The 70,128-nt window shown below is 49.4% G+C and overlaps 7 protein-coding genes across 7 annotated transcripts; 3 read left to right on the forward strand and 4 right to left on the reverse strand.

The window, feature by feature from the left end:
* Nucleotides 1-1,778: 1,778 nt before the first annotated feature.
* LOC120395294 (olfactory receptor 51G2-like) lies at nucleotides 1,779-2,714 on the reverse strand. The gene has a single exon (XM_039519569.1). It carries the CDS (start codon nucleotides 2,712-2,714, stop codon nucleotides 1,779-1,781), a length of 936 nt encoding a protein of 311 aa, XP_039375503.1.
* Nucleotides 2,715-7,870: 5,156 nt separating this feature from the next.
* Nucleotides 7,871-8,806, reverse strand: LOC120395726 (olfactory receptor 51G2-like). The gene has a single exon (XM_039520394.1). It carries the CDS (start codon nucleotides 8,804-8,806, stop codon nucleotides 7,871-7,873), a length of 936 nt encoding a protein of 311 aa, XP_039376328.1.
* A 9,963-nt stretch (nucleotides 8,807-18,769) lies between these two features.
* Nucleotides 18,770-19,705, forward strand: LOC120395986 (olfactory receptor 51A4-like). Its single transcript, XM_039520840.1, has one exon. It carries the CDS (start codon nucleotides 18,770-18,772, stop codon nucleotides 19,703-19,705), a length of 936 nt encoding a protein of 311 aa, XP_039376774.1.
* Nucleotides 19,706-29,449: 9,744 nt separating this feature from the next.
* Nucleotides 29,450-30,385, reverse strand: LOC120386623 (olfactory receptor 51G2-like). Its single transcript, XM_039506086.1, has one exon. It carries the CDS (start codon nucleotides 30,383-30,385, stop codon nucleotides 29,450-29,452), a length of 936 nt encoding a protein of 311 aa, XP_039362020.1.
* A 9,110-nt stretch (nucleotides 30,386-39,495) lies between these two features.
* On the forward strand, nucleotides 39,496-40,431 carry LOC120381265 (olfactory receptor 51G2-like). Its single transcript, XM_039499734.1, has one exon. The coding sequence runs from the start codon at nucleotides 39,496-39,498 to the stop codon at nucleotides 40,429-40,431; it is 936 nt and encodes a 311-aa protein (XP_039355668.1).
* Nucleotides 40,432-48,676: 8,245 nt separating this feature from the next.
* On the forward strand, nucleotides 48,677-49,612 carry LOC120395234 (olfactory receptor 51G2-like). The gene has a single exon (XM_039519433.1). The coding sequence runs from the start codon at nucleotides 48,677-48,679 to the stop codon at nucleotides 49,610-49,612; it is 936 nt and encodes a 311-aa protein (XP_039375367.1).
* Nucleotides 49,613-61,140: 11,528 nt separating this feature from the next.
* On the reverse strand, nucleotides 61,141-63,942 carry LOC120388427 (olfactory receptor 51G2-like). The gene is made up of 2 exons (XM_039510252.1): nucleotides 63,845-63,942; nucleotides 61,141-62,116 (listed from the first exon to the last, which is right to left on the reverse strand). Exon 2 carries the CDS (start codon nucleotides 62,074-62,076, stop codon nucleotides 61,141-61,143), a length of 936 nt encoding a protein of 311 aa, XP_039366186.1. The 5' UTR covers nucleotides 62,077-62,116; nucleotides 63,845-63,942.
* Nucleotides 63,943-70,128: the final 6,186 nt, after the last annotated feature.

A 70,128-nucleotide genomic window follows, 5' to 3' on the forward strand; every position in this document is an offset into this window, starting at 1 on the left:
GGAGCAGGATGGCGCTTAACCTGTTCCAAATGAGGGGGCACCCTCAGCTGAAAGTCCCTGATTAAGCCTGGGGCTTGAATGCTAGAGCCCTTTGAAAGGAAGAGGGGTGGGGACAGGTGTCCCAGCAAGGAGGTGTGGACTCTCCTTAAGGGTCCCCAGTCTGGTTTATCTAGCTCCTCCCCCCTGTTCAAAGGTAGAGCAAAATAGGGTCCATTAGGAGCCCTTGTAATTTTAAGTGCTCAAATGAGAGCTGAAATGACTTGTAGTGGGACAGTGTTTCTGCCCAGCCTGCTACAAGCTGAAAATATCTAAGAGCCAACAATCACTAAGGGCTTGTCTACACTAGCAAGTTACTGTGCTTCTCGTTAGCCACTGTGGTGAAACAGAAGTTTACGTTTTGTTGCTGCTTTGGTATATCTCATTAGAGAATAACCGCTAGTCTTGGGGTCTGTCTGCCCTATTTCTCAGAAGCAAAGAATCCTGTGGCACCTTACAGACTAACAGACGTTTTGGAGCATGAGCTTTCGTGGGTGAATACCCACTTCTCTTGCATCCGACGAAGTGGATATTCACCCACGAAAGCTCATGCTCCAAAACGTCTCAGTCTATAAGGTGCCACAGGATTCTTTGCCGCTTTTACAGATCCAGACTAACACGACTACCCCTCTGATACTATTTCTCAGCAGCTTGTCCTGAATTTGGTATTGGCAGTTGTGATCCACCAAAGCACGGTTACATCTACCCCGAGAGCCCAGGCTGCTGTGGGGATTCCCAGACTCTCGAGCTTCTCTGGGGATGATTTCTGAGGGGCAGGGACATAGGTTGGGGCTTTCTCTTGTCCCCCAAGTCCCCTGCCAAGGGCAGCTGGAGGATCTGGGGCTCCTCACAGAGGCTCTGGCTCCCTGACCAGCTCTTCCAATGGGCCAGCTCTGCCTTCTGGCCTGGACTGGGGGTGGAGCCTCAGTGGAAGAGGAGGAGCCTCCAAGTGGAAGAAGGGGGGCAGGAGGTGGGGTCACTGAAGGAACAGGGCTCCCAGTCTGTGTCCCGCTTTTGCCTGTTGAAAAGGTGCTCACCCTACACTGAATGTGCTGGGCTGGGATAGGAGCTCGCTGGGCCTCAGCTGAGGCCAGTTTCCACAGTTTTGCATTGCTGGGGCAGCACAAATGGAGTGGAAGGGGAGGGAACCTTGGCCTGAGTCTCTTACCAGGACTCCTGTGTGTCAGACTGTTCCTCACACATGCAGTTCTGCCCTGCCTCAGGGGTGTGTGGACTGAGCATGTGTGCTGTGTGCAAAGCCATTAACTGAGGGATTGCCTGAATAATTTCTCCTGGTACTCCTGCGTTAATCATGTTTCTGACACCACTCAGTCACAAGCACCTGGCTGAGGGCGTAGGGGAAGGGTGGGTGTCTGTGCCCCTTGAATAGCCCCTGTCCCCAGCTGGTGTAATGGGAAACAGCATCCACATCCCTTCTCTTTATTGATTATTGACAGGAATTGTGAGGTCAGAGAGGCTACTAATACCGCTCTTTATGAGCCAACATCCTACCAATTGCCCAGCTCTCCACAAACACAGTCATTTTGTAAATGCTGCTGCCTGCCTTGGTCTCCATCCCCCAGTGCCCTGTCCTCCCTCACCAGCCTTAGACCCCATCTGAACCTCTCTGCAGAGTGAATATTGGTAACTCATGTCATCTCAGATGTAACGGTCCAGTATGGAAGAGGTGGCCCATGTTTTTCATCTCCCATGTCACTGGAGCCAGGTGGTGAACTGACCCTTCACTTGATGAACACCCTGATTATCCTCGCACGAAGGTGTTTGCTTTTCACACTGTACACAATTGGATTCATCAGCGGGGGGAGAAGCAGGGACATGTAGCCCAGGAGAATCTGAAGTAAGGGATAAGAGCCCTTCCCAAATCTGTGTATCACAGACAAACTGATCTCCGGTGTGTAGAAGAGCAGGAGGGCGCAGAGGTGGGAGACGCAGGTGTTCAGGGCCCTCAGGCACTCCTTGTAGGATGCGATGCTCAGCACTGTTTTGAGGATCATCACATAAGAGAGCAAGATGAGCAGCGAGTCCAACCCCATCTGGAATAGTTTAGTAAACAATCCATAGATGCTGTTGACTGTGATATCAGAACAAGCCATCTTCATGACCTCCTGGAACAGGCAATAGGAATGGGAGAGGACATTGGCATGACAGTATCTGAACCGTTTCAGGAGAAAGGGAAGTGGAAGTATTAAGACCATCGCTCTTAGCACAGCCACCAGTCCCATCTTGGCTATTCTTGGCAGGGTTAAGATGGCAGCATATCTCAGAGGGTTATGGATCGCAATGAAGCGGTCAAAGGCCATCAACAAGAGCACAGAGGATTCAATGTATTGAAGCAAGTGGATGAAGAACAGCTGGGCTAAACAGGCGTCGAGGCTGATCTCCCTAGAGTTAAACACGTATATGCCCAATATTGTTGGTATGGTGGTTATCGATATGCCAAGGTCTGTGATGGCCAACATGGAAAGGAAAATGTACATGGGCTCATGGAGGCTTGGATCTGTTTTTACAATGAACAGAATGAGTGAATTTCCTATTGTTGAAATAACATACATGAAGCAGAAGGGGATAGAAATCCAGAGATGTGCGTCTCCATGACTCGGTAGCCCAGTGAGAAGGAATATTACAGATTTTAATTTGGTGTCATTGACAGCTGACATAATGTAATGCAGAGGGCCAAGAAGTTCTGAAATGTCCTTACTAAAAAAAAAGAGAGATTAGATGATATTTAGCAAGAAATCATTCTGCTTTCAGTGCAGGTCTACAGACTCCCAGAGCTCAAGCTAGATAAGCAAAAACATACTGTTGGATTTACATGGTCCTGATTAGTCAAACTTGATCAGACTTGCACTCCAACTACCCCAGTAACCAGTGGCCATTTCCAGATACTTCAGAGGAAGGTGGAAGAAGCCTTGAAATAGGCAACTATGAAATAAACTGCTCCAGGGAAAGTTTCCCCCTGACACCCACTAGTTAGACATATTTTGTGGTGTAAATAAGGAAGGTTTAGACCCTCTCCAACCAAGGTCCTGTAGTGGCACCAAATCTTAGGTAAAGGGGGTCATATAAGGTGTCTAAGATCAGGTTATGGGTTGCTGGTTATGATTATGGTGTCTGTATGTATGTATCATTTTGTAGTTGAAGTTATAAGTATTGGCTCTATACTGTCTATATTTTGTATTTGTGCTCTGCTTCTGGGTGACATCCCAGACAAGTTGGTGTTAGCTCTGCCTAGCCTGCTTGATGGCCCATTAAGGACCATCAGCTACACAATTGACCCACAGAGAGAAGGCAGACATGCCTTGTGACTCAGCAAAGTATGCAGGGACTGGCCCATGTGATTCCAGACTCCATTTTGCTGTAATTTTCCACAGTAAGGACAAAGAGGTTCTTACACCTGGAAAAGCCTATATAAGGCTGATGCCTCATCTCCATCTTGTCTTCAGTCCTGCTTCTTACCTATGGAGGGACTTTGCTACAAGCTGAAGCTCTACACAAGGGACTGATGACCCATCCCAGCGGGGGATGTACTCCAGAGACTTGATTTGAACCTGCAGTTTACTCCACCACTGCTACAAGCCTGAACTAAGAACTTTGCCATTACTGTATGTAATTGATTCCATTTAACCAATTCTACCTCTCATTTCTACCTTTTTTCCCTTTGTAAATAAACCTTTAGATTTTAGATTCTAAAGGATTGGCAACAGCGTGATTTGTGGGTAAGATCTGATGTGTATATTGACCTGGGTCTGGGGCTTGATTCTTTGGGATCGAGAGAACCTTTTTCTTTTACTGCGCTGTTGGGTTTTATAACCATTCATCCCCAGGACGAGTGGAACTGGTGGTGATAATGGGAGACTGGAGTGTCTAAGGAAATTGCTTGTGTGACTTGTGGTTAGCCAGTGGAGTGAAACCGAAGTCCTTTATGTCTGGCTGGTTTGGTTTGTACTGGAGGTGGAAAAACCCCAGCCTAGGGCTGTGACTGCCCTGTTTGAGCAATTGCTCCTGAACTGGCACTCTCAGTTGGGTCCCGCCAGAACCACATCATCACACCTTAGAACATTCAAACATAAGAGTGGCCATACTGAGTGAGACGAAAGGTCCATCTAGCCTAGTATCCTGTCTTTGACAGTGGCTTCTGCCAGGTGCCCCACAGGGAACGAACAGAACAGGTCATCATCAAGTGATCCATCGCCCATGTATTTATGCAGTTCTCTTTTCACCCCTGCTACACCCTTCACACAGACACCCTTTCTGGCCCTGCACTTCGGAGTGTGGACTCTTGTATCATGACATGTGTGTAAATATATGGCAAGTTTATGGTGAAAATGGTCATTGTATTCATGTGTCCTGCACTGAAGCTATTTTTAAATGTCTTTTATAGCTTCATTATACGAACAGTTTTTTTCTACGCTCCTGACAATCCAGGTTATTCAGCTGCCTCTTTCCAGCATATGGGATACATTTCTAGGGTGAGGTTTTTAATTCAATAAGGGTGATATCAACAGCCACCCGCCAGACTTTCATGTGTTCTGTTTGCAATATTTGTATTACAATGAATAGTTTTGGCAGAACATTTACACATCTGTACCTTAGTACACACATCTCAGCCACAGGTGCTGAACCCACTCGGATCTGGTCGGGAAGCACAGCTGACCCACAGTGTGCAGTAGCCCAGAGCCCAGTCTGAGGGTGGGAGAATGGAGGGATTCCACCCCATGAGCGGGAAGGCTACAAGGCCTGACATTTGGCACTCAGAGTCCAGAGAGGGGGAAGAGATGCCAGTAGCCCACTAACTGTAGAAACTATAGAGCAAAAATATTCCCTCTTGGACCTGTTACCACAAAGCAAGGCAGCTCTGAATTCCTGCCTTCACAATCAAGCCAGAGAATAAAAGCTTTGAAAATGCATTTGCTGATTAAATTTCCAGGAGCAAATAAACCCGAATAGATTTGGGAACTAGTCACTGAAATTCTTTGGGGTCTCCTGCCACTCAGTCCCTGGCAGGATCAGGCCCAGAGCACACGGCACCTGTAGATTTGGGAGCCCTTGAGAAATCCTGACTTGGGGCATCAGGGTGGTAACACTCCAAGCTCCGGTTTCTGTGTAACTTGAATAACCCACTGAAAACCTTGGGCGCATGAAGTGGAGGGGTTCCCAATCTACCTAGTGCTGCCTGTCCTCCTGCCCCTGTTACAGAGTCACTCTGACAGCCCAGCCGAGTTTGCTGTGGTGGCACAGAACATCTTCAAATTTAAACAGCTTGCAGCCTTTACCCTTCACTTCACATTGTAAAGAGAGTGAAAACTGCCAACATACCCAATTCCTGCTGGAAGGGGATCAGATAACACCAGAGGTTTTCACCCATCAGAGAGGTTGCCCGGGCAGCAGGCAGCATCTGTTCAGATAGGGAGGCAACTGTCTTTATGAAGCATGTTTGCACATTTCCTTGGAGGCCACTTACCCTCAGGGAATCTCAGCTGCTTGGCTGCCTGTGCACCAGCTTTAACACCCGTCACGTCCAATGGCAAACTGCAGGAGGCCAAATCACAGGGGACATGGGGTGATGCTACCTAATTGGACTGCAGCACCCGCCCTGCTGCAGGCTCTATTCCTAGAATCCGGGGCTTGTCATCACTGTTCAAATGGTTCTGATTAGTCACATGGCTACTTCGAGGGCACCTGAGTGGTAATGATGATGCCATCACCGCTGTGATCTTGCTGAAATAAAATAAAATAGAGTAATAATATGGGGCCTGATTACTTCCTGGCAGCCCCCTTTCCTGCATTACAAACCCAGGGTGCAGGGTTGCCTCAGATGGGAGTGTGCCTCGTGTGGGTGGGTTTGGCCCAGTAGTCCTTGGCCAATGGTGTCACCCTGCTCGGTTCCACGAACCTGCCACTCCTGCGGTGAAGCAAGGCCCAGGTGGGGGCGTTTACCGCTCTCTCCCCACCCAGTAGCTGGAGAACGGGCCGGGGCACTGGAATAGCACTGAGTGTAGAATAGCAGTGGGGTAAGCCCAGCATCTCAGAATCGCTGGGTGGCGAAGCAGAATAAGCCCCCACCCTCTGACCGCGTGCCCTGACCCCACTCCCCGGCAGGAGAGACGGGTGCAAACCCCTTCGCCCTTGACCCCATTTCCCCAGCAGGAGGCAGGCTCTAGAAGTGGTGGAGACGGAACCTCAGTTTCCCTGGCTGAGCCAAGGCCACACAACGCTCTAATTTGCCTCAGGAAATGGGGCTTCAGAAAGCTGTTCCTCTATCTCCAGAGCAAAGCCTGTCTAACTTAGCTCGTAGTGATATGTGAGCAGGGCCAGATTAACTCTTCTGGGGGCCCAGGGCTATTAGAATTTGTGGGGCCTCCTAGGCTCCAGGGTGGGGACAAAGATGAGGAGTTCACAGTTCAGGGTGCTGCGGGAGAGGCAGGAGGGTGGGTGCAGGAGAGGGTGACAGCTTCTCTACACTGGCAAGTTACTGTGCTTCTTGTTAGCCACTGTGGTGAAACAGAAGTTTCCGTTTTGTTGCTGCTTTGGTATATCTCATTAGAGAATAACCTCTAGTCTTGGGATTTGTCTGCCCTATTTCTCAGCCGTTTGTCCTGAATTTGGTATTGGCAGTTGTGATCCACCAAAGCACGGTTACATCTACCCCGAGAGCCCAGGCTGCTGTGGGGATTCCCAGACTCTCGAGCTTCTCTGCGGATGATTTCTGAGGGGCAGAGACATAGGCTGGGGCTTTCTCTTGCCCCCCCAAGTACCCTGCCAAGGGCAGCTGGACGATCTGGGGCTCCTCACAGAGGCTCTGACTCCCTGATCAGCTCTTTCCATGGGCCAGCTCTGCCTTCTGGCCTGGACTGGGGGTGGAGCCTCAGTGGAAGAGGAGGAGCCTCCAAGTGGAAGAAGGGGGGCAGGAGGTGGGGTCACTGAGGGAACAGGGCTCCCGGTCTGTGTCCCGCTTTTGCCTTTTGAAAAAGTGCTCACCCTACACTGAATGGGCTGGGCTGGGATAGGAGCTCTCTAGGCCTGAGCTGAGGCCAGTTTCCACAGTTTTGCAGTGCTGGGGCAGCACAAATGGAGTGGAAGGGGAGAGAACCTTGGCCTGAGTCTCTTACCAGGACTCCTGTGTGTCAGACCATTCCTCACACATGCAGTTCTGCCCTGCCTCAGTGGGGTGTGGACTGAGCAGGTGTGTTGTGTGCAAAGCCATTAACTGAGGGATTGCCTGAATAATTTCTCCTGGTATTCCTGCGTTAATCATGTTTCTGACACCACTCGGTCACAAGCACCTGGCTGAGGGCATAGGGGAAGGGTGGGTGTCTGTGGCCCTTGAATAGCCCCTGTCCCCAGCTGGTGTAGCACCCATGGGTCATGCTGAACCCAGAGCACTCAGGAGGGGCCAGAACTGTGACAGCAGAACAGCTCTGCAGCTGTTTTCATGGCCCTTGGATGTTTAGCCAAAGATGGGACAGTGACAGATCAGGTGTAATGGGAAACACCATCCACATCCCTTCTCTTTATTGATTATTGACAGGAATTGTGAGGTCGGAGAGGCTACTAATACCGCTCTTTATGAGCCAACATCCTACCAATTGCCCGGCTCTCCGCAAACACAGTCACTTTGTAAATGCTGCTGCCTGCCTTGGTCTCCATCCCCCAGTGCCCTGTCCTCCCTCACCAGCCTTGGACCTCGTCTGAACCTCTCTGCAGAGTGAATATTGGTAACTCATGTCATCTCAGATGTAACGGTCCAGTATGGAAGAGGTGGCCCATGTTTTTCATCTCCCATGTCACTGGAACCAGGTGGTAAACTGACCCTTCACTTGATGAGCACCCTGATTATCCTCACACGAAGGTGTTTGCTTTTCACGCTGTACACAATTGGGTTCATCAGCGGGGGGAGAAGCAGAGACATGTAGCCCAGGAGAATCTGAAGTAAGGGATAAGAGCCCTTCCCAAATCTGTGTATCAGAGACAAACTGATCTCTGGTGTGTAGAAGAGCAGGAGGGCGCAGAGGTGGGAGACGCAGGTGTTCAGGGCCCTCAGGCACTCCTTGTAGGATGCGATGCTCAGCACTGTTTTGAGGATCATCACATAAGAGAGCAAGATGAGCAGCGAGTCCAACCCCATCTGGAATAGTTTAGTAAACAATCCATAGATGCTGTTGACTGTGATATCAGAACAAGCCATGTTCATGACCTCCTGGAACAGGCAATAGGAATGGGAGAGGACATTGGCATGACAGTATCTTAACCGTTTCAGGAGAAAGGGAAGTGGAAGTATTAAGACCATCGCTCTTAGCACAGCCACCAGTCCCATCTTGGCTATTCTCGGCAGGGTTAAGATGGCAGCATATCTCAGCGGGTTATGGATTGCAATGAAGCGGTCAAAGGCCATCAGCAAGAGCACAGAGGATTTAATGTATTGAAGCAAGTGGATGAAGAACAGCTGGGCTAAACAGGCGTCGAGGCTGATCTCCCTAGAGTTAAACAAGTATATGCCCAATATTGTTGGTATGGTGGTTATCGATATGCCAAGGTCTGTGATGGCCAACATGGAAAGGAAAATGTACATGGGCTCATGGAGGCTTGGATCTGTTTTTACAATGAACAGAATGAGTGAATTTCCTATTATTGAAATAACATACATGAAGCAGAAGGGGATAGAAATCCAGAGATGTGCGTCTCCATGACTCGGTAGCCTAGTAAGAAGGAATATTACAGATTTTAATTTGGTGTCATTGACAGCTGACATAATGTACTGCAGAGGTCCAAGAAGTTCTGAAATGTCCTTACTAAAAAAAAAGAGAGTAGATGATATTTAGCAAGAAATCATTCTGCTTTCAGTGCAGGTCTACAGACTCCCAGAGCTCAAGGTAGATAAGCAAAAACATACTGTTGGATTTACATGGTCCTGATTAGTCAAACTGGATCAGACTTGCACTCCAACTACCCCAGTAACCAGTGGCCATTTCCAGATATTTCAGAGGAAGGTGGAAGAAGCCTTGAAATAGGCAACTATGAAATAAACTGCTCCAGGGAAAGTTTCCCCCTGACACCCACTAGTTAGACATATTTTGTGGTGAAAATCAGGAAGGTTTAGACCCTCTCCAAATTTTTTTTAAAACAATTCTCTCTACTATAATAGGATTTTTCTGGTTATTCAGTCCTTCTTTGAATCCTGCTAAGCTCTTGTCCCCATTGATATCTTGTGGCTGTGATATCCACAGCCTGCTTGAGCACTGTATGATTTTACCATTGTGACCTTATGTGACGTTATTGATATAAACTGGGATCATATAGAACATGGTTTGCAACCAAGGTCCTGTAGTGGCACCAAATCTTAGGTAAAGGGGGTCATATAAGGTGTCTAAGACCAGGTTATGGGTTGCTGGTTATGATTATGGTGTCTGTATGTATGTATCATTTTGTAGTTGAAGTTATAAGTATTGGCTCTATACTGTCTATATTTTGTATTTGTGCTCTGCTTCTGGGTGACATCCCAGACAAGTTGGTGTTAGCTCTGCCTAGCCTGCTTGATGGCCCATTAAGGACCATCAACTACAAAATTGACCCACGGAGAGAAGGCAGACACGCCTTGTGACTCAGCAAAGTATGCAGGGACTGGCCCATGTGACTCCAGACTCCATTTTGCTGTAATTTTCCACAGTAAGGACAAAGAGGTTCTTACACCTGGAAAAGCCTATATAAGGCTGATGCCTCATCTCCATCTTGTCTTCAGTCCTGCTTCTTACCTCTGGAGGGACTTTGCTACAAGCTGAAGCTCTACACAAGGGACTAATGACCCATCCCTGTGGGGGATATACTCCAGAGACTTGATTTAAACTTGCAGTTTCCTTCATCACTGCTACAAGCCTGAACTAAGAACTTTGCCATTACTGTATGTAATTGATTCCATTTAACCAATTCTAGCTCTCATCTCTACCTTTTTCCCTTTATGAATAAACCTTTAGATTTTAGATTCTAAAGGATTGGCAACAGCGTGATTTGTGGGTAAAATCTGATGTGTATATTGACCTGGGTCTGGGGCTTGATTCTTTGGGATCGAGAGAACCTTTTTCTTTTATTGGGGTGTTGGGTTTTATAACCATTTATCCCCAGGACGGGTGGCACTGGTGGTGATACTGGAAGACTGGAGTGTCTAAGGAAATTGCTTGTGTGACTTGTGGTTAGCCAGTGGAGTGAAACCAAAGTCCTTTTTGTCTGGCTGGTTTGGTTTGCCCTGGAGGTGGAAAAACCCCAGCCTAGGGCTGTGACTGCCCTGTTTGAGCAATTGGTCCTGAATTGGCACTCTCAGTTGGGTCCCGCCAGAACCGCATCGTCACACCTTCGAACATGTAAACATAATAGGGGCCATACTGAGTGAGACGAAAGGTCCATCTAGCCCAGTATCCTGTCTTTGACAGTGGCTTAGGCAAGGTGCCCCACAGGGAACGAACAGAACAGGTCATCATCAAGTGATCCATCACCCATGCATTTATGCAGTTCTCTTTTCAACCCTGCTACACCCTTCACACAGACACCCTTTCTGGCCCTGCACTTCGGAGTGTGGACTCTTGTATCATGACATGTGTGTAAATATATGGCAAGTTTATGGTGAAAATGGTCATTGTATTCATGTGTCCTGCACTGAAGCTATTTTTAAATGTCTTTTATAGCTTCATTATATGAACAGTTTTTTTCTGCACTCCTGACAGTCCAGGTTATGCAGTTGCCTCTTTCCAGCGTATGGGATACATTTCTAGGGTGAGGATTTTAATTCAATAAGGGTGATATCAACAGCCACTCGCCAGACTTTCATGTGTTCTGTTTGCAATATTTGTATTACATTGAATAGTTTTGGCAGAACATTTACACATCTGTACCTTAGTACACACATCTCAGCCACAGGTGCTGAACCCACTTGGATCTGGTCGGCAAGCACAGTTGACCCACAGTGTGCAGTAGCCCAGAGGCCAGTCTGAGGGTGGGATAATGGAGGGATTCCACCCCATGAGCGGGAAGGCTACAAGGCCTGACATTTGGCACTCAGAGACCAGAGAGGGGGAAGAGATACCAGTAGCCCACTAACTGTAGTAACTATAGAGAAAAAATATTCCCTCTCGGACCTGTTACCACAAAGTGAGGCAGCTCTGAATTCCTGCCTTCACAATCAAGCCAGAGAATAAAATCCTTGAAAATACATTTGCTGATTAAATTTCCGGGAGCAAATAAATTCGAATAGATTTGGGAACTGATCACTGAAATTCTTTGGGGTCTCCTGTCACTCAGCCCCTGGCAGGATCGGGCCCAGAGCACACAGCACCTGTAGATTTGGGAGCCCTTGAGAAATCCTGACTTGGGGCATCAGGGTGGTAACACTCCAAGCTCTGGTTTCTGTGTGACTTCAATAACCCCCTGAGCACCTTGGGCGCATGCAGGGGAGGGGTTCCCAATCTACCTAGTGCTGCCTGTCCACCTGCCCGTTACTCAGTCACTCTGAAAGCCCAGCCGAGTTCACTGCGGTGGCACAGAACATCTTCAAATTTAAACAGCTCGCAGCCTTTACCCTTCACTTCACATTGTAAAGAGAGTGAAACCTGCCAACATACCCAATTTCTGCTTGAAGGGGAGCCGATGACACCAGTGGTTTTCCCCCGTCAGAGAGGTTGCACAGGCAGCAGGCAGTATCTGTTCAGACAGGGAGGTGACTGTCTTTATGAAGCATGTCTGCACATTTCCTTGGAGGCCACTTGCCCTCAGGGAATCTCAGCTGCTTGGCTGCCTGTGCACCAGCTTTAACACCCGTCACGGCCAATGGCAAACTGCAGGAGGCCAAATCACAGGGGACATGGGGTGATGCTACCTAATTGGACTGCAGCACCAGCCCTGCTGCAGGCTCTATTCCTAGAATCCGGGCTTGTCATCCCTGTTCAAATGGTTCTGATTAGTCACATGGCTACTTCGAGGGCATCTGAGTGGTAATGATGATGCCATCACCGCTGTGATCTTGCTGAAAGAAAATAAAATAGAGTAATAATATGGGGCATGATTACTTCCTGGCAGCCCCCTTTCCTGCATTACAAACCCAGGGTGCAGGGTTGCCTCAGATGGGAGAGTGCCTCGTGTGGGTGGGTTTGGGCCAGTAGTCCTTGGCCAATGGTGTCACCCTGCTCAGTTCCACGAACCTGCTGCTCCTGCGGTGAAGCAAGGTCCAGGTGTGGGGGTTTACCGCTCTCTCCCCACCCAGTAGCCGGAGAACGGGCCGGGACACTGGAATAGTACTGAGTGTAGAATAGGAGTGGGGTAAGCCCAGCATCTCAGAATCGCTGGGTGGCGAAGTAGAATAAGCCCCCACCCCCTGACCGCGTGCCCTGACCCCACTCCCCAGCAGGAGAGACGGGTGCAAACCCCTTCGCCCTTGACCCCATTTCCCCAGCAGGAGGAGGGCTCTAGAAGTGGTGGAGACAGAACCTCATTTTCCCTGGCTGAGCCAAGGCCACACAACACTCTAATCTGCCTCAGGAAATGGGGCTTCTGAAAGCTGTTCCTCTATCTCCAGAGGAAAGCCTGTCTAACTTAGCTCGTAGTGATATGTGAGCAGGTCCAGATTAACTCTTCTGGGGGCCCAGGGCTATTAGAATTTGTGGGGCCTCCTAGGCTCCAGGGTGGGGACAAAGATGAGGAGTTCACAGTGTGGGAGGGGGCTGTGGGAGAGGCAGGAGGGTGGGTGCAGGAGAGTGTGGGCTCTAGGGTGGGTCTGAGGATGAGTTGTCTGGAGTGCAGGAGAGGGCTCAGAGTAGGGGGTTGGTCTGGGGGTCTCAGAGGGAGTTCAGGTTCAGGAGCAGGCTGGGGATTGGGATGTGGGGCCTGGGCAGGGGACTTCAGGTTGGGGTAGGGGGCTGGGGTGTGGGGCGCTGACCTGGGGCAGGTCCCGTTTGGTGGGGGGTGCAGGCGGCTTTGCGCCCTGCGCTTGCTTGCAGGTAAAACCCCCTGCAGCTTCAGAAGGAGCTTGCTGTTGTTTGCAGTGATACGTCTCTAGTTGGGAGGCAGGGGACAGCAGCTTCCTGTTGCTAATTCCCAGCTTCTGGGAAACAGAGGCTAGCGACACAACACCTTCTCATCGTGGCTAATAGCCATTAATGGATCTATCCTCCACGAATGTATGTAGGTCTTTCTTTAACCTTGTTATGTCTTGGCCTTCACAACATCCTCTGGCAAAGAGTTCCACAGGTTGACTACGCATTGTGTTAAGAAATACTTCCTTTTTTTTGTTTTAAACCTGTTGCCTATTAATTTCATTTCGAGGCCCCTAGTTTTTGTGTTATGAGAAATAGTAATCAGCACTTCCTTATCTACTTTCTCTTCACCAGACATGATTTTATAGACCTCAATCATATCTCCCCTTAGTTGTGTCTTTTTCAAGAGGAAAAGTTACATTTCCAAGTTACATATTTTTGGAAAGCCAAGGAGCTCTTGGGACCAATTCTAGTTTTCCTGTGTCTCTGAGAGCATCTTCTCATCTGTTTATCTGTTTCTTGTGCAAGGAGCCTTTGCTGAAACCTGTGTGAGCCTGGCACTGAACCATAGTTCCTCTCTGGGGCTAGTGGCAGGGGAGGGAGCAGCTGGCAGCTCAGCATGTTGAGATTACCAGGAACTCAGGGAATTAAACTCCTGTGACATCATTCAGGGGCGGCTCTAGGCACCAGCAAAACAAGCTGGTGCCTAGGGCGGCAAAATGTAGGGGGCGTCCCCTGCAGCCGGGGAGGGCGGGAGGCTGGGCCGGCGGACCTGCCGCCGTCATGGCTGCGGCAGGTCGACCGGAGCCCGGGACGAGTGGACCTGCCGCAGGCATGACTGCGGAGGGAGCGCTTGTCCCGCAGCTCGGCTGGACCTCCCGCAGGCATGACTGCGGCATGTCCACTCGTCCCGGGCTCCGGTCGACCTGCCGCAGAGGGAGCTCAACCGGAGCCGCGGGAACAGGGGACCCGCCGCAGGACCGGGGAAGGGCGGCGCAGCGCACCGCGCTGCTTGGGGCAGCGTGATTTCTAGAGCCGCCCCTGACATCATTAAACAGGAACCCAAGAACAATTCCTATGGCAGGAGACCGAGGCATATCATCCTTTTAATAAGCCTGTGTAAGCAGGGTCTGAGTGAGTTCTCCCCTGAGAGCTATCCAAGAGGGACAGAGATTTCAGGAGCAAACTTTATTTTCATAAACACACTTACTCTGACTAGGTATCCAGCAGATAGAGTGGTGATGTCAAAGTGACCAGCTTTGGTTATTGTTGGGTTACAAATCACTGTAGTACTGAATGCATTGGGGGTGAAAAGTTGTCAATGTTATTGTTTTTATTGTATGACTAAAGGGGAGCAGAAATGTGCGTAACCTGCCCCAAATGAGGGGGTCACCCTGAGCTGAAAGTATCACATCAAGCAGGGGCTCGAATGCCAGATTCCTGTGAGGGTAATAGGGGTGGGGATAGGTGTCCTAGCCAGGAAGTGTGAACTTTTCCTAAGGGTCCAAGATCTGGTTTACCATGTTCCTACCCACTGTTCAAAGATAGAACTAAATAGGGTCCATTGGGAGCCTTTTGTTATTTTCAGTGATCAAAGGAGAACTGAAATCACTTGTGGTGGAATGGCATTTCTGCCTGGCCTGTTAAAAGTTGAAAATCATTAAGACCTGACAATCACTAAGAGACTGACTTTCCAAGATGAAAACAGAGATACTGGTGGCAGCAGAAGCGGATTAACAGTCAGACAGTGGAGAGGAACTGAGTCTGGTGGGATGGCCAGCCAAAGCAAGTGCTCAGATGTCAGATCAAGCAAGGTGCCTTCTTCCCCAGGTGGGAGGTGAACTCAGACATATGCACCTCTCAGCTCTGTGTCCTCTTTGACCAAGGATGACCACAGTGAGTGGGGTTAGGAGAGGGGCACAGTAAAGTAACTTTTCATTGTAGAACTCAAACATATGAGGCAAAAAGCACTGCCCCATGCACTCAGGCTTTGCTCTGGAGATAGAGAAACAGAACTGGCCCAACTTAAATTCTCTCAGGAAGCCAAGGACCCAGCTGAGTTTCCCTGTGTCTCTGAAAGCATCTTCCCCTCTGTTTGCCCCTTTCTTGTGGTAGCAGCCTGTGCTGAAACCTGTGTGAACTGGGTTTCCTTACACAATGTACAGTCAACCCGTGGAATTCCTTGCCAGAGGATGTTGTGAAGGCCAAGACTCTAACGGGGTTAAAAAAAAGAACTAGATAAATTCATGGAGGATAGGTCCATCAATCGCTAGTAGCCAGGAAGGGCAGGGATGGTGTCCCTAGCCTCTGTTTGCCAGAAGCTGGGAATGAGCGACAGGGAGCTGCCGTCCCATACCCCGCACCTAGAGCCGCGATACTGCTAGTGTCAGGAGGATCCTTTTGTGGGGGGTGGAACATGCAGGCAAGCGCAGGGATGCACGGAGCCACCTGCACCCTTTCACCAAATGGGATTTGCCCCCAAGGAAGCGCCCCACACCCCAACCCTCTGCCCCATCCCTGAGCCCCCTTGCACACCCTTACTCCAGCCCAGGTGCCACACCCCCAACCCCCTGCCATCTCCTGAATCCTAAATTTCGCCCAGACTCCCACACCCACCCCAACCTCCTGCCCTGAGCCCCTTTCCATCCCTGCTGCAGCCCCCCTCCTGCTGAGGAAATGGGGTAAAAGGTGCAAGGGTTTGCACCCGTCTCTCCTGCCGGGGAGTGGGGTCAGGGCACGCGGTCAGAGGGTGGGGGCTTATTCCACTTCGCCACCCAGTGATTCTGTGATGCTGGGCTTACCCCACTCCTATTGTACACTCAGTGTTATTCCAGTGCCCCGGCCTGTTCTCCGGCGACTGGGTAGGGGGAGAGAGCAGTAAACCCCCACACCCGGACCTTGCTTCACCGCAGGAGTGGCAGGTGGGCTGAACGGAGCAGGGTGACACCCTTGGCCGAGGACCACTGGCTAGTCCACTATTGGCCTAAACCCGCCCCCACAAGGCACACCCCCATCTGGGGTAAGAGACCAGCGAATCAGCGCTCCGGACCGGCAGGAGAGGGATACAGCTGGGCACCAAGCTGCAGTTAGGAGTCCCAGCTGGTGGATTGGGCTTGGATGCCCCCCAGGCCTACCCATGTCTACATCCCGGCTTCGACCCAGCCTTGTGTCCCTGTGCCTCTGAGCATCTTCCCGTCCGTTTGCACCTTTCTTGTGGAAGCTGAACCCCGTGTGAGCCTAGGTCCTGTCACCATAGTGCTCTGTGCTCAGTGTGTTACACGGTCAAGGTGTGAAGCTGACCTTTGCCCTCGGACTGCTCTCTGCCAGCCAGACCATGTGAGACGAGAATCCTCTGTCTGTTCCTCCATTTTTTGCAACGGCTGCAAACGCCGGTCTGGTGACTATGCAGAAATTCCGGCATCCTTGTGACACTCCCACACTCCCCTCCAAAATCCTCCTCCTTATTCCTTGTTCCTCATGGAGAATGGAAGGGACTGGAAGGATCCAAGGGAAATTTAGGCCCTGCCAGGGAGTAATCAGGCCCCATATTATTATTCTATTTTATTTTATTTCAGCAAGATCACAGCTGTGACGGTATCATCACTACCACTCAGCCGCCCTCGAGGGAGCCATGTGACTAATCAGAACCATATGAACAATGATGACAAGCCCGGATTCTAGGACTAGAGCCTGCAGCTGGGCTGGTGCTGCAGTCCAATATAGTAGCATCACCCTGTGATTTGGCATCCTGCAGTTTCCATTGGCCATGATGGGGTTAAAGCTGGTGCACACTAAGCCAAGCAGCTGAGGTTCCCTGATGGCCAAGTGGCCCCCAAGGGAATGTGCAGACATGCTTCATAAAAACACTTGCCTCCCTATCTGAACAGATGCTGCCTGCTGCCTGTGCAACCTCTTCAGTGACTCCTTGGCCTTTAGGGTGAAAACCTCTGGTGTCAGCGGCTCCCCTTCTAGCAGGAATTAGGTACGTTGGCAGGTTTCACTCTCTTTACAATGTGAAGTGAAGGGTAAAGGCTGCGAGCTGTTTAAATCTGAAGATGTTCTGTGCCACCGCAGCAAACTCAGCTGGGCTGTCAGAATGACTCTGTAACAGGGGCAGGAGGACAGGCAGCAAAGTGCTCAGGGGGTTATTCAAGTTCCACAGAAACCTGAACTTGGAGTATGAAAAGCATGATGCCCCCAGGGGTCTCGTTTCTACAGATACTGAAGGCTCTGAGCCTGATTCTGCCAGGGGCTGAGAGAGATGAGACCCCACGGAATATCAGTGACAAGTTCTCAAATCTACTCAGGTTTATTTGCTCCTGGAAATTTAATCAGCAAATGCATTTTCAGAGCTTTTATTCTCTGGCTTGATTGTGAAGGCAGGATTTCAGAGCTGCATTACTTTGTGGTAACATGTCCAAGAGGGCATATTTTTGCTCTATAGTTACTATAGTTAAAGGGCTACTGGCATCTCTTCCCCTTCTCTGGTCTCTTGAGTGCCAAATGTCAGCCCTTGTAGCCTTCCTGCACATGGTGTGGAATCCCTCCATTCTCCCACCCTCAGACTGGACTCTGGGCTACAGCCCATTGTGGGTCAACTGTGCTGCCTAGCAGATCCGAGTGGGTTCAGCACCTGTGGTTCACATGTGTGTACTAAGGTACAGATGTGTAAATGTTCTGCCAAAACTATTCATTGTAATACAAATATTGCAAACAGAACACATGAAAGTCTGGCGGGTGGCTGTTGATATCACCCTTATTGAATTAAAAACCTCACCCTAGAAATGTATCCCATACGCTGGAAAGACGCAGCTGAATAACCTGGATTGTCAGGAGCGTAGAAAAAAACTGTCCGTATAATGAAGCTATAAAAGACATTTAAAAATAGCTTCAGTGCAGGACACATGAATACAATGACCATTTTCACCATAAACTTGCCATATATTTACACACATGTCATGATACAAGAGTCCACACTCCGAAGTGCAGGGCCAGAAAGGGTGTCTGTGTGAAGGGTGTAGCAGGGTTGAAAAGAGAACTGCATAAATATATGGGCGATGGATCACTTGACGATGTTGTGTTCGTTCCCTGTGGGGCACCTGGCAGAAGCCACTGTCAAAGACAGGATACTGGGCTAGATGGACCTTTCGTCTCACTCAGTATGGCCACTCTTATGTTTGTATGTTCTAAGGTCACAATGGTAAAATCGCACAGTGCTCAAGTAGGCTGTGGAATTCACAGCCAAAAGATATCAATGGGGCCAAGAGCTTAGCAGGATTCAAAGAGGGACTGAGTAACAAGCCCAAATACACTAGAGAGGATTGTTTTAAAAATTTTTGAAGGGGTTCTAAACTTTTCTAATTTACACCACAAAATATGTTTAACTAGTGGGTGTCAGGAGGAAACTCCCTGGGAGCAGGTTATCTCGTTGCTGCCTAATTAGGGCTTCCTCCACCTTCCTCTGAAGCATCTGGACATTAACACTGGTTACTGGGGTAGTTGGAGTGCAAGTCTGATCCAGTCTGACTAATCAGATCCATGTAAATCCTGGTGTGTGTTTTTGCTTATCTACCTTGAGCTCTGTAGTCTGTAGACTTGCACTGAGAGCAGAATGATTCCTTGCTAAATATCATATAATCTCCTCTTATTTTTCTTTTAGGAAGGATATTTCAGAACTCCTCAGACCTGCCCATTACATTATGTCAGCTATCAATGACACAAAATTAAAATCTGTAATATTCCTTCTCACCGGGCTACCAAGTGATGGAGACACACATCTCTGGATTTCTATCCCCTTCTTCTTCATGTATGTGATTTCGATAGTAGGAAATTCAGTCATTCTGTTCATTGTAAAGACAGATCCAAGCCTCCATCAGCCCATGTACATTTTCCTTTCCATGTTGGCCATCACAGACCTTGGCATATCGATATCCACCATGCCGACGATACTGGGCATATACTTGTTTAACTCTAGGGAGGTCAGCCTCAATGCCTGTTTAGCCCAGCTCTTCTTCATCCACTTGCTTCAGTGCATTGAATCCTCTGTGCTGTTGTTGATGGCCTTTGACCGCTTCATTGCGATCCATAACCCGCTGAGATATGCTGCCATCTTAACCCTGCCGAGAATAGCCAAGATGGGACTCGTGGCTGTGATAAGGGCGATGGCCATAATACTTCCACTTCCCTTTCTCCTGAAACGGTTCCAGTACTGTCAAGCCAATTTCCTCTCCCATTCCTACTGTTTGTACCGGGATGTCATGAACATGGCTTGTTCAGATATCAGAGTCAACATCATCTATGGATTGTTTACTAAACTCTTAATAATGGGATTGGATTCGCTGCTCATCTTCCTCTCTTATGTGATGATCCTCAAAACGGTGCTGAGCATCGCGTCCTACGAGGAGTGCCTGAGGGCCCTGAACACATGCGTCTCCCACCTCTTTGCCGTCCTGCTCTTCTACACACCTGATATCAGCTTGACTGTGATACACAGCTTTGAGAAGGACTCTTCTCCCTTACTTCAGATTCTCCTTGGATACATCTCCCTGCTTCTCCCCCCGCTGATGAACCCAATCGTGTACAGCGTGAAAAGCAAACACCTTTGTGTGAAGATAATCAGGGTGTTCATCAAGTGAAGGGTCAGTTCACTACCTGGCTCCAGTGATATGGAAGACAAAAAGCATGGGCCACCTCTTCCATACTGGACCGGTACATCCAAGATGACATGAGTTACTGATATTCACTATAAAGAGAGGTTCAGATGAGGTCTAAGGCTGGTGAGGGAGGACAGGGATGGTGAGAGAGGACTGGGCACTGTGGGAGGGAGACCCAGGTAGGCAGCAGCATTTACAGAGTGACTTTTTGTGGAGAACCAGGGGATAGGTTGAATGTTGGACAATAAAGAGCTGTATTGTTTGCTGCTCCGACCTCACAATTCCTGTTGATAATCAATAAAGAGAAGAGATGTGGATGCTCTTTCCCATGGCCTGTCACTGTCCCTTCTCTGGCTATACATGCAAGGGCTCTGAAGATAGCTGCAGAGCTGTTCTGCAGTAGCAGGCCTGGCCTTTTCTGAGTGCTCTGGGTGCCGCATTGCCCATGGGTTCTGCACCAGCTGGGGACAGGGGCTATTCAGGGGGTCCGGTCACTCAATCTTCCCCTGCACACTCAGTCAGGTGCTAGTGACTGACTGGTGTCAGACACATGATTAACGCAGGAGTGCCAGTAATGGTCTGACACAAGAGTCCTGGGAAGAGACTCAGGCCAACGTTCCCTCCCCTTCAGCTTCATATGTGCTGCCCCAGCACTGCAAAACCATATAAACTGGCCTCAGCTCAGGCCCAGCGAGCTCCTATCCCAGCCCAGCCCATTCAGTGTAGGGTGAGCGCCTTTTCAACAGACAAAAACGGGACACAGGACCGGAGCCCGGTCCCCTCTGTGACCCTGCCCGACCCCTCTTCTTCCCCCCGGAGGTCCCACTCCCTGCTCCTCTTCTTCCATGGAGGCTCCACTCCCTGTCCAGGCTAGAAGCCACAGCCGGGCCATGGAAAGAGCTGATCAGTGAGCCAGAGCCGCAGTGAGGAGCCCGAGATCCTCCATTTGCCCTGGGCAGGGGCTGGGGAAACAGGAGAAGTCCCTAGCCTATGTCTCTGCCCCTCAGAAATCATCCCCAGAGAAGCTCGAGAGTCTGGGAATCCCCACAGCAGCCTGGGCTCCTGGGTTAGCTGTAACCGTGCTTTTGTGGATCACAACTGAAAAATACCAAATTGAGGACAAACTTCTGAGAAAAAGGCAGACAGACCCCAAAATTGGTGGCTATTCTCCTATGACATATACCAGGGATGACGACAGTGAGTGGGGTGAGGTGAGGGAGCAGAGAGCGGCAGAGTAAAGGAACTTTTCGTTGTAGCACTCAAGCATATGAGGTAGAGACACTGCCCCACATGCACTATTCTGCTCACAATTTTATGTTTATGAATCCTGCTTGTGGAATTTTCCTTCATTAATATGCGATGACTTCCCTCCTTAAAGAAAAACTTACTTTCCTACACTCAGACTTTGTGCTTGTGAGTGGAGAAGTGTTGGCTTTCAAAGGCACCATGGGGTAGGGTGTAATTTTCCCAGTTTAGTGGATGGGGGGCTCGAGCTGCTGCTCTGTTGTGTGTTGAAAAGGAACCCTAGAGATTGAAGGTCGCTCTGGTTGCTTCTGCCTCCACCTGGAAGAAGGCTGACATCTGTCATGCTTCCTTGTAAAACCGACGGGGTTGCTTCCTCAACACTGCTCCTGTTGGGAGGCTGTTCCAGAACATCCCTCCTCCGATGGTCAGAAACCTTCTTCTCCTTTCCAGCCTCACTTTCCTCCTCGTCAGTTTGTCCCCATTTCTTCTTGTGCCAACACTGTATTTTAGCTGCAGGAGCTCATCTCCCTCTTTGGTGTTTACTCCCCTGATATATCTATAGAGCAATTGGATCCCCACTTAGCCTGCCCTGTCTTAGGCTAAACCTGCCAAGCTCCTTCAGTCTTCTCCTAAACTAGGACCTCCATTGCCCTGACCATGCTCTGCAATTCCAGCCTGAATTCTTCTTACTGGAATAGGAGTAACCAGAATTTTACACAGTTTCCTACAGGAGGTCTCACCAGTATCTTGTATAAGGATATTAATACCTCCCTTTCTCACCTGACACATTCTAGGATCTCATGTGCCTTGTTCACAGCAGCAGCACATCAATGTCTCACAGCCATCCTGGGACTAATGCACCCAGGTCTTTCCCCTCCTTTGTTTTTTCCAACTTACCTTTGGCTAAAAAAATAGGATAATAGAGAATAGAAGTAGGGAAGATTGAAAGTTGTACTGTTGGCAGTGTACAAGCTCTTTCACAGGGATGAAATACCAGCTATTAACGGGTTCTTTAATCTAGCAGGGAAAGGTATAACAAAAAACAATGGCTGGTACCTGATGCCAGAAATATTAAATTTGGAAATGAGGCACACATTCGCCATAGTAAGGGTGCTTAGCCAATGGAACAAACTCCCAAGGGAGGTGGGGGATTCTACAGCACCCCCATATCAAGACTGGATGACTTCCTGGAAGATAAATTTTAGATTAATACAAGAAATGCTTTAGTCAAACACAAGTCATTGGGCTCAATATGAAGGTAACTGGGTGAAATTATGTAGGAGGTCAGACTACATGATCTTATAATTCCATCTGTCCATAAATTCTATGAATCTATGAATCATTTCCTTGAGTGGATCGTTATCTTGGATGCAACATGAACAAGTAGCTACTCTGAATGCTGATAGGTACTCAACAAGGACATATGCTGGCCAAGAAGAATCGGGATTGTCACAATAAAACTCTGATATATGGTCTCTTTACCCTCTAAACTCGGTCCTTGCCTGTCATGACAGGTGAAGAGAAAGTAATTAGGGAAGTGTTATTTCCTCTTTCACATAACACAAGAACTAGGGGTCATGAAAAGAAATTAATAGACAGCAGGTTTAAAACAAAGTATTTCTTCACACAACACCCCGTCAAACTGAGGAACTCCTTTCCAGAGGATGTTGTGATTTCCAAGCCATAAAAATGGTTCAAAAAAGAACAAGGTAGGAAGATTCATGGAGGAAAAGTCCATCAATGGCTATTAGCCACAATGGTCAGGGATGGTGTCACTAGCCTCTGTTTGCCAGAAGCTGGGAATGGACAACAGGGGATGGATCATTTGATAATTGTCTATTTTGTCCATTCTGTTTGGGGCACCTGGCATTGGCCATTGTCAGAAGACAAGATACTTGGCTAGATGTAATATCAATCTCACTCAGTATGGCCATTCTTATGTTCTTATTTATCCCACACTTAGAGTTTGGAACAACACCCCGTCTCTGCTAAGTGCTCATCACCAAGCAGATCCAACTCAGTCTCTTCGATTTGGGTACTTGTGACCAGAGTTATATAGTCACCTACAGCCTCCTTAAAAGAAGTGGGTTTAGGAGTAAGCAGCACAAAGCATTAGAGAAATTGGTTTTAAAATAACAGACAGCTGTCACACATCTACACTCATCTATCATATCACTGAAATCTAAGTTAGACAGGCTTTGCTCAGGAGATAGAGAAAGAGAACTGGCCCAACTTAAATTCTCTCAGGAAGCCAAGGACCCAGCTTAGTTTCCCTGTGTCTCTGAGAGCATCTTCCCATCTGTTTGCCCCTTGCTTGTGGAAGCAGCCTGTGCTGAAACCTGTGTGAGCTGGGTTTCCTTACACAACACACAGTCAACCCGTGGAACTCTTTGCCAGGGGATGTTGTGAAGGCCAAGGCTATAACAGGGTTCAAAAAAATGAGCTAAATTCATGGAGGATAGGTCCATCAATGGCTATTAGCCAGGATGGGCAGGGATGGTGTCCCTAGCCTCTGTTTGCCAGAAGCTGGGAATGAGCGACAGGGAGCTGCCGTCCCATACCCAGCACCTAAAGGCACGATACTGCGAGTGTCAGGAAGCTCCTTTCATGGGGGGTGGTATATGCAGGCAGGCACAGGGCCGCGCTGAGCTACCTGCACCCCTTCAGAAAATGGGATCCACTCCAGGGAAGCGCCCCACACCGCAACCCTGTGCCCCATCTCTGAGCATCCTCGCACACCCTTACTCCAGCCGAGGCACCTCACCCCCAACCCCCAGCCATCTCCTGACTCCTAAATCTCGCTCAGACTCCGCACTACCACCCCAACCTCCTTCCCTGAGCCCCCTCCTGCACTCCAAACGCCTCATCCTCAGACACACCCCAGAGCCCACACCCACAATTGGAGCCCTCACCCTCTCCTGCACCCACCCTCCTGCCTCAACCCGCAGCCCCCTCCTGCACTCTGAACCCCTCATCTTTGTCCCCACCCTAGAGCCTAGGGGTCCCCACCAATTCTAATAGCTGTCACACATCTACACTCATCTATCATATCACTGAAATCTAAGTTAGACAGGCTTTGCTCAGGAGATAGGGAAACAGAACTGGCCCAGATTAAATTCTTTCAGGAAGCCAAGGAACTCTTGGGACCCCAGCTTAGTTTCCCCGTGTCTCTGAGAGCATCTTCCCATCTCTTTGCCCCTTGTGGAAGCAACCTGTGCTGAAACCTGTGTGAGCCTGGGCCCATCACCGTAGTGCTCTGCCGTGTCCATGTTACAGGGCCGAGGTGTGAAGCTGCCCTCTGCCCTCAGACTGCTTTAACTTGTGCTGCTTGCTCCTCAGTTAAGTCCATTCAGACTCCGTTGCTTGCAAACACCAGCCCACTGACTGTGCTGAGCCACTTGGCATCCTTGTAATGCTCCAATACTCCCCTCACTGTCAAGCCTGAGAACCCCACATTTCCCATTAAAACCAAGGGGCTGGACTTGTGGGGCATCCCAGATCCAGCTGTTACAGGAGCTGTGCTAAGGATCCTTTTGTAAAGAAATGTCAGAGGTGTTCCTCTGTGAAACCCTGACACAGCCCTGATCTTAGGGACTCAGAGTATCTGAGCACCTGGAATGTATTTATCCTCCCACCTTCTCTGTGAGACAGAGCTGGGCTGTTAACCACCTGAGCAGAGGCTTGGAGACAGCCAATGGCTCACCCATGATCACAGCCAACAAGGGAATTAAACTCACCTGTCCTGAGTCACAGAGCAGTGCCCAGACCACAGCACCAGGCTTCCAGCCAGCTGAGTGGTGACAGGCCTGGATGGAATCATAGAATCATAGAATCTCAGAGTTGGAAGGGACCTCAGGAGGTCATCTAGTCCAACCCCCTGCTCAAAGCAGGACCAAACCCAACTAAATCATCCCAGCCAGGGCTTTGTCAAGCCTGACCTTAAAAATCTCTAAGGAAGGAGATTCCACCACCTCCCTAGGTAACCCATTCCAGTTCTTCACCACCCTACTAGTGAAAAAGTTTTTCCTAATATCCAACCTAAACCTCCTCCTCTGCAACTTGAGACCATTACTCCTTGTTCTTTCATCTTCTACCACTGAGAACAGTCTAGATCCATCCTCTTTGGAACCCCCTTTCAGGTAGTTGAAAGCAGCTATCAAATCCCCCCTCATTCTTCTCTTCTGCAGGCTAAACAATCCCAGTTCCCTCAGCCTCTCCTCATAAGTCATGTGTTGCAGCCCCCTAATCATTTTTGTTGCCCTCCGCTGGACTCTCTCCAATTTATCCACATCCTTCTTGTAGTGTGGGGCCCAAAACTGGACACAGTACTCCAGATGAGACCTCACCAGTGCTGAATAGAGGGGAATGATCACTTCCCTCGATCTGCTGGAAATGCCCCTACTTATACAACCCAAAATGCTATTAGCCTTCTTGGCAACAAGGGCACACTGTTGACTCATATTCAGCTTTTCGTCCACCGTAACCCCTAGGTCCTTTTCTGCAGAACTGCTGCCCAGCCATTCGGTCCTAGTCTGTAGCAGTGCATGGGATTCTTCCGTCCTAAGTGCAGGACTCTGCACTTGTCCTTGTTGAACCTCATCATATTTATTTTGGCCCAATCCTCTAATTTGTCTAGGTCCCTCTGTATCCTATCCCTACCCTCCAGCGTATCAACCACTCCTCCCAGTTTAGTGTCATTTGCAAACTTGCTGAGGGTGCAGTCCACACCATCCTCCAGATCGTTAATGAAGATATTGAATAACACCGGCCCCAGCACCAACCCTTGGGGCACTCCACTTGATACCGGCTGCCAACTAGACATGGAACCATTGATCACTACGCGTTGAGCCCGACCATCTAGCCAGTTTTCTATCCACCTTACTGTCCATTCATCCAGCCCATACTTCTTTAACTTGCTGGCAAGAATACTGTGGGAGACTGTATCAAAAGCTTTGCTAAAGTCCAGAAATAGCACATCCACTGCTTTCCCCTCATCCACAGAGCCGGTTATCTCATCATAGAAGGCAATTAGGTTAGTCAGGCATGACTTGCCCTTGGTGAATCCATGCTGACTGTTCCTGATCACTTTCCCCTCCTTTAAGTGGTTCAGAATTGATTCCTTGAGGACCTGTTCCATGATTTTTCCAGGGACTGAGGTGAGACTGACTGGCCTGTAGTTCCCTGGATCTTCCCTCTTCCCTTTTTTAAAGATGGGCACTACATCTCTGCTGCTCCCGCAGAGCTCCCCCTCCCGGCCATGCTGCAGAGAGCAGGGATGGCAAAGAGCCAGTTAGGGAGGTTTGATTCTCTGGCCTGTTCTCCCCTTGCCACAGTGGAGTTTAGAGCAGCCTGGGCACTTGGCTAACCTCTGCCTGACTTTAACAGCTTCCCATTGCACAGCACACTCTGGCCATGTCCGTGCGGATCAGGGCAACCGCAGAGTTTCCCCTGGGGGCTTGAGGTGGCCCCGCCGGCGCCCTGCTCTTCCCTCAAGGGTCCTTTCAATGACTTACTCTCAGGCTGGAATATTTAAAACAAGAGCTCCCTTTGAGGGGTCACATTTATTCAGTCTTCTCCAACACACAAGGTCTCCTACCCTCCAACTTGACCAGTCTGTCACCCTTGTTGCTGGTGTCTGCATTGCTTCAGACTTGCTGCAACCCCTTTTCCCATGAGCCCCTCGCCCACATCTCTTATCACTAAGCCCTGCCCTGCTGCTCCACTTCCCCTGAGGCCACGCCAGAGCCAGGCTGTGGTAAGAGCTACTGTGATGTTTTATGATCAAAATATGACCATAGACATTACTTTCACCACCACTGTTATATATTTGCAACATACTTGTACAAAATGTGGCATGTAAGATGTCAATGAAAAGGTTCTGATTTGCCGCTTATGGTTGTGCTATCTCTATGCATGTATCAGTTTTATATTTGAAGGCAGGACTATTGTCTCTATACCTGGATTTCAGATATTTGCTCCTGGGGTAACACCCACAAAGTTGTTACCCTGCAAATCTTGGAGGGACTATTCAAATTAAGGGCTCATCAAGAAACACTTAACTGACAATGGATCATGGGAGACACCCATCTGCACTGGATAGACTGTCCCTCAATTGTACTGTCCGGGTATAGGTAACGATTTCCTGCTGTGACTAAGCAAAGTTATGATGGAGATGTGATTGGCCATGTGATTCTAAACCCCAGCTTGTCAGCTGCAATTTTTGCACTAGCTGTGCTGAGAGTTTTATTTGAAACTATGGGGTTTCCCTGTAAAAGGAAACTCCTCCATTTTGCTTCTTTCCTGCTCAAGCCTCAGAACTATGAATTTATACTAATGGGAGCATCTAACCAATGCCCTGAGGTCCTTCCAATCATTTTTAAGCAACCAGAGACTTATCAAACTAGCAGCTTATTTCATCTCTGCTACAAATCTGAAAGAAGAAATTTTCATTTATTGTACATATTTGACTCTGTAACAGGTTGCTGGCCAGGAGGCTCAGAGCCAGGACTCTGTTAGCCCAGCTCCAATTAAGAAGTATTAATGGGGGCTGGCTGGGTATGCCGTGCCTGACTGGTGAAAAAGAAGCACCTGCGGGCCTTATTGGCCAGGGGGCTATATAAAGCTGGCAGGAAGGCAGTGGGGAGGGGGAAGTGGTGAAGAGCAAAGGAAGGGAGGAGCCACAGGCTGTGCATCCCCACTGGCTGGAGAAGCTAACTATCCCCCAGGCTGCTGGTTTGCATCTGTCTGGAACTAGAAGGTGGTGGGAGCTGACACTGGTAATAAAAGAAGCGCTGGTGATTGCACTTGGAGGAAGCGCTGGTGATTGCACTTGGAGGAGGTCTCTGACTGATTTGTGCGAGGGCGAGCAAAGGCCTCGTTACTGACTCCTTTAACCAAGTATAAGTCTTGTGGTTTTTGTTTTTTCTAAATCAAGCTTTAGATTATAGCTAGCAAAGCATTGGCATTAGTGTGATTTTGGGGTAAGATCTCAGTTATGTATTGACCTGTCTGTGCTGCTGCTCCTTTGGGATGAAATGAACCTGTTCTTACATTAAATTGGTTTCAAAGACCCACATATCTTTCCATCTAGTGTTCTTGATGGGGATATAAGGATGGGAATATCTAAGGAAACTGCTTTTATGACTTCTTGTTACCCAGTGTGGTGAAACAGAAGTTTACTTTGTATTCCTGCTTCCGTACAGCTCCTGGGAGAATAACCATGAGTTTTGGGGTCTGTCTGCCCTATTTCTCAGCAGTTTGTCCTGTATTTGGTATCTACAGTTGTGACCCACAAAAGAACGGCTACAGCTACCCCAGGAGCCCAGGCTGCTGGGGGGATTCCCAGGCTCTCCACCTTCTCTGGGGATGTGTCCTGAGGGGCAGAGACATAGGATGACACATTCTCTTGTCCCACCAGTCCCCTGCCCAGGGCAGCTGGAGGCTCCTCACAGAGGCTCTGGCTCCCTGATCAGCTCTTTCTATGGCCCAGCTCTGGCTTCTGGCTTGAACAGGGGATGGAGTCTGAGTGGAAGAGGAGGAGCAGGGAGTGGGGCCTCAAGGGGAAAGAAGAGGGGCAGGGGTAGGGTCACCGAGGGAACAGGGCTCCTGGCCTGTGTCCCGCTTTTGCCTGTTGAAAAGGTGCTCACCCTACACTGAATGGGCTGGGCTGGGACAGGAGCTCGCTGGGCCTGAGCTGAGGCCAGTTTCCACAGTTTTGCAGTGCTGGGGCAGCACAAATGGAGCGTAAGGGGAGGGAACCTTGGCCTGAGTCTCTTACCAGGACTCCTGTGTGTCAGACCGTTCCTCACACATGCAGTTCTGCCCTGCCTCAGCGGGGAGTGGACTGAGCAGGTGTGCTGTGTGCAAAGCCATTAACTGAGGGATTGCCTGAATAATTTCTCCTGGTACTCCTGTGTTAATCATGTTTCTGACACCACTCAGTCACAAGCACCTGGCTGAGGGCGTAGGGGAAGGGTGGGTGTCTGTGCCCCTTGAATAGCCCCTGTCCCCAGCTGGTGTAGCACCCATGGGTCATGCTGAACCCAGAGCACTCAGGAGGGGCCAGAACTGTGACAGCAGAACAGCTCTGCAGCTGTTTTCATGGCTCTTGGGTGTTTAGCCAAAGACGAGACAATGACAGGTCAGGTGTAATGGGAAACAGCATCCACATCCCTTCTCTTTATTGATTATCGACAGGAATTGTGAGGTCGGAGAGGCTACTAATACTGCTCTTTATGAGCCAACATCCTACCAATTGCCTGGCTCTCCGCAAACACAGTCACTTTGTAAATGCTGCTGCCTGCCTTGGTCTCCATCCCCCAGTGCCCTGTCCGCCCTCACCAGCCTTCGAACTTGTCTGAACCTCTCTGCAGAGTGAATATCAGTAACTCATGTCATCTCAGATGTAACGGTCCACTATGGAAGAGGTGGCCCATGTTTTTCATCTCCCATGTCAATGGAGCCAGGTGATGAACTGGCCCTTCACTTGATAAACACCCTGATTATCCTCACACGAAGGTGTTTGCTTTTCACGCTGTACACAATTGGGTTCATCAGTGGCGGGAGAAGCAGGGACATGTATCCCAGGAGAATCTGAAGTAAGGGAGAAGAGCCCTTCCCAAATCTGTGTATCACAGACAAACTGATCTCTGGTGTGTAGAAGACCAGGAGAGCACAGAGGTGGGAAACGCAGGTGTTCAGGGCCCTCAGGCGCTCCTTGTAGGATGCAATGCTCAGCACTGTTTTGAGGATCATCACATAAGAGAGCAAGATGAGCAGCGAGTCCAACCCCATCTGGAAGAGTTTAGTAAACAATCCATAGATGCTGTTGACTGTGATATCGGAACAAGCCATGTTCATGACCTCCTGGTGCACACAGTAGGAATGGGAGAGGACATTGGCATGACAGTATTGGAACCGTTTCAGGAGAAAGGGAAGTGGAAGTATTAAGACCATCGCTCTTAGCACAGCCACCAGTCCCATCTTGGCTATTCTTGGCAGGGTTAAGATGGAAGCATATCTGAGCGGGTTATGGATGGCAATGAAGCGGTCAAAGGCCATCAACAAGAGCACAGAGGATTCAAAGTATTGAAGCAAGTGGATGAAGAAGAGCTGGGCTAAACAGGCGTCGAGGCTGATCTCCCTAGAGTTAAACAAGTATATGCCCAGTATCGTCGGTATGGTGGTTATCGATATGCCAAGGTCTGTGATGGCCAACATGGAAAGGAAAATGTACATGGGCTCATGGAGGCTTGGATCTGTCTTTACAATGAACAGAATGACTGAATTTCCTATTATTGAAATAACATACATGAAGCAGAAGGGGATAGAAATCCAGAGATGAGTGCCTCCATGACTCGGTAGCCCGGTGAGAAGGAATATTACAGATTTTAATTTGGTGTCATTGATAGCTGACATAATGTACTGCAGAGGTCCAAGAAGTTCTGAAATGTCCTTACTAAAAAAAAAAAAAGAGAGATTAGATGATATTTAGCAAGAAATCATTCTGCTTTCAGTGCAGGTCTACAGACTCCCAGAGCTCAAGGTAGATAAGCAAAAAAATGCTGTTGGATTTACATGGTCCTGATTAGTCAAACTGGATCAGACTTGCACTCCATCTACTCCAGATACTTCAGAGGAAGGTGGAAGAAGCTCTGAAATAGGCAACTATGAGATAACCTTCTCCACGGAAAGTTTCCTCCTGACACCCACTAGTTAGACATATTTTGTGGTGTAAATCAGGAAGGTTTAGACCCTCTCCAAATTTTTTTTAAAACAATTCTCTCTACTGTAATAGGATTTTCTGGTTATTCAGTCCCTCTTTGAATCCTGCTAAGCTCTTGGCCCCATTGATATCTTGTGGCTGTGATTTCCACAGCCTGCTTGAGCACTGTATGATTTTACCATTGTGACCTTAGAACATACAAACATAAGAGTGGCCATACTGGGTGAGACGAAAGGTCCATCTAGCCCAGTATCCTGTCTTTGACAGTGGCTTCTGCCAGGTGCCCCACAGGGAATAAACAGAACAGGTCATCATCAAGTGATCCATTGCCCATGTATTGATGCAGTTCTCTTTTCAACCCTGCTTCACCCTTCACACAGACACCCTTTCTGGCCCTGCACTTCGGAGTGTGGACTCTTCTACCATGACATGTGTGTAAATATATGGCAAGTTTATGGTGAAAATGGTCATTGTATTCATGTGTCCTGCACTGAAGCTATTTTTAAATGTCTTTTATAGCTTCATTATATGAACAGTTTTTTTCTGCACTCCTGACAGTCCAGGTTATGCAGCTGCCTCTTTCCAGCGTATGGGATACATTTTTAGGGTCAGATTTCTAATTCAATAAGGGTGATATCAACAGCCACCCGCCAGACTTTCATGTGTTCTGTTTGCAATATTTGTATTACATTGAATAGTTTTGGCAGAACATTTACACATCTGTACCTTAGTACACACATCTCAGCCACAGGTGCTGAACCCACTCAGATCTCCTCGGCAAGCACAGTTGACCCACAATGGGCTGTAGCACAGAGCCCAGTCTGAGGGTGGGAGAATGGAGGGATTTCATCCCATAAGCGGGAAGGCTACAAGGCCTGACATTTGGCACTCAGAGACCAGAGAGGGGGAAGAGATACCAGTAGCCCACTAACTGTAGTAATTAGAGAGAAAAAATATTCCCTCTCGGACCTGTTACCACAAAGCGAGGCAGCTCTGAATTCCTGCCTTCACAATCAAGCCAGAGAATAAAATCCTTGAAAATGCATTTGCTGATTAAATTTCCGGGAGCAAATAAACCCAAATAGATTTGGGAACTAGTCACTGAAATTCTTTGGGGTCTCCTGTCACTCAGCCCCTGGCAGGACCGGCCCCAGAGCACATGGCACCTGTAGAAATGGGACCCCTTGAGAAACCCTGACTTGGGGCATCAGGGTGGTAACACTCCAAGCTCCGGTTTCTGTGTGACTTCAATAACCCCCTGAACACCTGGGGCGCATGCAGGGGAGGGGTTCCCAATCTACCTAGTGCTGCCTGTCCTCCTGCCCCTCTAACTCGGGTCACTCTGAAAGCCCAGCCGAGTTCGCTGCGGTGGCACAGAACATCTTCAAATTTAAACAGCTCTCAGCCTTTACCCTTCACTTCACATTGTAAAGATAGTGAAACCTGCCAACGTACCTAATTCCTGCTTGAAGGGGAGCCGATGACACCAGTGGATTTCACCCATCAGAGAGGTTGCACAGGCAGCAGGCAGCATCTGTTCAGATAGGAGGCAACTGTCTTTATGAAGCATGTTTGCACATTTCCTTGGAGGCCACTTGCCCTCAGGGAATCTCAGCTGCTTGGCTGCCTGTGCACCAGCTTTAACACCCGTCACGGCCAATGGCAAACTGCAGGAGGCCAAATCACAGGGGACGTGGGTGATGCTACCTAATTGGACTGCAGCGCCAGCCCTGCTGCAGGCTCTATTCCTAGAATCCGGGCTTGTCATCACTGTTCAAATGGTTCTGATTAGTCACATGGCTACTTCGAGGGCAGCTGAGTGGTAATGATGATGCCATCACCGCTGTGATCTTGCTGAAATAAAATAAAATAGAGTAATAATATGGGACATGATTATTTCCTGGCAGCCCCCTTTCCTGCATTACAAACCCAGAGTGCAGGGTTGCCTCAGATGGGAGTGTGCCTCGTGTGGGTGGGTTTGGCCCAGTAGTCCTTGGCCAATGGTGTCACCCTGCTCAGTTCCACGAACCTGCCGCTCCTGCGGTGAAGCAAGGTCCAGGTGCGGGGGTTTACCGCTCTCTCCCCACCCAGTAGCCGGAGAACGGGCCGGGGCACTGGAATAGCACTGAGTGTAGAATAGGAGTGGGGTAAGCCCAGCATCTCAGAATCGCTGGGTGACGAAGCCAAGGCCACACAACACTCTAATCTGCCTCAGGAAATGGGGCTTCTGAAACTGTTCCTCTATCTCCAGAGCAAAGCCTGTCTAACTTAGCTTGTAGTGATATGTGAGCAGGGCCAGATTAACTCTTCTGGGGGCCCAGGGCTATTAGAATTTGTGGGTCCTCCTAGGCTCCAGGGTGGGGACAAAGATGAGGATTTCACAGTGTGGGAGGGGGCTGCGGGAGAGGCAGGAGGGTGGGTGCAGGAGAGGGTGAGGGCTCTAACTGTGAGTGTGGGCTCTAGGGTGGGTCTGAGGATGAGGTGTCTGGAGTGCAGGGGAGGGCTCAGAGTAGGGGGTTGGTCTGGGGGTCTCAGAGGGAGTTCAGGTTCAGGAGTAGGGTGGGGATTGGGATGTGGGGCCTGGGCAGGGGACTTCAGGTTGGGGTAGGGGGCTGGGGTGTGGGGCGCTGACCTGGGGTAGGTCCCGTTTGGTGCGGGGTGCAGGTGGCTTTGCGCGGCCCTGAGCTTGCTTGAAAGTAAACCCCCCTGCAGCATCAGAAGGAGCTTGCTGTTGTTTGCAGTCATACGTCTCTAGTTGGGAAGCAGGGGACAGCAGCTTCCTGTTGCTAATTACCAGCTTCTGGGAAACAGAGGCTAGGGACACAACACCTTCTCATCGTGGCTAATAGCCATTGATGGATCTATCCTCCATGTGTGTATGTAGGTCTTTTTTTAACCTTGTTATGTCTTGGCCTTCACAACATCCTCTGGCAAAGAGTTCCACAGGTTGACTACACATTGTGTTAAGAAATACTTCCTTTTTTTTGTTTTAAACCTGTTGCCTATTAATTTCATTTCGAGGCCCCTAGTTTTTGTGTTATGAGAAATAGTAATCAGCACTTCCTTATCTACTTTCTCTTCACCAGACATGATTTTATAGACCTCAATCATATCTCCCCTTAGTTGTGTCTTTTTCAAGAGGAAAAGTTACATTTCCAAGTTAAATTCTTTTGGAAAGCCAAGGAGCTCTTGGGACCCATTCTAGTTTTCCTGTGTCTCTGAGAGCATCTTCTCATCTGTTTATCTGTTTCTTGTGCAAGGAGCCTTTGCTGAAACCTGTGTGAGCCTGGCACTGAACCATAGTTCCTCTCTGTGGCTAGTGGCAGGGGAGGGAGCAGCTGGCAGCTCAGCATGTTGTGATTACCAGGAACTCAGGGAATTAAACTCCTGTGACATCATTAAACAGGAACCCAAGAACAATTCCTATGGCAGGAGACCCAGGCATATCATCCTTTTAATAAGCCTGTGTAAGCAGGGTCTGAGTGAGTTCTCCCCTGAGAGCTATCCAAGAGGGACAGAGATTTCAGGAGCAAACTTTATTTTCATAAACACACTTACTCTGACTAGGTATCCAGCAGATAGAGTGGTGATGTCAAAGTGACCAGCTTTGGTTATTGTTGGGTTACAAATCACTGTAGTACTGAATGCATTGGGGGTGAAAAGTCGTCAATGTTATTGTTTTTATTGTATGACTAAAGGGGAGCAGAAATGTGCTTAACCTGCCCCAAATGAGGGGGTCACCCTGAGCTGAAAGTATCACATCAAGCAGGGGCTTGAATGCCAGATTCCTGTGAGGGTAATAGGGGTGGGGATAGGTGTCCTAGCCAGGAAGTGTGAACTTTTCCTAAGGGTCCAAGATCTGGTTTACCATGTTCTTACCCACTGTTCAAAGATAGAACTAAATAGGGTCCATTGGGAGCCTTTTGTTATTTTCAGTGATCAAAGGAGAATGGAAATCACTTGTGGTGGAATGGCATTTCTGCCTGGCCTGTTAAAAGTTGAAAATCATTAAGACCTGACAATCACTAAGAGACTGACTTCCAAGATCAAAACAGAGATACTGGTGGCAGCAGAAGCGGATTAACAGTCAGACAGTGGAGAGGAACTGAGTCTGGTGGGATGGCCAGCCAAAGCAAGTGCTCAGATGTCAGATCAAGCAAGGTGCCTTCTTCCCCAGGTGGGAGGTGAACTCAGACATATGCACCTCTCAACTCTGTGTCCTCTTTGACCAAGGATGACCACAGTGAGCGGGGTTAGGAGAGGTGCACAGTAAAGTAACTTTTCATTGTAGAACTCAAACATATGAGGCAAAAAGCACTGCCCCAAGCACAAAGGCTTTGCTCTGGAGATAGAGAAACAGAACTGGCCCAACTTAAATTCTCTCAGGAAGCCAAGGACACAGCTGAGTTTCCCTGTGTCTCTGAAAGCATCTTCCCCTCTGTTTGCCCCTTTCTTGTGGTAGCAGCCTGTGCTGAAACCTGTGTGAACTGGGTTTCCTTACACAATGTACAGTCAACCCGTGGAATTCCTTGCCAGAGGATGTTGTGAAGGCCAAGACTCTAACGGGGTTAAAAAAAAGAACTAGATAAATTCATGGAGGATAGGTCCATCAATCGCTAGTAGCCAGGATGGGCAGGGATGGTGTCCCTAGCCTCTGTTTGCCAGAAGCTGGGAATGAGCGACAGGGAACTGCCGTCCCATACCCCGCACCTAGAGCCGCGATACTGCTAGTGTCAGGAGGATCCTTTCGTGGGGGGTGGAACATGCAGGCAAGCGCAGGGATGCACGGAGCCACCTGCACCCCTTCACCAAATGGGATTTGCCCCCAAGGAAGCGCCCCACACCCCAACCCTCTGCCCCATCCCTGAGCCCCCTTGCACACCCTTACTCCAGCCCAGGTGCCACACCCCCAACCCCCTGCCATCTCCTGAATCCTAAATTTCGCCCAGACTCCCACACCCACCCCAACCTCCTGCCCTGAGCCCCTTTCCATCCCTGCTGCAGCCCCCCTCCTGCTGAGGAAATGGGGTAAAAGGTGCAAGGGTTTGCACCCGTCTCTCCTGCCGGGGAGTGGGGTCAGGGCACGCGGTCAGAGGGTGGGGGCTTATTCCACTTCACCACCCAGTGATTCTGAGATGCTGGGCTTACCCCACTCCTATTGTACACTCAGTGCTATTCCAGTGCCCCGGCCCGTTCTCCGGCTACTGGGTAGGGGGAGAGAGCAGTAAACCCCCACACCCGGACCTTGCTTCACCGCAGGAGTGGCAGGTGGGCTGAACGGAGCAGGGTGACTCCCTTGGTCGAGGACCACTGGCTAGTCCACTATTGGCCTAAACCCGCCCCCACACGGCACACCCCCATCTGGGGTAAGAGACCAGCGAATCAGCGCTCCGGACCGGCAGGAGAGGGATACAGCTGGGCACCAAGCTGCAGTCAGGAGTCCCAGCTGGTGGATTGGGCTTGGATGCCCCCCAGGCCTACCCATGTCTACACCCCGGCTTCGACCCAGCCTTGTGTCCCTGTGCCTCTGAGCATCTTCCCGTCCGTTTGCACCTTTCTTGTGGAAGCTGAACCCCGTGTGAGCCTAGGCCCTGTCACCATAGTGCTCTGTGCTCAGTGTGTTACACGGTCAAGGTGTGAAGCTGACCTTTGCCCTCGGACTGCTCTCTGCCAGCCAGACCATGTGAGATGAGAATCCTCTGTCTGTTCCTCCATTTTTTGCAACGGCTGCAAACGCTGGTCTGGTGACTATGCAGAAATTCCGGCATCCTTGTGACACTCCCACACTCCCCTCCAAAATCCTCCTCCTTATTCCTTGTTCCTCATGGAGAATGGAAGGGACGTCCCCTACTGGAAGGATCCAAGGGAAATTTAGGCCCTGCCAGGGAGTAATCAGGCCCCATATTATTATTCTATTTTATTTTATTTCAGCAAGATCACAGCTGTGACGGTATCATCGTTACCACTCAGCCGCCCTCGAGGGAGCCATGTGACTAATCAGAACCATATGAACAATGATGACAAGCCTGGATTCTAGGACTAGAGCCTGCAGCAGGGCTGGTTCTGCAGTCCAATATAGTAGCATCACCCTGTGATTTGGCATCCTGCAGTTTCCATTGGCCATGATGGGGTTAAAGCTGGTGCACACTAAGCCAAGCAGCTGAGGTTCCCTGATCGCCAAGTGGCCCCCAAGGGAATGTGCAGACATGCTTCATAAAAACACTTGCCTCCCTATCTGAACAGATACTGCCTGCTGCCTGTGCAATCTCTTCAGTGACTCCTTGGCCTTTAGGGTGAAAACCTCTGGTGTCAGCGGCTCCCCTTCTAGCAGGAATTAGGTACGTTGGCAGGTTTCACTCTCTTTACAATGTGAAGTGAAGGGTAAAGGCTGCGAGCTGTTTAAATCTGAAGATGTTCTGTGCCACCGCAGCAAACTCAGCTGGGCTGTCAGAATGACTCTGTAACAGGGGCAGGAGGACAGGCAGCAAAGTGCTCAGGGGGTTATTCAAGTTCTACAGAAACCTGAACTTGGAGTATGAAAAGCATGATGCCCCCAGGGGTCTCGTTTCTACAGATACTAAAGGCTCTGAGCCTGATCCTGCCAGGGGCTGAGAGAGATGAGACCCCACGGAATATCAGTGACAAGTTCTCAAATCTACTCAGGTTTATTCGCTCCTGGAAATTTAATCAGCAAATGCATTTTCAGAGCTTTTATTCTCTGGCTTGATTGTGAAGGCAGGATTTCAGAGCTGCATTACTTTGTGGTAACATGTCCAAGAGGGCATATTTTTGCTCTATAGTTACTATAGTTAAAGGGCTACTGGCATCTCTTTCCCTTCTCTGGTCTCTTGAGTGCCAAATATCAGCCCTTGTAGACTTCCTGCACATGGTGTGGAATCCCTCCATTCTCCCACCCTCAGACTGGACTCTGGGCTACAGCCCATTGTGGGTCAACTGTGCTGCCTAGCAGATCCGAGTGGGTTCAGCACCTGTGGTTCACATGTGTGTACTAAGGTACAGATGTGTAAATGTTAGGCCAAAACTATTCATTGTAATACAAATATTACAAACAGAACTTTCATGCCATGCCTGTATATCGAAAGCCAGCAGCAGAGTTATTCGAATCTCTGCAAAAAGGAGCAGGGGTAACTTTACTGCTTAATGGCTTTGGCTTTGGAAGTGCTCCACATACTGTTTGCAATGGGTTCGTGCCTTAACTCTTTGTTCAGGGGACATTTGTGAGATACTGTCTCCTGGTAACTGACTAGAAGCTGTTTCTAACACTTATATTCAGAGTTATGCACTCAATAACTCTGCAAGGCTTGTGCAAGACTTTTCAAAAAGTCATGAGTGACCAGGACTGCAGGAATGAGTTTAGCTGATGTGCAGGAAAGAGGAGTGGTATAGTAGCTGTATGTAATTGACCCGAGTCCCCCATTACATAAGCATGGCTGAAGTAACAAAATCTTATGCTCAAATAAATGTGTTAGTTTCTAAGGTGCCACACGTACTACTGTTCTTTTTGTACTGTCAAGTGGATATTACTGCAACACCAGTGTTTAATGTATTGACCATTTGTGATGCCAACTCCTCCCCTGCCCAGATGAAATAACTGTCAGTGTTAGCTTGTAATTTTCCAGATCTACAGACTGTCTACATGGGCAGAGGATGCAGGTCCTGTGAGGGTAAAGAGAAGCCTGTAGGTATGATCGAAGTCTCTGCATTCCATCAACATTGGCAAAGCACTTCAGCTTCTCTTGGAGGGTTTCTTGGGGGTCAGAGAATAACACCGGCAGCATTTGCTAAGGGTGGTTAATAGAGCCTGGTTCTGATTGAATTTACACATGAAACTCTGGCGTGAGGCTGCTGATATCACTGTTATTGAATAAAGGACCTGACCCTAAAAATTTATCCCATAGGCTGGAAAGAGGCAGTTGCATAATCTGAACTGTCAGGAACGCACACAAAATAATTCATATAATGAAGCTATAAATCACATTTAAAAATAGCAACAGTGCAGGACAGATAAATACAATGACCGTTTTCACCATGCACTTGCCATGTGTTTACACACATGACATGATACAAGGGGCCACACTCTGTCTGTGTGAAGGGTATAACAGAGTTCAAAAGAGAACTACATACATTCATGGACGAAGGATCACTTGACGATGACCTGTTCTGTTCATCCCCTCTGGGCACCTGGCCTAAGCCACTATCGAAGACAAGATACTGGGCTAGATGGACCTTTCGTCTCACCCAGTATGGCCACTCTTATGTTTGTATGTTCTAAGGTCACAATGGTAAAATCGCACAGTGATCAAGTAGGCTGTGGAATTCACAGCCAAAAGATATCAATGGGGCCAAGAGCTTAGCAGGATTCAAAGAGGGACTGAGTAACAAGCCCAAATACACTGGAGAGGATTGTTTTAAAAATTTTTTGAAGGGGTTCTAAACTTTTCTAATTTACACCACAAAATATGTTTAATTAGTGGGTGTCAGGAGGAAACTCCCTGGGAGCAGGTTATCTCGTTGCTGCCTAATTAGGGCTTCCTCCACCTTCCTCTGAAGCATCTGGACATTAACACTGGTTACTGGGGTAGTTGGAGTGCAAGTCTGATCCAGTCTGACTAATCAGATCCATGTAAATCCTGGTGTGTGTTTTTGCTTATCTACCTTGAGCTCTGTAGTCTGTAGACTTGCACTGAGAGCAGAATGATTCCTTGCTAAATATCATATAATCTCCTCTTATTTTTCTTTTAGGAAGGATATTTCAGAACTCCTCAGACCTGCCCATTACATTATGTCAGCTATCAATGACACAAAATTAAAATCTGTAATATTCCTTCTCACCGGGCTACCGAGTGATGGAGACACACATCTCTGGATTTCTATCCCCTTCTTCTTCATGTATGTTATTTCGATAGTAGGAAATTCAGTCATTCTGTTCATTGTAAAGACAGATCCAAGCCTCCATCAGCCCATGTACATTTTCCTTTCCATGTTGGCCATCACAGACCTTGGCATATCGATATCCACCATGCCGACGATACTGGGCATATACTTGTTTAACTCTAGGGAGATCAGCCTCGATGCCTGTTTAGCCCAGCTCTTCTTCATCCACTTCCTTCAGTGCATTGAATCCTCTGTGCTGTTGTTCATGGCCTTTGACCGCTTCATCGCAATCTATAACCCGCTGAGATATGCTGCAATCTTAACCCTGCCGAGAATAGCCAAGATGGGACTGGTGGCTGTGATAAGGGCGATGGCCATAATATTTCCACTTCCCTTTCTCCTGAAACGGTTCCAGTACTGTCAAGCCAATTTCCTCTCCCATTCCTACTGTGTGCACCGGGAGGTCATGAACATGGCTTGTTCAGATATCACAGTCAACATCATCTATGGATTGTTTACTAAACTTTTAATAATGGGATTGGATTCGCTGCTCATCTTCCTCTCTTATGTGATGATCTTCAAAACGGTGCTGAGCATCGCGTCCTACGAGGAGTGCCTGAGGGCCCTGAATACATGCGTCTCCCACCTCTGTGCCGTCCTGCTCTTCTACACACCTGATATCAGCTTGACTGTGATACAGAGCTTTGAGAAGGACTCTTCTCCCTTACTTCAGATTCTCCTTGGATACATCTCCCTGCTTCTCCCCCCACTGATGAACCCAATCGTGTACAGCGTGAAAAGCAAACACCTTTGTGTGAAGATAATCAGGGTGTTCATCAAGTGAAGGGTCAGTTCACTACCTGGCTCCAGTGATATGGAAGACAAAAAACATGGGCCACCTCTTCCATACTGGACCGTTACATCCAAGATGATATGAGTTACTGATATTCACTATAAAAAGAGGTTCAGATGAGGTCTAAGGCTGGTGAGGGAGGACAGGGATGGTGAGAGAGGACTGGGCACTGTGGGAGGGAAACCCAGGTAGGCAGCAGCATTTACAGAGTGACTTTTTGTGGAGAGCCAGGGGATAGGTTGAATGTTGGACAATAAAGAGCTGTATTGTTTGCTGCTCCGACCTCACAATTCCTGTTGATAATCAATAAAGAGAAGAGATGTGGATGCTCTTTCCCATGGCCTGTCACTGTCCCTTCTCTGGCTATACATCCAAGGGCTATGAAGAAAGCTGCAGAGCTGTTCTGCTGTAGCAGGCCTGGCCCTTTCTGAGTGCTCTGGGTGCCGCATTGCCCATGGGTTCTGCACCAGCTGGGGACAGGGGCTATTCAGGGGGTCCGGTCACTCAATCTTCCCCTGCACACTGAGTCAGGTGCTAGTGACTGACTGGTGTCAGACACATGATTAACGCAGGAGTGCCAGTAATGGTCTGACACAAGAGTCCTGGGAAGAGACTCAGGCCAACGTTCCCTCCCCTTCAGCTTCATATGTGCTGCCCCAGCACTGCAAAACCATATAAACTGGCCTCAGCTCAGGCCCAGCGAGCTCCTATCCCAGCCCAGCCCATTCAGTGTAGGGTGAGCGCCTTTTCAACAGACAAAAACGGGACACAGGACCGGAGCCCGGTCCCCTCTGTGACCCTGCCCGACCCCTCTTCTTCCCCCCGGAGGTCCCACTCCCTGCTCCTCTTCTTCCATGGAGGCTCCACTCCCTGTCCAGGCTAGAAGCCACAGCGGGGCCATAGAAAGAGCTGATCAGTGAGCCAGAGCCGCAGTGAGGAGCCCGAGATCCTCCATTTGCCCTGGGCAGGGGCTGGGGAAACAGGAGAAGTCCCTAGCCAATGTCTCTGCCCCTCAGAAATCATCCCCAGAGAAGCTCGAGAGTCTGGGAATCCCCACAGCAGCCTGGGCTGCTGGGTTAGCTGTAACCGTGCTTTTGTGGATCAGAACTGAAAAATACCAAATTGAGGACAAACTTCTGAGAAAAAGGCAGACAGACCCCAAAATTGGTGGCTATTCTCCTATGACATATACCAGGGATGACGACAGTGAGTGGGGTGAGGTGAGGGAGCAGAGAGCGGCACAGTAAAGGAACTTTTCGTTGTAGCACTAAAGCATATGAGGTAGAGACACTGCCCCACATGCACTATTCTGCTCACAATTTTATGTTTATGAATCCTGCTTGTGGAATTTTCCCTCATTAATATGCGATGACTTCCCTCCTTCAAGAAAAACTTACTTTCCTACACTCAGACTTTGTGCTTGTGAGTGGAGAAGTGTTGGCTTTCAAAGGCACCATGGGGTAGGGTGTAATTTTCCCAGTTTAGTGGATGGGGGGCTCGAGCTGCTGCTCTGTTGTGTGTTGAAAAGGAACCCTAGAGATTGAAGGTCGCTCTGGTTGCTTCTGCCTCCACCTGGAAGAAGGCTGACATCTGTCATGCTTCCTTGTAAAACCGACTGGGTTGTTTCCTCAACACTGCTCCTGTTGGGAGGCTGTTCCAGAACATCCCTCCTCCCATGGTCAGAAACCTTCTTCTCCTTTCCAGCCTCACTTTCCTCCTCATCAGTTTGTCCCCATTTCTTCTTGTGCCAACACTGTATTTTAGCTGCAGGAGCTCATCTCCCTCTCTGGTGTTTACTCCCCTGATATATCTATAGAGCAATTGGATCCCCACTTAGCCTGCCCTGTCTTAGGCTAAACCTGCCAAGCTCCTTCAGTCTTCTCCTAAACTAGGACCTCCATTGCCCGGACCATGCTCTGCAATTCCAGCCTGAATTCTTCTTTCTAGAATAGGAGTAACCAGTATTTTACACAGTTTCCTACAGGAGGTCTCACCAGTATCTGGTATAAGGATTTTAATACCTCCCTTTCTCACCTGACACATTCTAGGATCTCATGTGCCTTGTTCACAGCAACAGCACATCAATGTCTCACAGCCATCCTGGGACTAATGCACCCAGGTCTTTCCCCTCCTTTGTTTTTTCCAACTTACCTTTGGCTAAATAAATAGGATCATAGGGAATAGAAGTAGGGAAGATTGAAAGCTGTACTGTTGGCAGTGTACAAGCACTTTCACAGGGATGAAATACCAGCTATTAACGGGTTCTTTAATCTAGCAGGGAAAGGTATAACAAAAAACAATGGCTGGTACCTGATGCCAGAAAAATTAAATTTGGAAATGAGGCACACATTCGTCATAGTAAGGGTGCTTAGCCAATGGAACAAACTCCCAAGGGAGGTGGTGGATTCTCCAGATACCCCCATATCAAGACTGGATGACTTCCTGGAAGAAAAATTTTAGATTAATACAAGAAATGCTTTAGTCAAACACAAGTAATTGGGCTCAATATGAAGCTAACTGGATGAAATTATGCAGGAGGTCAGACTACATGATCTTATAATTCCATCTTTCCATAAATTCTATGAATCTATGAATCATTTTCTTTAGTGGATCGTTATCTTGGATGCAACATGAACAAGTAGCTACTCTGAATGCTGATAGGTACTCAACAAGGACATATGCTGGCCAAGAAGAATTGGGATTGTCACAATAAAACTCTGATATATGGTCTCTTTACCCTCTAAACTAGGTCCCTGGCTGTCATGACAGGTGAAGAGAAAGTAATTAGGGAAGTGTTATTTCCTCTTTCACATAACACAAGAACTAGGGGTCATGAAAAGAAATTAATAGACAGCAGGTTTAAAACAAAGTATTTCTTCACACAACACCCAGTCAAACTGTGGAACTCCTTTCCAGAGGATGTTGTGATTTCCAAGCCATAAAAATGGTTCAAAAAAGAACAAGTTAGGAAGATTCATGGAGGAAAAGTCCATCAATGGCTATTAGCCACAATGGTCAAGGATGGTGTCACTAGCCTCTGTTTGCCAGAAGCTGGGAATGGACAACAGGGGATGGATCATTTGATAATTGTCTATTTTGTCCATTCCGTTTGGGGCACCTGGCATTGGCCATTGTCAGAAGACAAGATACTTGGCTAGATGTAATATCAATCTCACTCAGTTATGTTCTTATTTATCCCGCTCTTAGTGTTTGGAACAACACCCCGTCTCTGCTAAGTGCTCATCACCAAGAAGATCCAACTCAGTCTCTTCGCTTTGGATACTTGTGACCAGAGTTATATAGTCACCTACAGCCTCCTTAAAAGAAGTGGGTTTAGGAGTAAGCAGCACAAAGCATTAGAGAAATTGGTTTTAAAATAACAGACAGCTGTCACACATCTACACTCATCTATCATATCACTGAAATCTAAGTTAGACAGGCTTTGCTCAGAACTGGCCCAACTTAAATTCTCTCAGGAAGCCAAGGACCCAGCTTAGTTTCCCTGTGTCTCTGGGAGCATCTTCCCATCTGTTTGCCCCTTGCTTGTGGAAGCAGCTTGTGCTGAAACCTGTGTGAGCTGAGTTTCCTTACACAACACACAGTCAACCCGTGGAACTCTTTGCCAGGGGATGTTGTGAAGGCCAAGACTATAACAGGGTTCAAAAAAATGAGATAAATTCATGGAGGATAGGTCCATCAATGGCTATTAGCCAGGATGGGTAGGGATGGTGTCCCTAGCCTCTGTTTGCCAGGAGCTGGGAATGAGCGACAGGGAGCTGCCGTCCCATACCCAGCACCTAAAGCCACGATACTGCGAGTGTCAGGAGACTGGAGTCGGGAGACCCAGCTGCTGGATTGGGCTTGGATGCTCATTGGGTGCCCCCCGTCCTCCACCCCCGGCCCACCCATGGCTACAGCCCTGCTTCAACCCAGCCTTGTGTCCCTGTGTCTCCGAGCATCTGCCCGTCTGTTTGCCCCTTTCTTGTGGAAGCAGCTTGTGCTGAACCCCATGTGAGCCTAGGCCCTGTCACCATAGTGCTCTGTGCTCAGTGCGTTACGGGGTCAAGGTGTGAAGCTGACCTTTGCTCTCAGACTGCTCTCAGGCAGCCAGACCATCTAAGATGATGCTCCTGTGTCTGTTCCTCCATTGTTTGCAATGGCTGCAAACACTGGTCTGCTGAGTGTGTGGAAACTCCCAGCATCCTTGTGACACTCCCACACTCCCCTCTGAAATCCTCCTCCTTATTCCTTGTTCCTCATGGAGAAGGGAAGGGTCCTCCCTTACTGGAAGGATCCAAAGGAAATGTCCATGTGTTTGTAATGCAGGAAAGGGACTGCCAGGGAGTAATCATGCCCCATATTATTATTCTATTTTATTTTATTTCAGCAAGATCACAGCTGTGATGGCATCATCATCACCACTCAGCCACCCTCGAGGGAGCCATGTGACTAATCAGCACCATTCGAACAATGATGACAAGCCCAGATTCTAGGAATAGAGCCTTCAGCAGGGCTGGTGCTGCAGTCCAATTAGGTAGCATCACCCCATGTCCCCTGTGATTAAGCCTCCTGCAGTTTGCCATTGGCCGTGACAGGGGATAGAGCTGATGCACACAAAGCCAAGCAGCTGAGGTTCCCTGATGGCCAAATGGCCCCCAAAGGAATATGCAGACATGCTTCATAAACACAGTTGCCTCCCTATCTGAACAGATACTGCCTGCTGCCTGTGCAACCTGTTCAGTGACTCCTTGTTCTTTAGGGTGAAGATCTCTGGTGTCATTGGCTCCCCTTCTAGCAGGAATTGGGTACGTTGGCAGGTTTCACTCTCTTTACAATATGTAGTGAAGGGTAAAGGCTGCGAGCTGTTTAAATCTGAAGATGTTCTGTGCCACCGCAGCTAACTCAGCTGGGCTGTCAGAGTGACTCTGTAACAGGGGCAGGAGGACAGGCAGCAAGGTGCTCAGGGGGTTGTTCAAGTTGCACAGAAACCTGAGCTTGCAGTGTTAAAACACTGATGTCCCAAGTCAGGATTTCTCAAGGGGTCCCATTTCTACAGGTGCCGTGTGCTCTGGGCCCGATCCTGCAAGGGGCTGAGAGAGATGAGACCCCCACGGAATATCAGTGACAAGTTCTCAAATCTACTCTGGTTTATTTGCTCCTGGAAATATAATCAGCAAATGCATTTTCAAAGCTTTTATTCTCTGGCTTGATTGTGAAGGTAGGAATTCAGAGCTGCATTACTTTGTGGTAACATGTCCAAGAGGGCATATTTTTGCTCTATAGTTACTATAGTTACAGGGCTACTGGCATCTCTTTCCCCTCTCTGGTCTCTGAGTGCCAAATGTCAGGCCTTGTAACCTTCCCGCTCATGGGATGAAATCCCTCCATTCTCCCACCCTCAGACTGGGCTCTGGTTACTGCACACTGTGGGTCAACTGTGCTTCCTGAGTAGGTCCGAGTGGGTTCAGCATCTGTGGTTCACATGTGTGTACTAAGGTACAGATGTGTAAATGTTAGGCCAAAACTATTCATTGTAATACAAATATTATAAACAGAACTTTCATGCCATGCCTGTATATTGAAAGCCAGCAGCAGAGTAGTTAGAATTCCTGCAGGAAGGAGCAGGAGTAACTTTACTGCTTAATGGCTTTGGCTATAGAAAGTGTTTCAGAACTGTTTGCAATGGGTTTGTGCTATTAACTCTTTGTTCGGTGGCGGGGGCGGCTCTAGCCATTTCACCGCCCCAAGCACGGCAGCACGCCGCAGGGGGCGCTCTGTCGGTCGCCAGTACCGCAGACGTGCCTGCGGATGCTCCACCGGAGCCGCGGGACCAGTGGATCCTCCGCAGGCATGCCTGCGGGAGGTCCACCGGAGCCGCCTGCCGCCCTCCCGGGACCGGCAAAGCGATGTCCGTGGCATGCCGCCCCAAGCACGTGCTTGGCGTGCTGGGGTCTGGAGCTGCCCCTGTTCGGTGGACATCTGTGTGGTACTGTCTCCTGGTAACTGACTAGAAGCGGTTTCTAACATTTATATTCAGAGTCATGCACTCAATAACTATGCAAGGCTTGTGCAAGACTTTTCAAAAAGTCATGATTGACCAGGACTGCTGGTCTGTGCTTCAGGAAAGAGTTTAGCTGAGGAGCAGGAAAGGGGAGTGTTATAGTAGCTGTATGTAATTGACCCGAGTCCCCAATTACATGCAGTAACGAAAGCTTATGCTCAAATAAATGTGTTAGGGCTTGGCTACACTGGAGAGTTGCAGCGCTGGTGGTGGCTTTACAGCGCGGCAACTCTCTCACCGTCCACACTTGCAAGGCACATACAGCGCTGCATCTCCCTGGCTACAGCGCTGTCTGTACTCCACCTCTGCCTGGGGAATAACGACTGCAGCGCTGGTGATGCAGCGCTGGAGTGCCAGTGTAAACAGTGATTAATCTTACTACGCTGTAACTGACCTCCGGAATTTTCCCATAATGCTTTTAACTAAAGAACTCTCTTTGTTTTGTTATGATGCCTCTCTTAGTTTTGTAGTGAACTCGGGGCTCCCGGAGCTGCTTATCTAAAAAACAAACACAGCTCCAGTTTGCTGTGAATGAGGCAGGCAGGGAGATGAATGTCCACAGCCTAGTGTTTGCTTCAGGAGACAAAGAGCACGGTGGGGGGGGGGGGGAAAGAAGGGGGAAAAGGGAGTCCGTCGGAGCAGCTGCTTATCTGGTCTGAAGACTATTTGCATTTAAGAGTGAATGAGGGGTCGGGGAAATGGTCAGAATTTGCAAGGGAGGGAGCTGACACAGTGTCGGCTCCAAAAATCCACTCTCTCTCTCTCTCCCCCACGCTCCCTGTCACACTCCACCCCACCCCCCTCTTTTGAAAAGCACGTTGCAGCCACTTGAACGCTGGGATAGCTGCCCATAATGCACCACTCCCAACACCCCTGCAAATGCTGCAAATGTGGCCACACTGCAGCGCTGGTAGCTGTCAGTGTGGCCACACACCAGCACTTTCCCTACAGCTGTAACTCCCAGCGCTGCATATCTGCATGTGTAGCCAAGCCCTTAGTCTCTAAGGTGCCACATGTACTCCTGTTCTTTTTGTACACTCAAGTGGGTATTAGTGCAATACCAGTGTTTAAAGTATTGACCATTTGTGATGCAAGCTCCTCCGCTGCCCAGCTGAAATAACTGTCAGTGTTAGCTTGAAATTTTCCAAATATCTACAAACAGTTGCATGGGCAGAGGATGCAGGTCCTGCGAGGATAAAGAGAACCTGTAGGTATGATCGAAGCCTCTGCATTCCATCAACATTGGCAAAGCACTTCAGCTTCTCTTGGAGGGTTTCTTGGGTGTCAGAGAATATCACTGGAAGCATTTGGTAAGGGTGAGTTAATAGAGCCCGGTTCTGATTGAATTTACACATGAAACGCTAGCGTGAGGCTCCTGATATCACTGTTATTGAATTAAGGTCCTGACCCTGAAAATTTATCCCATAGGCTGGAAAGAGGCAGTTGCATATCCTGAACTGTCAAGGAGCGCACAAAAAATAATTCATAAAATGAAGAAATAAAATACATTTAAAAATAGCAACAGTGCAGGACAGATAAATACAATGACCATTTTTACCATGCACTTGCCATGTGTTAACACACATGTCATGATACAAGGGGCCACACTCAGAAGTGCAGGGCCAGAAAGGGTGTCTGTGTGAAGGGTATAACAGAGTTCAAAAGAGAACTACATACATTCATGGACGAAGGATCACTTGACGATGACCTGTTCTGTTCATCCCCTCTGGGCATCTGGCCTAAGCTACTGTCGAAGACAGGATGCTGGGCTAGATGGACCTTTCGTCTCACCCAGTATGGCCACTCTTATCTTTTTATGTTCTAAGGCCACGATGGTAAAATCGCACAGTGCTCATGTAGGCTATGGAATTCACAGCCACAAGGTATCAATGGGGCCAAGAGCTTAGCAGGATAATTAGCTAATTAGGGCTTCTTACACCTTCCTCTGAAGCATCTGGACATGGCCACTGGTTACTGTGGTAGATGGAGTGCAAGTCTGATCCAATCTGACTAATCAGAACCATGTAAATCCTAGAGTATGTTTTGCTTATCTAGCTTGAGCTCTGTAGACTTGCACTGAGAGCAGAATGATTTCTTGCTAAATATCTTATAATCTCCTCTTATTTTTCTTCTAGGAAGGACATTTCATAACTCCGCAGTTCTGCCCAGTACATTATGTCAGCTGTCAATGACACAAAATTAAAATCTGTAATATTCCTTCTCACCAGGCTACCGAGTGATGGAGACACACGTCTCTGGATTTCTATCCCGTTTTTCTTCATGTATGTTATTTCAATAGTAGGAAATTCAGTCATTCTGTTCATTGTAAAAACAGATCCAAGCCTCCATCAGCCCATGTACATTTTCCTTTCCATGTTGGCCATCACAGACCTTGGCATATCGATATCCACCATGCCGACGATACTGGGCATATACTTGTTTAACTCTAGGGAGATCAGCCTCGATGCCTGTTTAGCTCAGCTCTTCTTCATCCACTTGCTTCAGTGCATTGAATCCTCTTTGCTGTTGTTGATGGCCCTTGACCGCTTCATCGCGATCTATAACCCGCTGAGATATGCTACCATCTTAATCCTGCCGAGAATAGCCAAGATGGGACTTGTGGCTGTGCTAAGAGCGATGGTCATAATACTTCCACTTCCCTTTCTCCTGAAACGGTTCCAATACTGTCAAGCCAATTTCTTCTCCCATTCCTACTGTGTGCATCGGGAGGTCATGAAGATGGCTTGTTCAGATATCAGAGTCAACATCATCTATGGATTGTTTACTAAACTCTTAACAATGGGGTTGGATTCGCTGCTCATCTTCCTCTCTTATGTGATGATCTTCAAAACGGTGCTGAGTATCACATCCTATGAGGAGTGCCTGAGGGCCCTGAACACCTGCATCTCCCACCTCTGCGCTGTCCTGCTCTTCTACACACCAGATATCAGCTTGACTGTGATACAGAGCTTTGAGAAGGACTCTTCTCCCTTACTTCAGATTCTTCTCGGTTACATGTCACTGCTTCTCCCCCCGCTGATTAACCCAATTGTGTACAGCATGAAAAGCAAACATCTTCGTGTTAGGGTAATCAGGGTGTTCATCAAGTGAAGGGCCAGTTCACTACGTGGCTCCAGTGACATGGAAGACGAAAAGCATGGGCCACCTCTTCCATACTGGACCGGTACATCCAAAATGGCATGAGCTACTGATCTCCACTCTGTAGATAGGTTAAGAAAGGGTCTAAGCCTGGTGAGGGAGGACAGGGATGGTGAGGGAGGACTGGGCACTGGACTGGTAAGAGACTCAGGCCAAGGTTCCCTCCCCTTCAGCTCCATTTGTGCTGCCCTAGCACTGCAAAACCATATAAACTGGCCTCAGCTCAGGCCCAGCGAGCTCCTATCCCAGCCCAGCCCATTCCGTGTAGGGTGAGCAGCTTTTCAACAGGCAAAAGCTGGACACAGGACCGGAGCCCGGTCCCCTCTGTGACCCTGCCTCTACCACTCTTCTTCCCCCCGGAGGGCCCACTCCCTGACTTCTTCTTCCACCGAGGCTCCAGCCCCTGTCCAGGCCAGAAACCAGAGCTGGACCAAGGAAAGAGCTGATCAGGGAGTCAGAGCCGCTGTGAGGAGCCCGAGATCCTCCGTCTGCCCTGGGCAGGGGCTGGGGAAACAGGAGAAATCCCTAGCCTATGTCTCTGCCCCTCAGAAATCATCCCCAGAGAAGCTCGAGAGTCTGGGAATCCCCACAGCAGCCTGGGCTCCTGGGGTAGATGTAACCGTGCTTTTGTGGATCACAACTGAAAAATAACAAATTGAGGACAAACTGCTTAGAAAAAGGCAGACAGACCCCAAAACTGGTGGTCATTCTCCTATGACATATACCAGGGATGACGACAGTGAGTGGGGTGAGGTGAGGGAGCAGAGAGCGGCACAGTAAAGGAACTTTTCGTTGTAGAACTCAAGCATATGAGGTAGAGACACTGCCCCACGTGCACTGTTCGGCTCACAATTTTATGTTTATGAATCCTGCTTGTGGAATTTTCCCTCATTAATATGCGATGACTTTCCTCCTTCAAGAAAAACTTACTTTCCTACACTCAGACTTTCTGCTTGTGAGTGGAGAAGTGTTGGCTTTCAAAGGCACCACGGGGTAGGGTGTAATTTTCCCAGTTTAGTGGATGGGGGGCTCGAGCCGCTTCTCTGTTGTGTTGTTGAAAAGGAACCCCTAGAGATTGAAGGCTGCCCTGGTTGCTTCTGCCTCCACCTAGCAGAAGGCTGACATCTGTCATGGTTCATTGTAAAACCAATTGGGTTGTTTCCTCAACACTGCTCCTGTTGGGAGGCTGTTCCAGAACATCCCTTCTCTGATGGTCAGAAACCTTCTTCTCCTTTCCAGCCTCAGTTTCCTCCTCATCAGTTTGTCCCCATTTGTTCTTGTGCCAACACTGTATTTTAGCTGCAGGAGCTCATCTCCCTCCCTGGTGTTTACTCCCCTGATATATTTATAGAGCAATTGGATCCCCGCTCAGCCTGCCTTGTCTTAGGCCAGGGATGGGCAAACTATGGCCCGTGGGCCACATCCGGCCCGCGGGACTGTCCTGCCTGGCCCCCGAGCTCCTGACCCAGGAGGCTCACCGTTGGCCCCTCCCTTGCTATCCCCCATCCCCCGCAGCCTCAGCTCGCTCGCTCCGCCGCTGGCGCAATGCTCTGTGTGGCAGGGCTGCGAGCTTCTGGGGCAGCGAGCTGCGGAGCCTGGCCTGACCCAGTCTCTGTGCTGCACGGTGGCAGCGGCTGCGTGGCTGTAGCGCCGCCAGCCAGCGGTGCTCCAGGCAGTGTGGTAAGGGGGCAGGGGACGGGGGGGTTGGATAGAGGGCAGAGGAGTTCGGGGCGGTGGTCAGAGGGCGGGGGTGTGGATAGGGCAGAGGTGGGCAAATTACGGACCGCGAGACACATCTGGCCTGCGGGGCCATCCTGCCCAGCCCCTGAGCTCCCAGCTGGCCCCGGCCCCTCCCCAGCTGTCCTTCCTCCCCCGCAGCCTCACCTTGCTGCGCTGGCAGCACGGCATCCTGGCTGGCTCCGGGGCTGGGCGGCGCGGTGCAGGGGCAGATTTACAAGGGAACACAGGGTGCCCTGGCAAAGGCCCCCCAACAACAGGGGGACCCAGGGCCGGGCACTCGGGCAGCTCAACACTGGCTGCACTGAAATCATATGCAGGTGGGCGGTGCAGATGGCGGGAGCGCAGAGAACGCAGGCGGAGGACTCGGGGAGCACTGGGAGGCCACGCAGCCGGCCAGAGAGAAGCGGCCCTTTGAAGGGGAAACCGCCGCTTCTCTCTGGCTGTGCGGCTGCCCCTGCTCCTGTTGAGTCCTCCGCCCATGTTTGCGGGCCACATTCCGAAAGGGGCTGGGGGAAGATGGATAAGGGTAGGGTCCTGGAAGGGGCGGTCAGGGGCAGGGGTCCTGGAAGGGGATGGTCAGGGGTGGGGTGGATAGAGGGGGGTCGGTTGGGGACAAGGAGCAGAGGGGTTGGATGGGTTTGGAGGTTCTTAGGGGGGCAGTCATGGGGCAGGAAGTGGGAGGGGGTGGATAAGGGGTGGGGGGCAGGCTGTTTGGGAGGGGGCACAGTCTTCCCTACCTGGCCCTCTATACTGTTTTGCAACTCCAATGTGGCCCTTGGGCCAAAAAGTTTGCCCACCCCTGTCTTAGGCTAAACCTGCCAAGCTCCTTCAGTCTTCTCGTAAACCAGGACCTCCACTGCCTTGACCATGCTCTGCAATTCCAGCCTGAATTCTTCTTTCTGGAATAGGCGTAACCAGAATTTTAGACAGTTTTCTACAGGAGGTCTCACCAGTGTCCCTTTCTTACCTGACACATTCTAGGATCTCATGTGCCTTGTTCACAGCAGCAGCACATTGACGTCTCACAGTCATTGTTGGACTGACTAATGAACCCAGGTCTTTCCCCTCCTTTGTTTTTTCCAACTTAACCTTGGCTATATAAATAGGATTGTAGAGAATAGAAGTAGGGAAGATTGAAACTGCACTGATGACAGTGTACAAGCACTTTCATAGGGATGAAATACCATCTATTAACAGGTTCTTTAATCTAGCAGGGAAAGATATAACAAAAACCAGTGGCTGGTAACTGAAGCCAGAAAAATTTAATTTGGAATGAGGCACCCATTCGTCATAGCAAGGGTGCTTAACAAGTGAAACCAGTGGAGAGGTGGTGGGTTCTACAGGCACGCCCATGTCAAGACTGGATGGCTTTTTGGAAGATACATTTTAGATTAATACAAGAAATGCTTTAGTCAAACACAACGCATTGGGCTCAATATGAAGGTAACTGGGTGAAATTATGCAGGAGGTCAGACTACATGATCTTATAATTCCATTTTTCCATAAATTCTACGAAACTATGAATCATTTCCTTGAGTGGATCGTTATCTTCAATGCAACATGAACAAGTAGCTACTCTGAATTCAGATAGGCATTCAATAAGGATGTATGCTGGCCAGGAAGAAGCCAAGGAACTCTTGGGACCCCAGCTTAGTTTCCCCGTGTCTCTGACAGCATCTTCCCATCTCTTTGCCCCTTGTGGAAGCAGCCTGTGCTGAAACCTGTGTGAGCCTGGGCCCAGTCACCGTAGTGCTCTGCCGTGTCCATGTTACAGGGCTGAGGTGTGAAGCTGCCCTCTGCCCTCAGACTGCTTTAACTTGTGCTGCTTGCTCCTCAGTTAAGTCCATTCAGACTCCATTGCTTGCAAACACCAGCCCGCTGACTGTGCTGAGCCACTTGGCATCCTTGTGATGCTCCAATACTCCCCTCACTGTCAAGCCTGAGAACCCCACATTTCCCATTAAAACCAAGGGGCTGGACTCGTGGGGCATCCCAGATCCAGCTGTTACAGGAGCTGTGCTAAGGAGCCTTTTGTAAAGAAATGTCAGAGGTGTTCCTCTGTGAAACCCTGACACAGCCCTGATCTTAGGGACTCAGAGTATCTGAGCACCTGGAATGTATTTATCCTCCCACCATCTCTGTGAGGCAGAGCTGGGCTGTTAACACCTGAGCAGAGGCTTGGAGACAGCCAATGGCTCACCTGTGATCACAGCCGACAAGGGAATTAAACTCACCTGTCCTGAGTCACAGAGCAGTGCCCAGACAACAGCACCAGGCTTCCAGCCAGCTGAGTGGTGACAGGCCTGGATGGAATCATAGAATCATAGAATCTCAGGGTTGGAAGGGACCTCAGGAGGTCATCTAGTCCAACCCCCTGCTCAAAGCAGGACCAAACCCAACTAAATCATCCCAGCCAGGGCTTTGTCAAGCCTGACCTTAAAAATCTCTAAGGAAGGAGATTCCACCACCTCCCTAGGTAACCCATTCCAGTGCTTCACCACCCTCCTAGTGAAAAAGTTTTTCCTAATATCCAACCTAAACCTCTCCCTCTGCAACTTGAGACCATTACTCCTTGTTCTTTCATCTTCTACCACTGAGAACAGTCTAGATCCATCCTCTTTGGAACCCCCTTTCAGGTAGTTGAAAGCAGCTATCAAATCCCCCCTCATTCTTCTCTTCTGCAGGCTAAACAATCTCAGTTCCCTCAGCCTCTCCTCATAAGTCATGTGTTGCAGCCCCCTAATCATTTTTGTTGCCCTCCGCTGGACTCTCTCCAATTTATCCACATCCTTCTTGTAGTGTGGGGCCCAAAACTGGACACAGTACTCCAGATGAGACCTCACCAGTGCTGAATAGAGGGGAATGATCACTTTCCTCGATCTGCTGGAAACGCCCCTACTTATACAACCCAAAATGCCATTAGCCTTCTTGGCAACAAGGGCACACTGTTGACTCATATTCAGCTTTTCGTCCACCGTAACCCCTAGGTCCTTTTCTGCAGAACTGCTGCCCAGCCATTCGGTCCCTAGTCTGTAGCAATGCATGGGATTTTTCCGTCCTAAGTGCAGGACTCTGCACTTGTCCTTGTTGAACCTCGTCATATTTCTTTTGGCCCAATCCTCTAATTTGTCTAGGTCCCTCTGTATCCTATCCCTACCCTCCAGCGTATCAACCACTCCTCCCAGTTTAGTGTCATTTGCAAACTTGCTAAGGGTGCAGTCCACACCATCCTCCAAATCGTTAATGAAGATATTGAATAAAACCGGCCCCAGCACCAACCCTTGGGGCACTCCACTTGATACCGGCTGCCAACTAGACATGGAACCATTGATCACTACCCGTTGAGCCCGACCATCTAGCCAGTTTTCTATCCACCTTACCGTCCATTCATCCAGCCCATACTTCTTTAACTTGCTGGCAAGAATACTGTGGGAGACTGTATCAAAAGCTTTGCTAAAGTCCAGAAATAGCACATCCACTGCTTTCCCCTCATCCACAGAGCCGGTTATCTCATCATAGAAGGCAATTAGGTTAGTCAGGCATGACTTGCCCTTGGTGAATCCATGCTGACTGTTCCTGATCACTTTCCCCTCCTTTAAGTGGTTCAGAATTGATTCCTTGTGGACCTGTTCCATGATTTTTCCAGGGACTGAGGTGAGACTGACTGGCCTGTCATCATTCATCATTCATGCCTGTCACCCCAACCGGGGTATGGGCCGCCAACCACAGATCTCCAGAGTCTTCTATCCTGGGCCATTTGCTCTAGCTGGTTCCAGGTATAGCCCATTTTTTTGCTATCAACCTGAAGGTCGCGTCGCCAGGTATTTCTTGGGCGGCCTCTTTTCCGCTTGCCTTGGGGGTTCCACCGCAGTGCCTGTCTGGTGATGTTGGTTGGCTGCTTGCGTAGTGTATGTCCTATCCAGCCCCACCTTCTCCTTCTAATTTCTTCCTCTGCTGGGAGTTGACGGGTCCTCTCCAAGAGGTGGATGTTACTGATGGTGTCTGGCCGGCGGATCTGGAGAATCCTTCTGAGGCAGCTATTAATGAAGGTCTGGATCTTCCTGGGGGTTGTTTTGGTTGTCCTCCAGGTTTCAGCTCCATACAGTAGGACTGATTTCACGTTGGAGTTGAACAGTCGAATCTTTATTGCCAAAGACAGCTCTCTGGAGCTCCAGATGTTCTTGAGCTGTAAGAAGGCTGCTCTTGCCTTACCAATCCTTACTTTGATGTCTGCGTCTGTGCCACCCTGCTGGTCGATGATGCTACCTAGGTAGGTGAAGGACTGTACTTCTTCCAGGGGGCGTCCATTCAGTGTGACTGGGTCGTTGCTGATGGAATTGATCCTAAGGATCTTGGTCTTGTCCTTGTGGATGTTGAGGCCAACCTGTGATGACGTGGCTGCCACTACGTTGGTCTTCTCTTGCATCTGCTGTTTACTGTGTGAAAGGAGTGCAAGGTCGTCGGCAAAGTCCAGGTCATCAAGCTGGGTCCACAACGTCCACTGGATTCCGTTCCTACGCTCGTAAGTGGATGTCTTCATAATCCAATCGATGACGAGAAGAAAGAGAAGTGGTGACAACAAGCATCCTTGTCTGACTCCGGTTCGCACCTGGAAGCTGTTTGTGAGCTGCCCTCCATGGATCACTCTACAGTGTATGCCGTCGTATGAGTTCTTGATCAGGTTGACCACCTTTGCTGGGATGCCATAGTGCCGAAGGAGCTTCCAGAGGGTCTCTCGATCCACGCTATCGAACGCTTTCTCATAGTCAACAAAGTTGATGTAGAACGAGGAGTTCTACTCCATAGACTGCTCGACTATGATGCGGAGCGTTGCTATCTGGTCCGTGCATGATCTGTTCTGCCGGAAACCTGCCTGTTCATCTCGTAGCTGTGGATCGACGGCATCCTTCATTCTCTCTAAGAGGACTCGGTTGAAGACCTTCCCTGGCACCGACAGGAGTGTGATTCCTCTATAGTTGGCACAGTTGCTGAGGTCTCCTTTCTTGGGGATTTTGATGAGATATCCCTCTTTCCAGTCAGCCGGAATCACTTCTTCTTCCCATATCTTCTCAAAGAGGGGGTACAGCATTTCCACTGAAGTATCCAGGTCTGCTTTCAGGGCCTCTGCTGGGATGTCGTCAGGTCCAGCCGCCTTACTGTTCTTCATCATGGTGATGGCTTTTCTGATCTCGGCTCTGCTTGGTTTATCGCAATTGATTGGGAGGTCCTCGTTGGCTGGGTCGATGTCTGGTGGATTTGGTGGTGCTGGTCTGTTCAGGAGTTCCTCAAAGTGCTCCGCCCATCTGTTCATCTGTTGTTCTATTCCTGTTATAGACTTTCCCTGCTTGTCTTTAACGGGACGTTCTGGCTTGCTGAACTTTCCAGACAGTCGCTTGGTAGTATCGTACAGCTGTTTCATGTTACCGCTGTATGCTGCCTGCTCTGCTTCTGCAGCCAGTCCATCCACATAATCTCTCTTATCCTTCCTAATATTCCTCTTCACTGCTCTGTGGGCTTCAGCATACTCTTTTTGAGCTTTGGCCTTTGCTGCTCTAGTCCTGCTGTTGTTGACTGCTGCCTTCTTCTTCTTTCTGTCTTCTATCTTAGTCAAGGACTCTGCTGTGATCCACTCTTTCTGCTGGTGTTTCTTAATTCCAAGCACTTCCTGGCATGCTGACCTAAGCGTGTCTCTCACTTTCTGCCATCTGTTGAGTACACTGTCTTCCTCTTCCTCAGACCGATCCTGTAGTACTGAAAACTTATTCTTCAGCATCAATCCAAAATCTTCCTTGGTCTTATGGTCCTTCAGAAGGTTGACGTTGTACTTCGCTCTTCTGTCTGACACGTCTATCCAGTTCTTCTTCAGCTTCAGCTTCAATCTGGCCACCACTAAGTGATGGTCGGACGCCACGTCTGCTCCTCTTCTAACTCTAACGTCCTGCAAGGATCTTCTGAACTTCTTGCTAATGCAGACATGGTCGATCTGGTTTTCTGTCATGCCTGCTGGCGATACCCAGGTACTCTTGTGGATCCGCTTGTGAGGAAAGATGCTGCCTCCTATGACCAGGTTGTTAAGTGCACACAGATCCACAAATCTCTCTCCATTCTCACTCATCTCTCCCAGAGCATGGGTCCCCATGACTTGTTCGTATCCTGTGTTATCAGGTCCAATTTTGGCATTAAAGTCTCCCATAAGGATGGTAATGTCTTTGTCTGGGAGAGTCTCTAATATTTTCTGGAGTCTGTTGTAAAAGTAGTCTTTGTAGGGTAGGGTCAGGTTGTTGCTCCTCATCTCTGCTGCAACCTGCGCCGTCTTTCCTGACTCGTACATGGTCCTCACGTTCCATGTGTCGATGGTAATCCTCCAACCCTCCTCCTTTACCCTGACTTGGGACAGGCAGATGGCCCCAAAGGACCTCTCTGGTGGAGTTGACTGGCCTGTAGTTCCCTGGATCTTCCTTCTTCCCTTTTTTAAAGATGGGCACTACATCTCTGCTGCTCCTGCAGAGCTCCCCCTCCCGGCCATGCTGCAGAGAGCAGGGATGGCAAAGAGCCAGTTAGGGAGGTTTGATTCTCTGGCCTGTTCTCCCCTTGCCACAGCGGAGTTTAGAGCAGCCTGGGCACTGGGCTAACCTCTGCCTGACTTTAACAGCTTCCCATTGCACAGCACACTCTGGCCATGTCCGTGCGGATCAGGGCAACCGCAGAGTTTCCCCTGGGGGCTTGAGGTGGCCCCGCAGGCGCCCTGCTCTTCCCTCAAGGGTCCTTTCAATGACTTACTCTCAGGCTGGAATATTTAAAACAAGAGCTCCCTTTGAGGGGTCACATTTATTCAGTCTTCTCCAACACACAAGGTCTCCTACCCTCCAACTTGACCAGTCTGTCACCCTTGTTGCTGGTGTCTGCATTGCTTCAGACTTGCTGCAACCCCTTTTCCCATGAGCCCCTCACCCACATCTCTTATCACTAGGCCCTGCCCCTGCTGCTCCACTTCCCCTGAGGCTCCGCCTCCTGGCCACGCCAGAGCCAGGCCGTGGTAAGAGCTACTGTGATGTTTTATGATTAAAATATGACCACATAGATCACTTTCACCACCACTGTTATATATTTGCAACACACTTGTACAAAATGTGGCATGTAAGATGTCTATGAAAAGGTTCTGATTTGCCGGTTATGGCTGTGCTATCTCTATGCATGTATCAGTTTTGTATTTGAAGGCAGGACTATTGTCTCTATACCTGGATTTCAGATATTTGCTCCTGGGGTAACACCCACAAAGTTGTTAGCCTGCAAATCTTGGAGGGACTATTCAAATTAAGGGGCTCATCAAGAAACACTTAACTGACAATGGACCATGGGTGACACCCATCTGCACTGGATAGACTGTCCCTCAATTGTACTCTCCGGGTATAGGTAACGATTTCCTGCTGTGACTAAGCAAAGTTATGATGGAGATGTGATTGGCCATGTGATTCTAAACCCCAACTTGTCAGCTGCAATTTTCCACTAGCTGTGCTGAGAGTTTTATGTGAAACAATGGGGTTTCCCTGTAAAAGGAAACTCCTCCATTTTGCTTCTTTCCTGCTCAAGCCTCAGAACTATGAATTTATACTAATGGGAGCATCTAACCAATGCCCTGAGGTCCTTCCAATCATTTTTAAGCAACCAGAGACTTATCAAGCCAGCCGCTTATTTCATCACTGCTACAAATCTGAAAGAAGAAATTTTCATTTATTGTACATATTTGACTCTGTAACAGGTTGCTGGCCAGGAGGCCCGGAGCCAGTTAGCCCAGCTCCAATTAAGAAGTATTAATTGGGGCTGGCTGGGTATGCCATGACTGACTGGTGAAACAGAAGCACCTGCGGGCCTTATTGGCCAGGGGGCTATATAAAGCTGGCAGGAAGGCAGTGGGGAGGGGGGAAGTGGTGAAGAGCAAGGGAAGGGAAGGGAGGAGCCACAGGCTGTGCGTCCCCACTGGCTGGAGAAGCTAACTGTCCCCCAGGCTGCTGGTTTGCATCTGTCTGGAACTAGAAGGTGGTGGGAGCTGACACTGGTAATAAAAGAAGTGCTGGTGATTGCACTTGGAGGAGATCTCTGACTGATTTGTGCGAGGGCAAGCAAAGGCCTCGTTACTGACTCCTTTAACCAACTATAAGTCTCATCTTTTTTTTTTTTTTTTGTAAATCAAGCTTTAGATTATAGCTAGCAAAGCATTGGCATCAGTGTGATTTTTGGGTTAGATCTCAGTTATATTTTGACCTGTCTGTGCTGCTGGTCCTTTGGGATGAAATGAACCTGTTCTTACATTAAATTGGTTCTAAAGACCCACACATCTTTCCATCTAGTGTTCTTGATGGGGATATAAGGATGGGAATATCTAAGGAAACTGCTTTTATGACTTCTTGTTACCCAGTGTGGTGAAACAGAAGTTTACTTTGTATTCCTGCTTCCGTACAGCTCCTGGGAGAATAACCATGAGTTTTGGGGTCTGTCTGCCCTATTTCTCAGCAGTTTGTCCTGAATTTGGTATCTACAGTTGTGACCCACAAAAGAACGGCTACAGTTACCCCAGGAGCCCAGGCTGCTGGGGGGGTTCCCAGACTCTCCACCTTCTCTGGGGATGTGTCCTGAGGGGCAGAGACATAGGCTGGCACATTTTCTTGTCCCACCAGTCCCCTGCCCAGGGCAGCTGGAGGCTCCTCACAGAGGCTCTGGCTCCCTGATCAGCTCTTTCTATGGCCCAGCTCTGGCTTCTGGCTTGAACAGGGGATGGAGTCTGAGTGGAAGAGGAGGAGCAGGGAGTGGGGTCTCAAGGGGGAAGCAGAGGGGCAGGAGGTGGGGTCACCGAGGGAACAGGGCTCCTGGCCTGTGTCCCGCTTTTGCCTGTTGAAAAGGTGCTCACCCTACACTGAATGGGCTGGGCTGGGATAGGAGCTCATTGGGCCTGAGCTGTGGCCAGTTTCCTCTGTTTTGCATTGCTGGGGCAGCACAAATGGAGCAGAAGTGGAGGAAACCTTGGCCTGAGTCTCTTACCAGGACTCCTGTGTGTCAGACCGTTCCTCACACATGCAGTTCTGCCCTGCCTCAGCGGGGAGTGGACTGAGCAGGTGTGCTGTGTGCAAAGCCATTAACTGAGGGATTGCCTGAATGGTTTCTCCTGGCGCACCTGTGTTAATCATGTTTCTGACACCACTCAGACACAAGCACCTGGCTGAGGGCGTAGGAGAAGGGTGGGTGTCTGTGGCCCTTGAATAGCCCCTGTCCCCAGCTGGTGTAGCACCCATGGGTCATGCTGAACCCAGAGCACTCAGGAGGGGCCAGAACTGTGACAGCAGAACAGCTCTGCAGCTGTTTTCATGGATCTTGGGTGTTTAGCCAAAGACGAGACAATGACAGGTCAGGTGTAATGGGAAACAGCATCCATATCCCTTCTCTTTATTGATTATCGACAGGAATTGTGAGGTCGGAGAGGCTACTAATACCGCTCTTTATGAGCCAACATCCTACCAATTGCCCGGCTCTCCGCAAACACAGTCACTTTGTAAATGCTGCTGCCTGCCTTTGTCTCCATCCCCCAGTGCCCTGTCCGCCCTCACCAGCCTTAGACCATGTCTGAACCTCTCTGCAGAGTGAATATCAGTAACTCATGTCATCTCAGATGTAACGGTCCAGTATGGAAGAGGTGGCCAATGTTTTTCATCTCCCATGTCAATGGAGCCAGGTGCTGAACTGGCCCTTCACTTGATAAACACCCTGATTATCCTCACACGAAGGTGTTTGCTTTTCACGCTGTACACAATTGGGTTCATCAGTGGCGGGAGAAGCAGGGACATGTATCCCAGGAGAATCTGAAGTAAGGGAGAAGAGCCCTTCCCAAATCTGTGTATCACAGACAAACTGATCTCTGGTGTGTAGAAGACCAGGAGGGCACAGAGGTGGGAAACGCAGGTGTTCAGGGCCCTCAGGCGCTCCTTGTAGGATGCAATGCTCAGCACTGTTTTGAGGATCATCACATAAGAGAGCAAGATGAGCAGCGAGTCCAACCCCATCTGGAAGAGTTTAGTAAACAATCCATAGATACTGGTGACTGTGATATCGGAACAAGCCATGTTCATGACCTCCTGGTGCACACAGTAGGAATGGGAGAGGACATTGGCATGACAGTATTGGAACCGTTTCAGGAGAAAGGGAAGTGGAAGTATTAAGACCATCGCTCTTAGCACAGCCACCAGTCCCATCTTGGCTATTCTTGGCAGGGTTAAGATGGAAGCATATCTGAGCGGGTTATGGATGGCAATGAAGCGGTCAAAGGCCATCAACAAGAGCACAGAGGATTCAAAGTATTGAAGCAAGTGGATGAAGAAGAGCTGGGCTAAACAGGCGTCGAGGCTGATCTCCCTAGAGTTAAACAAGTATATGCCCAGTATCGTCGGTATGGTGGTTATCGATATGCCAAGGTCTGTGATGGCCAGCATAGAAAGGAAAATGTACATGGGCTCATGGAGGCTTGGATCTGTCTTTACAATGAACAGAATGACTGAATTTCCTATTATTGAAATAACATACATGAAGCAGAAGGGGATAGAAATCCAGAGATGAGTGCCTCCATGACTCGGTAGCCCGGTGAGAAGGAATATTACAGATTTTAATTTGGTGTCATTGATAGCTGACATAATGTACTGCAGAGGTCCAAGAAGTTCTGAAATGTCCTTACTAAAAAAAAAAAAAAGAGAGAGAGAGAGATTAGATGATATTTAGCAAGAAATCATTCTGCTCTCAGTGCAGGTCTACAGACTCCCAGAGCTCAAGGTAGATAAGCAAAAAAATGCTGTTGGATTTACATGGTCCTGATTAGTCAAACTGGATCAGACTTGCACTCCATCTACTCCAGATACTTCAGAGGAAGGTGGAAGAAGCTCTGAAATAGGCAACTATGAGATAACCTTCTCCACGGAAAGTTTCCTCCTGACACCCACTAGTTAGACATATTTTGTGGTGTAAATCAGGAAGGTTTAGACCCTCTCCAAATTTTTTTTAAAACAATTCTCTCTACTGTAATAGGATTTTCTGGTTATTCAGTCCCTCTTTGAATCCTGCTAAGCTCTTGGCCCCATTGATATCTTGTGGCTGTGATTTCCACAGCCTGCTTGAGCACTGTATGATTTTACCATTGTGACCTTAGAACATACAAACATAATAGTGGCCATACTGGGTGAGACGAAAGGTCCATCTAGCCCAGCATCCTGTCTTTGACAGTGGCTTCTGCCAGGTGCCCCACAGGGAACGAACAGAACAGGTCATCGTCAAGTGATCCATCGCCCATATATTTATGCAGTTCTCTTTTCAACCCTGCTACACCCTTCACACAGACACCCTTTCTGGCCCTGCACTTCGGAGTGTGGACTCTTGTATCATGACATGTGTGTAAATATATGGCAAGTTTATGGTGAAAATGGTCATTGTATTCATGTGTCCTGCACTGAAGCTATTTTTAAATGTCTTTTATAGCTTCATTATATGAACAGTTTTTTTCTGCACTCCTGACAGTCCAGGTTATGCAGCTGCCTCTTTCCAGCATATGGGATACATTTCTAGGGTGAGGTTTTTAATTCAATAAGGGTGATATCAACAGCCACCCGCCAGACTTTCATGTGTTCTGTTTGCAATATTTGTATTACATTGAATAGTTTTGGCATAACATTTACACATTTGTACCTTAGTACACACATCTCAGCCACAGGTGCTGAACCCACTCAGATCTCCTCGGCAAGCACAGTTGACCCACAATGGGCTGTAGCCCAGAGCCCAGTCTGAGGGTGGGAGAATGGAGGGATTTCATCTCATGAGCAGAAAGGCTACAAGGCCTGACATTTGGCACTCAGAGACCAGAGAGGGGGAAGAGATTCCAGTATCCCACTAACTGGAGTAATTATAGAGAAAAAATATTCCCTCTCGGACCTGTTACCACAAAGCGAGGCAGCTCTGAATTCCTGCCTTCACAATCAAGCCAGAGAATAAAATCCTTGAAAATGCATTTGCTGATTAAATTTCCGGGAGCAAATAAACCCGAATAGATTTGGGAACTAGTCACTGAAATTCTTTGGGGTCTCCTGTCACTCAGCCCCTGGCAGAACCGGCCCCAGAGCACACAGCACCTGTAGAAATGGGACCCCTTGAGAAACCCTGACTTGGGGCATCAGAGTGGTAACACTCCAAGCTCCGGTTTCTGTGTAACTTGAATAACCCACTGAACACCTTGGGCGCATGCAGGGGAGGGGTTCCCAATCTACCTAGTGCTGCCTGTCCACCTGCCCGTTACTCGGTCACTCTGAAAGCCCAGCCGAGTTCGCTGCGGTGGCACAGAACATCTTCAAATTTAAACAGCTCGCAGCCTTTACCCTTCACTTCACATTGTAAAGAGAGTGAAACCTGCCAACATACCCAATTCCTGCTTGAAGGGGAGCCGATGACACCAGTGGTTTTCCCCCGTCAGACAGGTTGCACAGGCAGCAGGCAGTATCTGTTCAGACAGGGAGGCGACTGTCTTTATGAAGCCTGTCTGCACATTTACTTGGAGGCCACTTACCCTCAGGGAATCTCAGCTGCTTGGCTGCCTGTGCACCAGCTTTAACACCCGTCACGGCCAATGGCAAACTGCAGGAGGCCAAATCACAGGGGACATGGGGTGATGCTACCTAATTGGACTGCAGCGCCAGCCCTGCTGCAGGCTCTATTCCTAGAATCCGGGCTTGTCATCACTGTTCAAATGGTTCTGATTAGTCACATGGCTACTTCGAGGGCAGTTGAGTGGTAATGATGATGCCATCGCCGCTGTGATCTTGCTGAAATAAAATAAAATAGAGTAATAATATGGGGCATGATTATTTCCTGGCAGCCCCCTTTCCTGCATTATAAACCCAGGGTGCAGGGTTGCCTCAGATGGGAGAGTGCCTCGTGTGGGTGGGTTTGGGCCAGTAGTCCTTGGCCAATGGTGTCACCCTGCTCAGTTCCACGAACCTGCCGCTCCTGCGGTGAAGCAAGGTCCAGGTGCGGGGGTTTACCGCTCTCTCCCCACCCAGTAGCCGGAGAACGGGCCGGGGCACTGGAATAGCACTGAGTGTAGAATAGGAGTGGGGTAAGCCCAGCATCTCAGAATCGCTGGGTGGCGAAGCAGAATAAGCCTCCACCCCCTGACCGCGTGCCCTGACCCCACTCCCCGGCAGGAGAGACGGGTGCAAAGCCCTTCGCCCTTGACCCCATTTCCTCAGCAGGAGGAGGGCTCTAGAAGTGATGGAGAGGGAACCTCAGTTTTCCTGGCTGAGCCAAGGCCACACAACACTCTAATCTGCCTCAGGAAGTGGGGCTCCTGAAAGCTGTTCCTCTATCTCCAGAGCAAAGCCTGTCTAACTTAGCTTGTAGTGATATGTGAGCAGGGCCAGATTAACTCTTCTTGGGCCCAGGGCTATTAGAATTTGTGGGGCCTCCTAGGCTCCAGGGTGGGGACAAAGATGAGGAGTTCACAGTGCAGAAAGGGGCTGCGGGTTGAGGCAGGAGGGTGGGTGCAGGAGAGGGTGAGGGCTCCAACTGTGAGTGTGGGCTCTAGGGTGGGTCTGAGGATGAGGTGTTTGGAGTGCAGGAGAGGGCTCAGGGTAGGAGGTTGGTCTGGGGGTCTGGGAGGGAGTTTGGGTTCAGGAGCAGGCTGGGGGTTGGGGTGTGGGGCCTGGACAGGAGTAAGAGTGCTCAAGGGCACTTCAGGTTGGGGTAGGGGGCTGGGGTGTGGGGCGCTGACCTGGGGCAGGTCCCGTTTGGTGGGGGGTGCAGGTGGCTTTGCGCGGCCCTGCGCTTGCTTGCAGGTAAAACCCCCTGCAGCTTCAGAAGGAGCTTGCTGTTGTTTGCAGTGATACGTCTCTAGTTGGGAGGCAGGGGACAGCAGCTTCCTGTTGCTAATTCCCAGCTTCTGGGAAACAGAGGCTAGGGACACAACACCTTCTCATCGTGGCTAATAGCCATTGATGGATCTATCCTCCATGTGTGTATGTAGGTCTTTTTTTAACCTTGTTATGTCTTGGCCTTCACAACATCCTCTGGCAAAGAGTTCCACAGGTTGACTGTGCATTGTGTGAAGAAATACTTCCTTTTTTTTTGTTTTAAACCTGTTGCCTATTAATTTCATTTCAAGGCCCCTAGTTTTTGTGTTATGAGAAATAGTAAACACCACTTCCTTATCTACTTTCTCTTCACCAGACATGATTTTATAGACCTCAATCATATCTCCCCTTAGTTGTGTCTTTTTCAAGAGGAAAAGTTACATTTCCAAGTTACATATTTTTGGAAAGCCAAGGAGCTCTTGGGACCCATTCTAGTTTTCCTGTGTCTCTGAGAGCATGTTCCCATCTCTTTACCTGTTTCTTGTGCAAGGAGCCTTTGCTGAAAGCTGTGTGAGCCTGGCACCGAACCATTGTTCCTCTCTGGGGCTAGTGGCAGGGGAGGGAGCAGCTGGCAGCTCAGCATGTTGTGATTACCAGGAACTCAGGGAATTAAACTCCTGTGACATCATTAAACAGGAACCCCAGAACAATTCCTATGGCAGGAGACCCAGGCATATCATCCTTTTAATAAGCCTGTGTAAGCAGGGTCTGAGTGAGTTCTCCCCTGAGAGCTATCCAAGAGGGACAGAGATTTCAGGAGCAAACTTTATTTCCATAAACACACTTACTCTGCCTAGGTATCCAGCAGATAGAGTGGTGATGCTCAAAGTGATCAACTTTGGTTAGTGTTGGGTTACAAATCACTGTAGTACTGAATGCATTGGGGGTGAAATGTTGTCAATGTTATTGTTTTTATTGTATGACTAAAGGGGAGCAGAACTGTGCTTAACCTGCCCCAAATGAGGGGGTCACCCTGAGCTGACAGTATCACGTCAAGCCAGGAGTTCGAATGCCAGATTCCTGTGAGGGTAATAGGAGTGGGGATAGGTGTCCTCTCCAGGATGTATGGCCTTTTCCTAAGGGTCAAAACAGAGATACTGGTGGCAGCAGAAGCGGATTAACAGTCAGACAGTGGAGAGGAGCTGAGTCTGGTGGGATGGCCAGCCAAAGCAAGTGCTCAGATGTCAGATCAAGCAAGGTGCCTTCTTCCCCAGGTGGGAGGTGAACTCAGACATATGCACCTCTCAACTCTGTGTCCTCTTTGACCAAGGATGACCACAGTGAATGGAGTTAGGAGAGGGGCACAGTAAAGTAACCTCCTTCCCTGAGCCCCCTCCTGCACTCCAAACGCCTCATCTTCAGACCCACCCCAGAGCCCGCACCCACAGTTGGAGCCCTCACCCTCTCCTGCACCCACCCTCCTGCCTCAACCCGCAGCCCCCTCCTGCACTCTGAACCCCTCATATTTGTCCCCACCCTAGAGCCTAGGGGGGGCCACAAATTCTAATACCCTGGGCCATCAGAAGAATTAATCTGGTGCTGCTCATATCTCACTACAAGCTAAATCACTCAGTCTTTGCTCTGGAGATAGAGAAGCAGAAATGACCCAATTTACATTCTTCTGGGAAGCCAAGGGGCTCTTGGGACCAGTGTTGTGGCTAGAACAGAAAAACTGGGTGGGCCGAGCTTTCAGGAGCCCCAACGCCCCCTACAGGGGCAGATTAGACTTTTGTGTGGCCCTGGCTCAACCTGGAAACTGAGGTTCCCTCTCCCTCTTTGCACACATCTCTCCTGCCGGGGAGTGGGGTCAGAGCATGCGGTCAGAGGGTGGGGGCTTATTCCGCTTCACCACCCAGCAGTTCTGAGATGCTGGGCTTGCCCCACTCCTATTCTACACTCAGTGCTATTCCAGTGCCCCGGCCTGTTCTCCGGCTACTGGATAGGGGGAGAGGGGTAAACCTCCGCATCCGGACCTCGCTTCACCGCAGGAGTGGCAGGTGGGCTGAACGGAGCAGGGTGACACCGTTGGCCCAGGACCAGTGGCTAATCCACTACTGGCCTAAACCCGCCCCCACGAGGCACACCCCCATCTGGGGTAAGAGACCAGGGAATCAGCGCTCCGGACCGGCAGGAGAGGGACACAGCTGGGCACCAAGCTGCAGTCAGGAGTCCCAGCTGCTGGATTGGGCTTGGATGCTCAGTGGGTGCCCCCCGTCCTCCACCCCCGGCCCACCCATGGCTACAGCCCTGCTTCAACCCAGCCTTCTGTCCCTGTGTCTCTGAGCATCTTCCCGTCTGTTTGCCCCTTTTTGTGGAAGCAGCTTGTGCTGAACCCCGTGTGAGCCTAGGCCCAGTCACCGTAGTGCTCTGTGCTCAGTGTGTTACGGGGTCAAGGTGTGAAGCTGACCTTTGCCTTCAGACTATTCCCTGCCAGCCAGACCATCTAAGATGATGCTCCTGTGTCTGTTCCTCCATTGTTTGCAATGGCTGCAAACACCGGTCTGGTGACTGTGTGGAAACTCCTGGCGTCCCCGTGTCACTCCCACACTCCCCTCTGAAATCCTCCTCCTTCTTCCTTGTTCCTCATGGAGAAGGGAAGGGTCCTTCCCTACTGGAAGGATCCAAAGGAAATGTCCATGTGTTTGTAATGCAAGAAAGGTGGCTGCCAGGGAGTAATCAGGCCCCATATTATTATTCTATTTTATTTTATTTCAGCAAGATCACAGCTGTGATGGCATCATCATTACCACTCATCTGCCCTCGAGGGAGCCATGTGACTAATCAGCAGCATATGAACAGTGATGACAAGCCCGGATTCCAGGAATAGAGCCTGCAGCAGGGCTGGCGCTGCAGTCCAATTAAGTAGCAAGACCCCACGTCCCCTGTGATTTGGCCTCCTGCAGTTTGCCATTGGCCATAACGGGGGTTAAAGCTGGTGCACACAAAGCCAAGCAGCTGAGGTTCCCTGATGGCCAAGTGGCCCCCAAGGGAATGTGCAGACATGCTTCATAAACACAGTTGCCTCCCTGTCTGAACAGACACTGCCTGCTGCCTGTGCTACCTCTTCAGTGACTCCTTGTCCTTTGGGGTGAAAACCTCTGGTGTCAGCTGCTCCCCTTCTACCAGGAATTGGGTACGTTGGCAGGTTTCACTCTCTTTACAATGTGAAGTGAAGGGTAAAGGCTGCGAGCTGTTTAAATCTGAAAATGTTCTGTGCCACCACAGCAAACTCAGCTGGGCTGTCAGAGTGACTCTGTAACAGGGGCAGGAGGACAGGCAGCAAGGTGCTCAGGGGGTTATTCAAGTTACACAGAAACCTGAGCTTGCAGTGTTAAAACACTGATGCCCCAAGTCAGGATTTCTCAAGGGGGTCCCATTTCTACAGGTGCCATGTGCTCTGGGCCCAATCCTGCAAGGGGCTGAGAGAGATGAGACCCCACGGAATATCAGTGACAAGTTCTCAAATCTAGTCTGGTTTATTTGCTCCTGGAAATATAATCAGCAAATGCATTTTCAAAGCTTTTATTCTCTGGCTTGATTGTGAAGGCAGGAATTCAGAGCTGCACTGCTTTGTGGTAACAGGTCCGAGAGGGCATATTTTTGCTCTATAGTTACTATAGTTACAGGGCTACTGGCATCTCTTCCCCCTCTCTGGTCTCTGAGTGCCAAATGTCAGGCCTTGTAGCCTTCCCGCTCATGGGGTGGAATCCCTCCATTCTCCCACCCTCAGACTGGGCTCTGGTTACTGCACACTGTGGGTCAACTGTGCTTCCTTAGTAGGTCCGAGAGGGTTCAGCATCTGTGGTTTACATGTGTGTACTAAGGTACAGATGTGTAAATGTTAGGCCAAAACTATTCATTGTAATACAAATATTATAAACAGAACTTTCATGCCATGCCTGTATATTGAAAGCCAGCAGCAGAGTTGTTAGAATTTCTGCAGGAAGGAGCAGGGATAACTTTACTGCTTAATGGCTTTGGCTCTAGAAAGTGTTTCAGAACTGTTTGCAATGGGTTTGTGCTATTAACTCTTTGTTCGGTGGCTGGGGCGGGTCTAGCCATTTCGCCGCTCCAAGCACGGCGGCACGCCGTGGGGGGCGCTCTGTCGGTCGCCAGTCCCGCGGACGTGCCTGTGGATGGTCCACCGGAGCCGCGGGACCAGTGGATCCTCCGCAGGCACGCCTGCGGGAGGTCCACCGGAGCCACCTGCCGCCCTCCCGGGACCGGCAAAGCAACGCCCGTGGCATGCCGCCCCAAGCACGCGCTTGGCGTGCTGGGGTCTGGAGCTGCCCCTGTTCGGTGGACATCTGTGTGGTACTGTCTCCTGGTAACTGACTAGAAGCGGTTTCTAACATTTATATTCAGAGTCATGCACTCAATAACTATGCAAAGCTTGTGCAAGACTTTTCAAAAAGTCATGATTGACCAGGACTGCTGGTCTGTGCTTCAGGAAAGAGTTTAGCTGAGGTGCAGGAAAGGGGAGTGGTATAGTAGCTGTATGTAATTGACCCGAGTCCCCAATTACATGCAGTAACGAAAGCTTATGCTCAAATAAATGTGTTAGGGCTTGGCTACACTGGAGAGTTGCAGCGCTGGTGGTGGCTTTACAGCGCCGCAACTCTCTCACCGTCCACACTTGCAAGGCACATACAGCGCTGCATCTCCCTGGCTACAGCGCTGGCTGTACTCCACCTCTGCCTGGGGAATAACGACTGCAGCGCTGGTGATGCAGCGCTGGAGTGCCAGTGTAAACAGTGATTAATCTTACTACGCTGTAACTGACCTCCGGAATTTTCC

This window comes from Mauremys reevesii, linkage group 1 (genome assembly GCF_016161935.1).
Source record: "Mauremys reevesii isolate NIE-2019 linkage group 1, ASM1616193v1, whole genome shotgun sequence".
NCBI lineage: Eukaryota > Metazoa > Chordata > Testudines > Geoemydidae > Mauremys > Mauremys reevesii.

Bases quoted from the DNA above. Each gene is read 5' to 3' on its own strand.
- LOC120395294 (XM_039519569.1), bottom strand. From the start codon at position 2,714: ATGTCAGCTGTCAATGACACCAAATTAAAATCTGTAATATTCCTTCTC.
- LOC120395726 (XM_039520394.1), bottom strand. From the start codon at position 8,806: ATGTCAGCTGTCAATGACACCAAATTAAAATCTGTAATATTCCTTCTT.
- LOC120395986 (XM_039520840.1), top strand. From the start codon at position 18,770: ATGTCAGCTATCAATGACACAAAATTAAAATCTGTAATATTCCTTCTC.
- LOC120386623 (XM_039506086.1), bottom strand. From the start codon at position 30,385: ATGTCAGCTATCAATGACACCAAATTAAAATCTGTAATATTCCTTCTC.
- LOC120381265 (XM_039499734.1), top strand. From the start codon at position 39,496: ATGTCAGCTATCAATGACACAAAATTAAAATCTGTAATATTCCTTCTC.
- LOC120395234 (XM_039519433.1), top strand. From the start codon at position 48,677: ATGTCAGCTGTCAATGACACAAAATTAAAATCTGTAATATTCCTTCTC.
- LOC120388427 (XM_039510252.1), bottom strand. From the start codon at position 62,076: ATGTCAGCTATCAATGACACCAAATTAAAATCTGTAATATTCCTTCTC.